The sequence below is a fragment of the Rhincodon typus genome, chromosome 18, assembly GCF_021869965.1.
Source record: "Rhincodon typus isolate 14 chromosome 18, sRhiTyp1.1, whole genome shotgun sequence".
In the NCBI taxonomy this organism is placed as follows: domain Eukaryota; kingdom Metazoa; phylum Chordata; class Chondrichthyes; order Orectolobiformes; family Rhincodontidae; genus Rhincodon; species Rhincodon typus.
The window spans coordinates 742,580-812,237 of record NC_063349.1 but is presented as its reverse complement, the minus strand read 5'-3'; the positions used below and the strand labels follow the sequence as shown (position 1 = coordinate 812,237).

General features: G+C 42.6%; 2 protein-coding genes across 2 annotated transcripts in view; both read right to left on the bottom strand.

Moving 5' to 3' along the window:
* The window catches only part of pex26 (peroxisomal biogenesis factor 26), a 10,003-nt gene extending 8,646 nt beyond the window's left edge, over nucleotides 1-1,357 (bottom strand). The window contains exons 1-2 of the mRNA XM_020519121.2: nucleotides 1,137-1,357; nucleotides 715-864 (exon numbers count right to left, since the gene is read on the bottom strand). Of these exons, the coding sequence (XP_020374710.2) occupies nucleotides 715-864; nucleotides 1,137-1,318 (332 nt within the window). The 5' untranslated portion in view covers nucleotides 1,319-1,357. The remainder of the gene's footprint in view (nucleotides 1-714; nucleotides 865-1,136) is intronic.
* A 7,811-nt stretch (nucleotides 1,358-9,168) lies between these two features.
* LOC109918863 (lysine-specific demethylase 7B) lies at nucleotides 9,169-67,315 on the bottom strand. The gene is made up of 20 exons (XM_020518815.2): nucleotides 67,283-67,315; nucleotides 66,803-66,962; nucleotides 63,601-63,718; nucleotides 61,959-62,119; nucleotides 60,666-60,807; nucleotides 57,581-57,767; nucleotides 55,973-56,135; nucleotides 50,602-50,689; nucleotides 44,904-45,010; nucleotides 39,257-39,348; nucleotides 38,043-38,132; nucleotides 35,614-35,838; nucleotides 35,399-35,526; nucleotides 34,356-34,507; nucleotides 29,751-29,845; nucleotides 28,232-28,383; nucleotides 24,414-24,619; nucleotides 18,640-18,737; nucleotides 9,889-10,177; nucleotides 9,169-9,687 (listed from the first exon to the last, which is right to left on the bottom strand). Exons 1-20 carry the CDS (start codon nucleotides 67,313-67,315, stop codon nucleotides 9,599-9,601), a joined length of 2,775 nt encoding a protein of 924 aa, XP_020374404.2. The 3' UTR covers nucleotides 9,169-9,598.
* Nucleotides 67,316-69,658: the final 2,343 nt, after the last annotated feature.

Below are 69,658 nucleotides of genomic sequence, written 5' to 3'. Positions count from 1 at the left end.
TTTGGTGGTGGGGTCGGATTGCAGATGGCGGAAGTGTCGGAGGATGAAAACAAAGGATATTGGGTTTAAAATTATAGGTATTAGATTATTTTGTTGTTTAATTTTGCTGTGCTAAAGTTATTGTATATTCATAAATTGCTAAGTCTTTCATTTAAGCTACAAAAGCTATTTGCAGTGTCTTGTGATTTGATTTATTATCACATGTACAGAGAATCAGTGAAAAGTATTGCTTTGTGTGCCATCCATACAAATTATACCTCACATACATACACCAGGGCAACAGAACAGAATGCAGAATATAGTGCTTCAGCTACAGAGAGGGCCATTCATACATCTGACAACAGCAGTGAAGAAGCTGTTCTTGAATCTGTTGATACATATTTCCAAACTTTTGTCTCTTCTACTTGATGGAAGAGACTATAACTAGGGTGGGAGGGCTCCTTGATTATGTTGGCTGCATGTGTGTTTACTCTGAAGAAGGCCTCTCAAGAGTATGGGATTGGTTATACAAGAAGTCTGGTTAGGATACATTGGGGTCAATTTTGAGGCTGTTTGAAAGCTTTAATTTTAGCATACGCAAATACTTAAGTGGGAAGACTAATTTGGCTTGGCTGTCTGTCTCCTGTTTTAACAGGGTACAGCGTAAGATTAGGTGCAGAGTAAAGATCAATTCAAATAGTAATTGCCCACAGGGACCAGCTTTCCCACACTCACCACATCTGTAGGATTCTGGCAGGTATTTTCTCTGGGATCTCATAGATTTCCAGAACCCAGCCCAACACCTGGTCCCATTGGTTGAGTTCAGCCAGAGCCTGAATTCCAATGATGCACAAGCAAGATTTTGTATCCGCAGCCAGGACAGAGCTAATTATTAGAAGATACAAAATAAAAGTTCAGCGATTGCTCCACAAGACAAACACAAAACACATCGTCAAAATCAACCAGTGAACAACAACAGTTCTACATGTGGCTCAGAGGACAGTGACACTTCACAGACAACTGCCTCCCAGTACAGCCCCTCCCAGCCATCCCCCTTCCCCGGCACCCCACTGCCAGTCCAAAACCAACTCCCAGAGATGTCCCCACCCCCAGACCCTGTTTCTTCCTCCCCCTCAGACCCAGGACCGGTTTCTAACCCGCTCCCTTTCTGTTCCAGCTCCAGGCCGCGCTCACAGGCCGCCAGGGCCGCTGGGAAATCCCTCCGCAGCTGCAGCCTCTGGGCGGCCCGGAATAGCGCGGCCAGTGCGGGGCCCTGTGACCCAGGAGGGCCCTCACTGCAGCGCCGCGCTTCCAGGAACCCCGGCCCGAGAGCGCGCATCGAGAACGTGCCCGAAACCCGAAAGCGCAGGCGCGTCAATCAAACCCCTTCCAGTGCCCGGTGTCTACATCACAATGCTCGCCCCGCCCACACACGGCACTGACCTGCTCCTGACCCCGGTCCCTCACACACGGAACTGCCACTTCTGACCACGCCCCCTGGCCCCACCCCTAACCCCATTCCTCCTTCCTCTGCCCGCGCCTATTCTGTTGCTGATACTCACCAGGAGAGAACAATTCAGGAGATCAGGCACTCGGGACGAGACTGTCCCGCAGATCGAATGATTTTTTTTTATTGCCATACGTACCGAAATACAGTGAAAAACTTTGTTTACGAGCAGTACAGACAGTTCACAGCAAGCAAGGAATGTACAGATCAAGAGGACTTAAGAGTCATAGAGGTTACATTGTTTGAGGCTACAGTCCTTTCAACAGTCTGATAACAGCTGGAAAGATGCTGTTCCTGAACGTGCTTGTGCGCACGCTCAGGTTTCTGTATCTTTTGTTTCACAGAAGAGGTTGTAGGAGGTCATTACCAGGGTGCGATGGGTCTTTGCTGATGTTGGCCGCCTTTCCGCCACAACGAGCCATGTAAATAGAATCCAGGGATGCGAGTTAATACCCAAAACGTTGACCTCTCCTTTCCTCCAGATACTGCCTCACTTGCCATGTTTTTCCAGCCTCCTGTTTGTCTACGCTGTAGGAGTGTGGCTGCTGGACCCAGATCAACTGTTTACTTTGAAGTTAGAAGAAGTCCATAATTAAGAGTAATGTAAATAAAATAATATTCATCCATTTTAATAAAAGTGGACATACTGAATCTAATCAGCAGAAATTAACTGTGAGACCTGTTGCAGTTGTAGGATCACCTTAGGAATTCTCAGTAAATGCTGTACTGGGAAAGGAAATAGGTATTAAAAACATAGCAGTTGCACAGATGAAATGTGTTTCCTCAGAACTTAGTAAGCACAGGGACATCGCTCACGCTAGTCAAGAGAATTATACTTTAATTATTGATAAGGAGAGTCAGACTGCTGGAGGGTTAGGATATTTAGAAGTGGCCCTTTACTCCTCCAATGAAATAAGTAAACCAATTATGGAAAGGTTCAGTGTTCTGACTGGAGAGAACAAGCACTTCCTTGCTCTCCATGGTTAGTTCAGTTAGCTGGACAGCTTATTTGCAATGCATAGCGATGCCAACAGCGTGGATTCAATTCCTGCACCAGCTGAAGTGACCATGAGACTTTTTCTTCTCAACCTCTCCCTTGCCTGAGATGAAGTGACCCTCAGGTTAAATCCCCAACCATTGGTGGTAACATAATAGGCTTATGGTCTGGTAAGACTATGGTGACTTTATTTTTCTAATCAAGGAGGCAGACTAGTAAATATATTGAAAGATACCAGAACAAGTTAATCACTGATGCTAGTGGAATTAGAAAGGAAGAGGAAGGATCCATACAAAGAGATGATCAGTAAATTCAGTTATCTGACACTATTTTCTAAAATGTAGAAGAGGTAAAGAGGATGAGAGTGATCGGTTTAAGCCAACTTTTATATTAGAAATGCAACAGAGATGCCAAGACCATAAAACCATTAGATATAGGAGCAGAAACAGGCCATTCAGTTCATTCATAGCTGATCTAACCCTAAATTCCAGTCCTGCCTGTTCCTTAAAACCCTTGCTTCCTTATTAAAAATCTCAGCCTTGAATATGCCAAACAACTCAACCTTGACAGCAGTCTGAGGTTAAAAAAAAGTTCCAGATTCATTACCCTCAGAAGAATTTCCTTCTCCTCTGTCTTAAATGTGTGACCTCTAATTCCAAGTTAAGACCTGTGGTTATAGACTCTACCACAAAGGGAAACAATCTCTCTGCATCCATCCTGGCAAGTCCCTAAGACTCTTATGTTTCAATAAGGTCATTTCTCATTCTTGTAAACTCCGATAAGTACATTCCCAATATTCTCAACACAACAAACATTCCCAATATTCTCAACCTCTCCTCATAAGAAAATCCCTCCAGACTTGGTATCAGCCTGTTGAACCCTCTTTGGATGGCATCCAATGCCAGTATATCTTTCCTTAGATAAGAGCCCAAAATTGTTCACAGTATTCCAGCTGTGGTCTGACAAGAGCCTTGTAAAACCTCCCTACTTTTATATTCCAATCCCTTTGAAATAAAGGTCAACATTAAATTTGCTTCCCTATAGTGTGTTGAACTTACATGCTAGCTTCTTATGATTCATGAACGAGGACTCCCAAATGCTTCTGTGCTGTAGCCTTCTGCAGAATTTCTTTATTTAAATACTATTAAGCTCCTCTATTCTTCGTGCAAAAGTGCATAATCTTACATTTTCCCACATCACACAACCTGTCTGTATCCCTCGGTTTCCATTTATTTTTAGGTCATCCACAAACTTGGCCTTAGTACATTTCCTTTCCTCACCCAAGTCATTAATATATGTTGTGAATAAATTAACCCCAGCTCACCACTAGTTACAGGTTGCCAACCTGAAAATGTCTCCCTTATCACAACGTTGTCTTCTATTAGTTAGCTAATCCTCTATCCACGCTAATTACTACCCTAACTTCATAGGCTCCTATCTTAGAAAGTAGCCTAAAATGTGGTAGCTTATCAAACACCTTCTGGAAATCATAATATATTACATCTATTGCTTCTCCTTTATCTATCCTGCTTGTTACCACCTCAAATAATTCTGGCAATTTGTCAGGCATTTCTCCTTCATGAAGCTACGCTGACTCACTTGATCGTATTACTTATAGTGCTTGGTTATTACATCCTTTATAACAGAGTCTAACATTTTCCCAATAACAGATGTAGGCTGACTGACAGTTACTTGTTTTTTGTCCTCCCTTTATAAATAAAGGTGTTACATTTGCAGTTTTCCAATTCTCTGGGACATTTCCAGAATCTAAGGATGCTTGAAAATTACTACCAGCACATCCATTACCTCTGTAGCTACTTCTTTTAATATCCTAGGACGCATCCCATCAGGTCCAGGAGACTTATCGATCTTTAGCCCCATTTGTTTCCCTAGCACCTTATCACTCGTAATTGTTATTATATGCATTTCCTCTCCTTCTTTTGCTCTTTGATTATTTTGTAATTTAGAGTTTTAATAGTATCTTCTGCAGTGAAAACTAATGCAAAGTATTTATTCAACTCCATTGCCACTTCCTGCTTCCCCTTATTTTCCCAGTTTTGTTCTCAAAGGGGCCTTTGTTCACTTTGGTTTCTCTCTTCCTTTTTAAAGAAGATAGTGCTGCCTAGCTTGACATTACTTGGAAGTTTACGCTCCAAGTTTATCTTCTCCTTCTATTATTTATTTGGTCTTTTTGTTGGTTTCTAAAACTTTGCCAATCCTCTGGTTTACTACTACTCTTTGCCAAACTATACAAATTTTCTTTCAAGTTGATGCTACCTGTAACTTCCCTCAATAACTATAGTTTGCCTTATCGTCTTCCCCGAATCCTTCTTCATGACTGGGATGTATCTTTGCTATGAGTTGAGAGAGCTGTATCAACAAACCTTCTCAGAAATTGAATCAGAGCAAAAATACAAGTGTTATTATTTTTTAAAAAAACTGAAGTTTCAATAAGTAAACGAAGACCACCTTAAATACCAGCAAAAGATAAGATAAATGTAAAGTGGTCCAGCCGGTGGCAGTAACTGAGAAGCATGACATTTTATGATTGGCTCACAAAATTCGAATAGCAGTTCATTTGGATGTTAGGAAAACACTTGGTAAAACATTTTTATAGTCAGAATTAGTAGAAATACTCCAACCATCATTTAAACCTGCTCCCTTAATTCTGAAACTAGCTGTCAATGAACCATTTAGCAGGGTCTTAATAAATTGGGTAGGACCCCTCTCAAACCAGAAGTAGAAATTGGCAACTTTTTGACAATTCTTCAACAAGGTTTCCTGAGGCAGTGCCTTTTTTGGAAAATTACAAAAAAAAAAAAACTGGTAACGAAAAAATTAACTCACTTTGTTACAAGACATGGATTATCCGAGAAAATAAAATTTGAACCTTGAGCTCATAGTATGTCACAACAATTCAAAGTAGTTATGATTGGTTAGGGAATAAAACAAGTCTTCAGCTTATCATCGACAATCATAAGGTGCATTAGAAAGTTGGCTTTAAATTTTAGCATAGAATCCCTACAGTGTGTAAGCAAACCATCTGGCCCATCAAGTCCATTACAACCCTCCAAAGAGTATCCCATCCAAACCCACACCCTACCCTGTCCTTGTAACCCTGCATTTCACATGGCTAATCCACCTAGCCACACATCCCTGGACACTATGGGCAATTTCCCATGGTCAATCCACCTAACCTGCACATCTTTGGACTGTGGGAGGAAACCTGAGCACCCAGAGGAAACCCACGCAGACATGGGGAGAATATGCAAACTCCACACAGTTGCCCTAGGATGGAAGCAAACCAGTGTCCCTGGCACTGTGAGGCGACAGTGCTAAACACTGAGTCACCATGCCACCCTGGAAGACCATGATTTGAGCCTATTGTCAGAAATGTTTGAACGATTATGATAAATTTATTGTTTGCCATTAAGCAAGCTCATATCAGTCCACCGATGTTTCAATCCTTTTGAACTGAAATATGGACATGGGAATGAAAATGAAAGGAACTCTTGAAATTAATTTCTTTAAAAAAAAAATCAAAACTCAGACTATTTCTAACCGGTGTGTGAAATTTCCAGGAAAAGTTACCCAAAATGTATCAGCCAGCCAAAGACATTTCAAATTGCTCACCAATGAAAGGTAGAACTGTTAAAATGCCAAAGGTTGAGATGTTGTCCATGGAGATAAGATGATAGTGTTAGTATCTATACATCATAAATGTCTGAAAGTGAGAGTCAGTAGTCCATTCAACATATTAGAGGGCCAGTAAAGTGACTTATCTGGTGGATATTCCTGACCATAGAAAGAAAAATTGATAATGTCACAACATGCTTAAGTGATATCATGGACAGGAAGATAAGCAAGAGCAAGTATATCAGGTGGTAAGTGCAGTGGAAGTACAAGAATTTCAAGGAAATCTATAGTTATACACACACCAGATGTACCATGCTAGTTAAGCTAGATGTAGATGTAGGGGAATCAGTACTGATGAAACAACATACTTATTGATTAAGCCCAGATAACCAAACAAAGATGGAAATAGATTCAATACATGCAAGCAAATAATTTAATTGATTTAACATGGCCAAAACAATTGGAGTACACTGGTGGTGTTAGTTTCTAAACCAGATAGGTAGTATGATTCTACGTGGATTACAGAAAAGTTACTGAGTTAGCACAGTGTATTCAGAGTCCAGATTTGGCGCAGTCCATGTACCAAGTACAGAGTCAGTACTGTGCGTGTGCAGTCCCACATTGGCATGGTGTGTGAATTCAATCCGACATGGTTATACTGAGACTCCCCAAGCAGGTGTTCTATTCCCAGCTTCAAAATGGCAGACGAGCCTCAGGTGGACAGAGAAGTGTTTCAGTGACACCCTCAAAGCCTCACTGGCAAAGTGCGACATTCCCACAGACACCTGGGAATCACTCGCCCAAGACCATCCATCTTGAGATTTGCCACCAGGAAAAAGCAAAAGCTAGGTGACAATAGCAAAAGGGAGTGTGCTGCCACATCAACGGCTCACCCACCCTCTCCAGAGACCACCACCTGCCCCAAGTGTAACTGAGCCTGGACTAGGCATCTCGGTCTGTGCAGCCACTTACAGACTCACCCCGAGAGTGGAAGAAAGTCATCTTCATCTGCAAGGGACTATCAATGAATGAATGGTGTGTGAATTCAATCCAGTATCAGCACAGTGTTCGAGTGCAGCCAGGAATCAGTACAGCGCCTGTGCACCCAGGTCAGTCTTGGCAAAGAGTGAGAGCGAACACCAGTATTGGCACGAAGTGTGTGCATACAGTTCAGAGTCAGCAAATTGCATGTACAGTCTTGAGTTGGCACAGCATACACGCAGTCCACAAACAGCAGCATGTGCACACGCAGTCCAACATCACCACAGTGGCTGAGCATCATCCGAGACAGTGCTGTGTGCACAGTCCAGATTCGGTACAATCCAGTCAGCACGTGAGTACACAACCCAGAATTGGTGCAGTGTTTGTGCACACAGTCCAGAGACAGCATAATTACAGTAATTTAGTTAAAAGCTTTTGAATTCAGTTTGAAAGAGGGCTGACCGAAGTCACAGGAAAGAGTAGTTTCTCCAAGGAAAAAGCGTTTGTTCAGAGCAGTTAAGGGAATAAGTTAGCTCAGGTAAAGGATTTGGTCTGTGAAAATTTTCAGACTAGGAATGTTTGGCTAGAAGTCTGCATTGGCTATTCAAAGTTGAGAAAGTTTAAGATCTCAGATGTGAGAGTCAAAGAAAAGGCTTTGCAGCTCAGAACAGGAATAGGAAGGAAGCAGTGAAGTCCACCTGCAAATTTGATAGGGAAGGAAGATGTCTCTGGATTTGGATAAACTCTAAAATAGCAGTGTTAAGGAGTTGCTGGGATTTTGTTTTGACAGATATTTGAGATCTTTTAAACTGTAATACGTAGATAGCTTGGTTTGTTCTAGTTTGTTTTATGTAAATGTTCTGTTTCATTGTTGAAACCAAATCTGCAGTCTGGCACTTTTAAGACCACTGCATTAAATGAAAAACAAAGCAAAATATGATCTATCAAGTCAGATTTCATTCTGGGAACTGACCTTTCAAGTTACAACATCAGCTCAGACCACAACACCATCCTAGAGCACCAAATTGGTTTGTCCCACCTTTCTCCATTGTAGGAACGCACTTTGACTGTACCTAAACTACTTTCTCTTGAGAGGCAACCCGTTGCATATTTGCCTACAAATCCTTGATTCCAACCAACCCAGGACAAATTCATTCTCACTCTGTCAAAGCTGCTCTTCCCCACAAAGAATAATTTAGAGTTGAAGAGATTGAGGGTTGTCTGTTGTAGTCGTGGACCAAAGTGGAAAGTCATCACCGTGGATATGCAGGAAGGTCATCTTAATCTGGATACTCAGCCTGTTCAAATAGAAAAGCTTCCTTTGGAGTTAAAATTCAGATATCATCCTTCATGGAAGTTAGTCATGAATTATTTTCATGATTAGGTTAATGTTAATTACCCTCCTCCATTCAAGCATCTAAACCTTGTTATTGATGGAGAGGTTTTAAAAGTTATTGTACACCTCCCATATCACAGCAGTTACCTATCTCAAAAGATCACCACTAACAAGAAGATCCAGCATAGCTTACCCTGAAAATCTCAAATGGGTCATCAACAACATAGACCTCCATAAAAAACAAAGTCAGCACCACAGTTGTTGTCACAGTGAGACCTGGATCACCTAGCAAATGCACTTCTGGGTGTTGGACAATTTCTACAGGCATGTGTCTCTGCAGCATACTAGAAGTCAGATTGTTGAGCGGCAAACAAACAATCTCCTGGATCCTCTGAGGCCAATTCCTTTAGCATCACAACTGTTATCATTGAAATAAGGTCTGCAAATACTGCATCCAGAAGTCAGATAATCAGCTTTCCAAACACATACCAGCTTTCTAAGCATCTCCCATCCTTAGGTTGTGAAGAGATCTCAGGAAGACAGATACTGCACAATGAAGTGTTTTGTTGGATGAAACACCAAATTGGAAACTAAACACAAACTCTGCCGTGCATAAGTGATATTGTGGAAGGAGACAGACAGGGTGGGGACAGAGAGAGTCGGGGGGAAAGAGACAGACACACAGACAGCAACTCTTCACTTAAGAATTAAAACAAGAAATTGTCCACTGGATACATGGTTGAATGTTTTATATCTAACTTGTTATTCAGTTGAAGTTAATCAGACAAATCCCTCAATAAATAGTTATCTTTAAAAAAATCATTCAAAGCTGTCAAAATGCATCAAATAATCTGTAAGAAATAAATTACATGACAACAGGAAGTCAGAATACTACTCTCTAAAAAAATGTTTGCAAGCCCTGAACATTGGTAAAAGTTCCATAATATCAGTACCTCCCCCCAACTCTCTCTCTCTCTCTCTTTCTTTCTTTCTTTCTCCTCACTCCCCCCAAAAGTCCAGCTCCACCATTATTGCTTGTCTGTGCTTCAACAGTGTTCATCTGGGGAATTGTTCCTGAGGCACAGTTCACCCGAAAGGTGGCCATACGTGCAGTCGGACCACGACCCTCTTTGGACCACTGCTGGTCTGGAATACCATTATTCTAAAGGAAGAGGCGGCCACTTCTGTTCAACTTCAGAATCTTTCCCAGTCGCTGTTTTGCAGTCGCCATCCCTTTCTTTGGACGCTTACCTGCCATAGGGTTGCAACGTTAATATAATTAGTTTATAATGACAATTTTTAACATGAGATCATTCAGGCATTCTTAAACAACCTAAGGTGAATGAAAGGTCAACTTTCTTACTAATCATAGAAGCCTCTCTATTAATGCTATGATGGTCTCTTTCTTTCTTTGACCAGGGAACATGTGTTAAAATGACATTGGTCACTGACCTTTTGTTGCCTGATTGCTCACAGGGGGTGGATTGGACAGGGTTCTTTTGCTGGATGGATGCATGGATGGCGACGTTGGCATAACAGAATCGATGTGATCCAGACTCTCGCTGTTATGAATCTCACAGTCTCCCCAGACATGATCAGCTGATGACCTGTACACTACACTCAGAGAATCTATGGGAATCTGACCCTCATTGTCAACGCGTTCTCCCATCAAATTCTTGTTTTCCTGAATAGTTTGCCTCACTGATGCTTCTCTTCTGAGGTGTTTTCGTTCCTTCCATACCTACAGAGAGAAAAGAAAATCAAGATATCTCAGTATAAGGTAGGAGTCTCTCAATGCTTCAGCTCAAGTTTAGGATTTCCAAGCCAGAGGGGGTAGCTGGAGTCACTAGCGAGCATCAGGGAGAATGAAGTATCCTGGATCCAACATTCCAGGAGGTGAACACCCCAAAAACAAAAGTGGCAAAAGTTCACAATAGTAGATGGGTGACCAACTGGAAGTGTGGGAAGAGAAAAGAAGTACAGGACTTCAGCGTCTGTACCATGCTCAAACCAATGCTGAGCACTGGAGACTGCTGACAGTGATGTCACCTTGAAGTGAAATCCAGCCCAAGGCATCAATGGGCAAGGGACTGAAGAGAGCGGGAAACAGTAGGCATAGAAAAGAAATTGTTAAGGGGATTCAGGAAACAGTATGATGCTTCATCATAAGACCCGCACAGTTTGCTGCCTCCCTACTACCAAGGTAAGGGACATTGGAGATGCAGAATATTCTGCAGAAGGATGGGTCACAAGTTGTTGTTTACATCAGTGCCAACAACATAGCAAATATGGAGATCCTATGGTCAGATTTTCAGGACTAAGTGGAAAATACAACGTAGGACCGCAAAGGCACTATCTCTACATCAGTTCAAGTGCTAAGTTCCAGACAGAGTAGAAACAGAGATAATCATGGTGCTTCACAGTGCCAGGGATCCGGGTTTGATTCCATCTTTGGCCAACTGTCTGCCTAGAGTTTGCATATTCTCCCCATGTCTGCATGGGTTTCCTCCGGGTGCTCCTGTTTCCTCCCTGTGTGGAGGTTAGGTGAAATGGCCATGCTATATTGCCCACTGTATCCAGAGATGTTTAGGTTAGGAGGATTAGCCATGGGAAATGCAGGGGTATAGGTTGGGGAGGGGGAGGTGCTTTTCAGAAGGTCGGTGTGGACTTAATGGGCCAAATGACTGCTTCTACACTGTAGGGATTCTACGATCTATGATCAAAAAGTAGTTTGAGGCATGCAACTTCAGATTTTTAGGACACTGGGACCAGTCCTTAGATAGATGTACCTACTTCTCCTCAAAAGGACTGGTTCATTTGTTGATTGAGAAAGGTACAAACTAGTGGTGGTTTAGAGGGTCAACATATAGAGGTACAAAAGAGGAATAAGCTGGATTCAGAGCTTTGAATAGCACCACAGAATGAAGTTGTACTATGTTAGGTAAGAATAGAGCAAGAGGATAACTAGGAACACTAGGAATATGATTATGTTTCCTTTATTGCAAACATAGCTTAAAAAATGCCTAATATTCAACTATACAAAGACTTTAGAAGAGGTCATAGAATAGTAGAATGTTAAAACAAAGAGAAGTCCATTTGTCCCATTGTATCTGTGCCATCACTCTGCAAGAACAATTCAAGTAGGAAAGGAAATAAAAGGAGGAGGGATAAAGGAGTATCGATTAGAAAATAAGTGTTGGAATGAGACGATGTCGTGGAGAAGCAAAGAAAGGCTCCATGTGGTTGGAGCAGAGAATCAAAAGTGGACAATGACATTCTTGTGGGTGTTTTATAGACCTCCAAACAGTTAGGGAGAGAGGAACCAATCTACAAAGGAATCACAGATGAGGAAGAACTACAGACTAGCAATATTAGGCAAATTAATTACTCAAGTATCAATTAAGATAATGTTACAGCAAAGGGCAAGAAGGTGCAGAAATTCTTATGAAGTGTTAAGCAGTGTTCTTGATTCAACTCAGAAAAAGGTACTGTTGAGGAATGAGGTACATAAAGTGGACTCGGTACCTTTGTTCTATCAGATTTAGATTTGTAATGAAGAGCAAGGAACAGTCTAAAGCAATTTTTTTGCATCAGAGGAGAACTAACTTCATTGTGATGAGAGGGAATCAAGCCTGGGAAAGTGGGACCAAACAGTGACAGGTGATCTTCAACTGAGTAATGTTACAGAAAACAGCCCAGGTACATTCCAAGATGGGTATCAAAAATAGAAGAACCAAAGCCAGAAATCCTGCGTGATGAAGGAGGTAGAGACAATGTTAAACAAGAGAGGGGGGAGATGCACGTAAGGTAAATTCTTCAAGCAAAACCAGGTCGAATACAATAAGTTTACAGGGAAAGTGAAAAGGACAATAACACTGGCCAAGACTGAATAGGAGAACAGAATGACAAATTACAGAAAGCGAAATCTGGATTAGTAAATAATAAGTGAGTAGTTCTAGCTGGGTTTGGCCCCATCAGTGTCAGAAGGGGTAATAAAAGTTCAGAGGCACAGGGCAAGACTAGAATACTTTATGAACACTTGGAATTGGTGTTTACCAAAGAGTAGTATGAACTGGAAAATCTTAAAAATGGATAAATTGCTTGGTCCAGATTACTTGCACCCCAGGTTGCTAAATTAAGTGGAGAGAGCAGTGCTGTTTGTCACACCTGGATATAGACAAGGTGCCAAACATTTGGATAGTGACACACCATTATTTGAGGGTGTACAGACCTTTCTACTAACTTAAGCGGGGTCAGTTTAACATCAGTGTTGGACAAGGTTTGAGAAACATTAATTTTTTTTACCCTGACTATGAAGTGCTAGGAAAGGTTTGAGTCAATTAAAGAACAGCGGCATGGATTTGTAAAAAACCATACATCAACCCTCTCTTTCTTCAAAATAACTGGATTAGTCGAGCAAGGATACCATTGGATTTTAAGAAAGCATTTCACAAAATACCATAATAGATGAGGCAGCATCAACTTGGATAAAATGATAGCTTAAGGATAGAAAACAGTGGAGTGTGGTAAATGATTTTCAACCAGGAGGGTGGTAGACAGTGGAGTTCCAAAGGTCAGTGTTAGGACCTCTGTCTTTTTTTCCCCCAAGATGTATTGATGACTGGGATATTGGAAAATGGAAATTTGCCCATTGTTCCAAACTTGGGAGGTATTGCTAATCGAGGGATGATACCAGCTGCTCGTGATAGGTCGCAGGCAGTCCATTGAATGGAAATAAAAACAGAATTTGCTGGAAGCTCAGCAGGTCTGGCAGCAACTGTGAAGAAAAAGAATCAGAGTTAACGTTTCAGATCTGGTGACCCTTCCTCAGAACTGTTCTGACGATGGGTCACCGGACCCGAAACGTTAACTCTTGATTTTTTTTCTTCACAGTTGCTGCCAGACCTGCTGAGCTTCCAGTAACTTCTGTTTTTATTCCTGATTTACAGCATCCACTGTTTTTTCAGTTTTCATTGACTGGTAATGCCTGGAACCCACTGTCTACATAGAGAGATTGTAGAAGCAGAGACGATGACTGATTCAAAAGGAAATTGGAGGGCTACTTGTGGGAAATAAACATGCAAGGCTAAAGGAACAGAACGGGAGCAGAACACTGACTGGACTGTTCTAACTAGAGTTTGTTGGGATGAAATGGGCCGTAATGAGTCTAAAATCAGAAAACAATTAAGTATCAGAGAATAATTTTCCAACAGTGCAAGTGACAGTCTCTCAGCAGTAGACCCATTCTAACTTCATAGCTGTTTTTGAATGGGATCAATACCACTTCAAATGCACAATCTAAAATGAAAACTGTAAAGAATATCATGTTCATGGATAATGGCTCTAAGGTTAGAAGTGAAATGGTACATGTCAGCTGCAAATTAGAAAGGGGGCTGTTCAACACTACAATGGGGCCCAAAGCTAAAGTACTGGGACACAAATCTTAAATAGCTAACCACACCATAACCCTTTATTCCTGGATTGTTAAGACAACAAATCTAGTTACACAATACGTAGGGTAATAAGTTTAAAATAATACACCCTGATATGGGTGGAGGCAAAAACATGTGATTGGAAACTGAAATCATTCTCCTCATTACATTTAACCAAATAAAGTAACCAAAACAATTTGCAAAATTTGATGATTAAACAACTTTTTATACTAAAAAGAGACTTTATGAAATGCAGTGTTTTATTTCTATTTTTGTTCGATTAAATGTATTTAACTTATGCGCCATATTTTATCCATGTAGGAATTCTGTCCTCATTTTTGTATTTATTACTATTGTTTTTGGCATAAATATCTTTGTCTATGGCTCATTGTTGGGAATAAAAATTCACAACAAAGCAATTCCACACCAGATGCCATAAGTTTAAGGTGAGGAGTATGTGGTTTGGACCAGATCAGAGGAAAAATGTTTTCACCTAGAGGGTGGTAGAAATATGGAACTTGCTGCCTGAAGGAACATCTGGACAAACACAAAATGCCAGGGCATAGTAGGCTATGGACCAGGTACTGGTAAATGGAATGACTATGACACAAATGTGCAAGTAGCTCAAATAAACCAAACAAAACAAAAGGCAACTTACCATTGCCTTGGAACAGAAGTAGCAGGTCTTAATTTTAGTGAAATTTTGGTGGCTGTCAAACTTAAGGATAAATGTCCAAGACAGGTGAAAGAGGGAATTCTTTGGACTGTTTGATAGAGTTTAGAATTTCTTCTGAAGTACCAAAAAAAAGGAGCAGGCAGCCTTCTCACCAAGGTTGATCCGTACCGAGAAACTCCTTGCAGATGGGGTGAAGCTAAAAATGAGGCACATTTGAAGAGTGACTGGGTGATACACTTCAGGAATGAATTCTCCCACCGCTGGAAATATAATCTGAAAAACATTCCAGTCCTGTACTGAGAGGAGTGAAGATCAGCTCAAATTGCACTTTTGCTAGAATGGTTCTTGGGAATGACATCAGTAGGAGAACATTTACCGGAAAGTGATCATTGTATCATAAGGAGTAGCCTGAATATGAAAAAGAACTGCAAACACTCCAGAGTAAGGATAATTAATTGTGGAAAAGCAAACTTCAACAGGGTAAGAATGAACCAGAGTTGAAAAAATTGGAGTCAAAGGTTGACAGGAAACTTGGGAGCTGAACAATGGGCTACCTTCAGAGAAGCAAGAGAGTTCAAGCACAGTCAGGGTAAATTCCCTTGAAAGGGAGAGGAAGAGCCAACACAATAACAAGAGACAGAAATTAAGATAAAGACAGAAAAGTATGCTAAAGACAAATGTCAGTTTGTTAATAAAATCAAGAACAAGCCTGAAAATAGAAGGTTCAGATGGAAATGAGGAAGAGAATAAGAAAAACAAGGAGTGAGTATGAAAGAAATTGGTTGTTAACATAAAAGGAAACCCTAAAACTTACTATTGATGTATCAATAGTAAAAGAATTCTAAAAAATAGGAGGGGGACAGATTAGGGATAAAAAGGAGATTTATATGTGGAGACAGAGGGTATGGCCGAAATATTAAATGAATACTTTGTATGTCTTCACTGAGCAAGGAAGAAGATGCTACCCAGGTCATGGTGAAAGAGGAGGCTATTCAGACACTAGAAGAGGAGTTTAGACTTGATAAGGAGGATAAGCTGCCTGTGCTTCTGATAAGGCACGAGTACTGGATAAGATGCATTGAAGAATACAGAGGGAAGGGAGAGTGGAAATTGCAAATGCACTGGCCATAGTTTCAGTCCTTCTTAGTCTTCAGGATGGTGGCAGAGGATTAGAGAATTGCAAATGTTACATCCTTTTTCAAAAAAGGTGTCAAAATAAGCCCAGCAACTACAGGTTAGTCAATTTAACTTAGGTAGTGCAGAAGTTTCTAGAAACAATGTATTAGAAGAAAATTAAGAAGCACGTGGACAAATGTGAGTTAATTAAAGGAAGCCAGTTTGAATTCATGAAAAAAATCATGTTTAATTACTTTGAAGAGATTTTTGAAGAGGTGTCAGAAATTATTGATTAGGCATACATGTTATCTACATGATTTACAGGGACTTCAAAGCATCTGATACAGTACTACACAACAGTCTGCAGAGAAACTAGCTCATGGAATAAAAAAAGACAGTAGCAAAATGGATAAGGAGTGGCCGAGTTACCGGAGACAGTAATTGTTAATGGATGTCTTCTGGCCTGGAGGAAGATCTGGCGATCACCAAAGATCAGTGTTGGGACCTTTACCTTTCCCATATACATATATAAACTATTTGAAAATTTTGCGAACCATGAGGATAGTTTTTTTTTTAAAAATTCACTCATGAGTTGTGGGCATCGCTGGCTGGCCGGCCAGCATTTTTTTGTCCATCCACTGTTGCCCTTAAAAAGGTGGTGGTAAGCTGCCTTCTTGAACCCCGGCAGTCCATTGACCCACAATGCCTTTAGGGAAGAAAAACCAGGCTTTTGACCCAGCGACAGTGAAGGAACGGTGATATATTTCCAATACAGGGTGGTGGTTAGCTTGGCGGGCAACTCGCAGGTGATGGTCGTGTTCCCATGTATCTGTTGTCCTTTTCCTTCTAGATGGTAATGGCCATAGGTTTGGAAGATGCTGTCTAAGAATCTTTGGTGAATTTCTGCAATGCACCTTGTTGACAGTACACACTGCTGCAACTGAATGTTAGTTGTGGAGGAAGTGGACGTTTGTGCAGGTAGTGCCAATCAAGCTGGCTGCTTTGTCCTTGATGGTGTCAAGCTTCTGGAGTGCTCTTTGAACTGCATTTATCCAGGCAAGTGGGCATCATTCCATTACACTCCCGATTTGTGCCTTGTGTAGAATATGGACAGGCTTCAGTGAGTCAGAACGTGTGTTACTCACTGCAGAATTCCTAACCTCTGACCTGCTCTTATAGCCACTGCATTCATATTCCGAGTCCAGCTGAGTTTCTGATCAATGGTAACTCTCAGAATGTTGGTAATGGGGATTTAGTGATGGGTAACAACAAGGGTCTAATTGAATGTGTTTGTTGCTGGAATTCCGGTTGGAATACCAGGTCTCTAGGAATTCTGTTTGGTTTATGCAATTATTGTTGTCCCAGTCAAATTGTTGTCAGTTGTCTTCTTGTTGTCAGTGTGTAATGAGACAAGTGAGAATTCGTCATGTCTCCTGGCTAGTTGGTGTTCATGCATCCGTACAGTCAATTTTCTTCTGGTTTGGCCTATGTAGTGTTTCTCACATTTCTTGCATGGTATTTTGTATATTACCCCAGTTTTGCTGGTTTTGGGTATGGGATCCCTTACGCTCGTCAGTAGCTGTCGTAGGATGGTTGTCGGTTTGTGAGCTACTCTGATACCTACAGGTCCGAGTAGTCTTGTGGTCATCTCTGAAATGTTCTTGATGTGTGGTAGGGTGATAGTGATTCTGGTTGTGTTGTGTCTTCCTTTTGTGGTCGGAGGTAATGGTGGATTGTGCTTTTCGGCACAAACGTAAAAAGAACCCATACCCAAAACCGGCAAAAAACTGGGGTAATATACAAAATACCATGCAGGGAATGTGAGAAACACTACTACGGCCAAACCAGAAGAAAATTGACTGTACAGATACATGAACACCAGCTAGCCACCAAGAGACACGACCAATTCTCACTTGTCTCACTACACACGAACAACGAGGGACATGAATTCGACTGGGATAAGACATCCATAATCGCACAAGCCAAACAGAGACATGCCAGGAAATTCCTGGAGACCTGGCATTCCAACCAAAACTCCACCAACAAACACAATGAATTAGACCCTGTGTACAAACCACTGAGAAACAAAACCGGAAGTAATACCAACCACCCCAGCAAACCGAGCCATATAAAGAACAAGTGGGACAGAACACCAACACTTCACCAGAAGTGCCCTGACAATGTTACCTAGCAGGGTGATGAAATGTTTGCAACCAAACCCACCAGCTCAGTGAGCATGTCTACAACCTCAAAATAAATGCTTGTATGAAGAAACAGTTAAGTGTTCTAGAAAAGATATGTCCTTTGCATAGGACTTGGACATTTTTGATTTAATCAGTTTTGAAATTTTGTGAAAACGATCCTTTCTTAAATAAAAATTAGAGTTAAGGAAATCAATTAGGTGTATAGTTCTGGTTTTTAATTGTATGCAGATTGTAAACATGACTGGAGATTAATGCTCCTGTGCACCTATGAATGGGCAGGAACTGAAGCTGTGGAGGAAGGAAGGACATGTGGGGCACTTTTGGAGATGATAGAATCCTTTTTGACAAACAAGGACCATTTGGCAATCAAGACTATGCTGCTTCTCTTTGGAGCAATGCAGTCAGTCCCACTCTCCTGTTATATCCACATAGCCCTGCATATTTGCAAAGTGCATATCTGTGAATAAAAGCTTAAATATTGGATTGCATTGTTATCCTTCCTCACTGACTTTCTAGGATGAAATATGCAGACTTAATCAATATTTTTGTTCAGAGGGTAACATGCATTAATTTAAAGTGCAAGCTTGTGTACCACTGGAGCAGAAATTTCCAGGCTGTAGCTGTACTCCTTAGAGGGAACTCTTGGTAGCAGGATCTCACTAAAAAGACCTGAACCAATAAATATAATTTTCCAATGAGATAACTAGAAACTCCATGTGCAAGACAGAGAGAGAGTTCCCAACAATCCAGTCTACACATAGCATTGGGGTCTAACCTCTTCAGAGAATTTGGCTGCTGTTCTCAGTAAGCTTTTCGCTTCATGATTCACCGATTCACTACTGCTCTCAGCGGCTTCCTGTTTCACAGGCCCAACTGTGAAAACAAAAATAGATTGCTGAACATCAACCAAGAATCACAATAGAACCTACAATAATATTACAGGTCACTGAATTGCAGCCTTATGAATAGGCAATCATTTGGGGTGTCAAAATCACAGAGAATTAATTAAATAAATTCAAAACGAAAAAGGCAACAATTCAATTAAAGGAAGAGAAGATGCAAATAGGATCACAAGTTTAAAAACTTGGGGGGGGGGGGCACAGGAAAGAGGGTTCAGTGTAGAGACTACATTTCAGAAAAGCCCTTAAAATTATTTAATGGGGTATGGAAATTGCTGGAAAAGCTTGCATTTATTATGTATCCCAAACTGCCCCTGAGAAAATCATCGTGAGCTGCTTTCTTGATTCACTAAAGTTGATCTGGTGTGGTTAAAGCCAAAAGTGCTACTAGTAAACAGTTTGGGGAGGGGGGTTGAGAATTTCAGGATTTTGGCTCAGTACTAGTGGTGGGACAGTGATATGATTCCATGTTAGGGGGGCTTGGGGCTTGGAGGGAAACGTTCAGATTGTGGCAAATAAAAACCAAAAGAGCTGCTGATGCTGTAAATCAAGAACAAAAACATAAGTTGCTAGAAAAGCTCAGCTGCTCTGCGGCACCTGTGAAGAAAAAGTCAGAGTTAACGTTTCGGGTCAAGTGACCTGAAGGGTTCTCAGAAAGGGTCACTCGACCCAAAACGTTAACTCTGATTTTTCTTCACAGGTGCCACCAGTCTGCTGAGCTTTTCCAGCAACTCCTGTTTTTGTTTCAAATGGTGTCGTTCCATATGTCTCTTTGTCTTTCGAGGGTTTGGAAGGTGCTGCAGTGCATCTTGTAGATGCTGCCACAAAGTCTTGTGAGAATATTCAAGGTGTTTCTGTGTCCCAGTGTTTACCGAGTGTTGTCAAGCTTCAGGAGCATATTCCATTCCTGGCTTGTGCATTACAGATAGTGGACAGGCTAAAAATAATGGATAGCACACCAGTCAAACTGGCTACTCTGTTCTGGATGGTGTTGACTTTCAGGAGGGTTATTGGAGCCCTGTTCATCCAGATATGTTGAGGGCATTCCATCACACAGATGACTTGTGATTTTGAAATGGTGGAAGGCTTCTGGTAATCAAGAAGAGATTTTATCAGGAGGCGAGTTACTCAATGCAGAATTCCCAATCTCTGATCTGCTCTTGTAGTCACAGCATGTATATGGCCAGTCCAATTTAGCTTCTGGCCAATGGTAACAAAAGCCAAATGAAGTCTGGACGACTACTTAGCCAAGCACAACATTCAGTCTAGAAACATGTGTATGAGCTTCCTGTCAACTGTAAATTCAATTCTGTCACCTCATGTCTTCTGTGACTTCACCATCCTTGGCCTACTGCACTATTTCAGTAAACATCAACATAATCTCCAGCCACACCACCTCATCCTTTGACTTGAAACTTTACAGCCTTCTGGACTAAACATGGAGCTCAACAATTATATATCTTCTCAGTGGTACAGGACGTGGGTTTAGAAGTTGATGTCCAAGGAACTTTGCTGAATAATTGTGCATCTCCTACAGGCTGCTGCCACTGCGTAGAGAAGGGAGTGAATGTTGTACTTGGCAGATGTGGTGCCAATCAAGCATGTGCTTTACCGAGTGTTGTCAAGCTTCAGGAGCATATTCCATTCCTGGCTTGTGCATTACAGATAGCGGACAGGCTTTGGGGAGGGAAGTTATGAACTGTTGAATTCCCAATCTCTGACATGTTCTCGTAACCACTGTATTTACCTAGCTGGACCAGTTAAGTCCCTGCTCAACGTTAACCCCTAGGATGTTGATGTTGGGAATGTCAATGATAGCAATGTCATTGAACATTAAGAGCAATGATTGGATTCCTTCTTGTTGGAGAGGACATTGCCTGGCTGTATGGTGATCATACACGCTTTGCCATTCAACAAGATTTGAAACTGATCTCTACCTGGAGTGATGCCAGCCTTCACAGTGCCTCTTCTTTATGTATCACTATACTGCTCAGTTGCTCCACATTTTCAACTAGGCTATTGTCACCATCTTTAAACTTTTATTTGTTATAAGCAATAAAAACACATTCACACACAGCACCTGTTTCAATTTAACAGAATAAGCAATAGTCATTTCTCTGGACAATGTTAGGTTTTCCTTGAATTGATGTTTTTTGAAATTATCCTGATAGCTTTAACAAAATGTGCGGTCTGGATAAAAGTAGATAAATCTCCAGGACCAGATGAAATGCATCCCAGGTTGTTAAGTGAGGCAGAGGAGGAAATTATAGGGCGCTTGCAAAAATTTTCAATTCCTCTCTAACCACAGGAGAGATGCTGGATTTCAGCCAATGTGGTACTGCTTTCAAGAAGGGAGCAAGGGACAAACCAAAAAAACTGCAGGCCAGTTAGTCTAACCACGGTGGAGAGGAAACTATTGGAAGTAATTCTGAGGGGCAGAATTAATCTACATTCGGAGAACACAGATTAATCAAGAACAGTCAGCATGATTTTATTAAGGGGAGGCGATGTCTGGCCTACTTAACTGAATTTTTCAAAGAGGTGACCAGGTATATAGATGAGGGCAATGCATTCAACGTAGTCTACTTGGACTTAAGCAAGACTTTTGATAAGATCCCAAATGTGGGAACTGATACAACCCAGGGGATCCAAGGAAATTTGACAATTTGGATATACAGTTGGCTAAGCAGCTGAAAGTGAAGGTCAAGGGGTGTTTTTCAGATTGGATGTCTGTGCCCAGTGGGGTCCCACAGGGTCAGTACTGGGACACTTGCTGTTTGTACAAATGATTTTGACTTGAATGTAGGAGGGTCGATCAGTAAGTTTGCAGATGATACAAAAATTGTTGGGGTGATAAATAGTGAGGAATATAGACTTAGACTACAAGAGGATATAGACGGCTGGTCAAATGGGCTGATCAATGGTAAATGGAATTCAATCCAGATAAAGTGAGGTGATGCACTTGGGCAAGAAAACAAGGCAAGGGAATACATGATGAATGGTTGGACTCTGGGAAGCATCGAGGATCAGAGGAACCTTGGTGTGCATGTCCACCAGTCCCTTAGTATACCAGGACAGGTAAAGTGCTTAAGAAGGAATGTGGTATACTTGCCTTTATTAGTTGAGGCATAGACTTTAAGAGAAAGGAGATTATGATAATTATGAAAATGTCTAAAACACTAGTTAGGCCACAGCTCATGATTGGGATATATAGAATTATGAGGCACATGAATAGGGTAGACAGTAAGAAACTTTTCCTCTTGATGGAGGGATCAATAAACAAGGGATTGATTTAAGGGAAGAGGCAGAATATATATAAGAGATATGATGAAAAATCTCTCACCCAGAGGGTGGTGGGAATCTGGAACTCACTGCTTGTAAGAGTGGTAAAAGCAGAAACTGTTATAATGTTTATTTAGATGTACATTTGCAATGCCAAAGTGTACAAGGCTATGGGGCAAATGCTGGGAAATAGGATGAGAATAGTTAGGTGGTTGTTTTTGATGTGGCATAGATGTCATGGGCTGAAGGGCCTTTTTCTGGTCTGTAAATTTCAAAGACTGCACCTTAGCTAACTCATTCTTCATAATTGTACAGGCTTTATTTAAGCTCAATATTAGTTTGCTCTCCAATACAATTTCTCCTGACTCAGTCTCTAACCTCACCCATGTTTTGGTCTGAAGCACATCACTCAATGAGGGAGGCAGTGATGTTGTGGCATGGCCACAGAACAATTATTCCAAAGGCCTAGACAAATGCTCTGGGGACATGTGCTTGAATCCCTTGATGACAGGTGATAATACTAAAATAAATTAATAATTTGGGAATTAAAAGCTAGTCTAGTGATGACCAAATCTCCAATGTTATAAAACTCCATCTGGTTTACTAATGCTGTTTAAGGAAGGTATTCTGCCATCCTTAGCAGGTCTGGCCTTCATGTGGCTCAAGATAAAGAGCAATGGAGTTGACTGCGGACTGCCAATTAGTTGTAGCTGATCACCAGCAAAATAACAGAATGAAACCAGATGGACTACTCGGCATTGATCAAGCGGCCACCAGAAACGACAATATACACAGTCCTGCAGCGGTTCAAGATGATGGCTCTCCACCTTCTCAAAGGCAACTAGGGATGGGCAATAAATGCTGGCCTAGTAAGTGACATCAACATCCCCTAAATAATTTTTTAAACCCAAAAATGGTGTAAAATTCTATCATATTCTTATCATTTTTCTTCAGAGGGCAATGGATTAATTGATGTGGTCTCATTATGCATAGTCTAAACCATTCCCTTCCCCAAATGCTTCCTTGTGCATCACGGCATGGAACTAGACTCAAATGCATTGCATATTCTCATCTTTCAAACTCTTATTGTCATCAATTGCATTTGCTTAATTTATTAAAATTGAAACCCTCAAATGAATTTTTTCCATTAGTTTTATTACAAGTTCTCCTAATCAGTACTCTAACAGTGTGGTTACTGTTACAGCAAATAAATTCCTCCCACTAGTATTTTTTCTGCCTTTTTCTTGTCTCCACACGATTGTATTTATTGCTTCACTAAGTCAAGATCCTTTCTCACTATTGTCCTTATGCCATTCTTTACTATTAATTCCAGCCACTACACTCCTTTTCCATTTTGTCTGCCTCCTCAAAACATAGAAGTACCCTAGATTATGTTAATTTAAGATAATTAGCCCAGAACAATGAGTTTAAGTCTTAAAATTTGAACTATGTATTTCATAGACACTTCATGTAAAAAGTTGTTGAAATCTGGAATTCCCTCTCTCTCCCTCTCCCAAAGGACAGTTGAAGCTGAGAGGGTCAACTGAAATCTTCAAAAACAGAGAGAGCTATGTTAGACAGGGTTACCAAAGGCCAAGGTGGGTACATTTGTTTTTTTAATTCACTCACAGGATGTGGGCATATCTGGCTTTGTCAACATTTATTGCTCATTCCTAATTGCCCAGAGGGCAGTTAAAAGTCAATCACATTGCTGTGGATCTAGATAAAGGTAGGCCAGACCAGGGAGGGATAACAGATTTCCCTCCCTAAAGGGCATTAGGAAAAACCCATCTGGCTCCCTAACAATCGACAATGGTTTCATGGTCATCATTAGACTCTAAATTCCAGATTCTTTATTAACTTCAAATTTCACCATCCGCCATGGCAGGATTTGAACCCAGGCTCTAGAACATTAGGTGAATTTCTGGATTAATAAGTCTAGTGATAATACCACTGGGCCATTACATCCCCATAAATGAAATGAAGATACACAGATCAACCATGATCTAAATGGCTGCCAGAACCAGCAACAATTCCTTGATGTCTCCATGTTTCTAGTTGGTCCTCTCACAACCTCTTCCCCCTCCTAATTAGTATCTCCCCTTCACACATTTCCATCATCTCCTAACTAACAGCTCCCAATCCTAAACAGTATCCTGCCTCTCTATCACTAGCCTTTCCTAACCAGGAATTCCTTTCTGAATATCCATCTCCTTGCCATGGCCCACATCTCCATTCTAGATATTCACCAAACCTAACTCCCCATCTGGAATAACAAAGTTGCAAGTCCACAACCCTCACAAAATCACATTTTCTTTGCAATGCCTTCTATAGTCATCCACTTTTCAGGATACACTAAAATACCCACCACATTCTGCTGCCCTAGAGCGTGGGCTGTGTTCTCTTTCCTCCCTCCGATTAGCTCTCATGTCTTGGTGTGACCTTGGAAGGTTTCGTTTGTCCATGCTGTCACTATTCTTTCTTCGGTTGTTGCGAAGGTCTGAGTATTGCAGGGCTGCCATTGAGAGCATGCCCTGAATCGTCTCTGCTGTGCTCGGAGATGGCAACCATTCTCTGAAATACAGAAAAGAAAATAGTTGGCTGTAGGTACTATCCTCTCATGGACAGGCATGTCACCTCTCCCCAATTGTTTCTACAATCAAAGTGAGTAGACAAGCTGTCCCACATCAAACAATGGATCTTGATTTGGTTATGAGGGATTACCACACTGAGACCAATAATTCAATTGCCTTCAATCAAGGCCTTGGCTTAGGATTACAACCCATGGACATCCACAATACATTATCTTGAGGGTGTGGGGCCTTCAGCTTGTCACTGAGGGAGGGCAAGGTTGACAGCTTCTCTGAATGGCAGGGAGAAATGAAAGGGCAGCACAAGGAGGTGGACAGGGTTAGGTGTATAGGGATAGTTGGAACTGCCGATGCTGGAGAATCTGAGATAACAAGGTGTAGAGCTGGATGAACACAGCAGCCAAGCAGCATCAGAGGAGCAGGAAGGCTGATGTTTTGGGCCTAGACCCTTCTTCAAAAATGGAGAGCCATTTGCCTCCCTGGTATCAGTGACTAGTGAACATTTTGAATGGAGAAAGTGAACAGCCAGTGATTATAGTCAATGTCGCTACCGACAACATAGATGAAAAGGTGGATGAGATCCCGTCAGCAAGTTTTAGGGGGTTAGGAATGAGAACGTGAAGCGGTCATTACCTCTGGATTCTACGCAGTGCCACACACAAGTCAAAAATCAAGTGAATTAATATTCCAAGCTTTAATTTTTTTCCTAATTGTAACCTTTTCTCTTTCCTCTTTGTTATTCTTTGCATATTGCGTCAGTGCACGTGTTGCAACGACCATCTCCTAGGTTTGAATTCATCAATAAACCATACTTTTGATTTAACCTTAAAGACAGCATGTTGTGGGTCATTCAAAACCTGGACTTCACCATGCCTATTTCAAAAAGTATAAGGGAATCAACTAAAAATTCTGTATATGGACAGAGGAGAAATCTGTCTGGACAAATTGCACCAAGGTTGCTAAAAGAAGGAGTAGAAGAGATAGTGGAAGGGCTTGACATTATCTTCCATCTGCCCTGGCTGCTTTCCTTTCAGGGGTGGGCGCGGGGAGGGTTATGATAACAGTAGCCAATATTACAATAGTATAGAAGAACTGAAGATGCTAAGGAGTTCTGAAGAAGGGTCACTGGACTTAAAATGTTAACTCTGCTTTCTCTCCACAGATGCTATGGAAGTTGAGGATTTGATCAGTGTGTTATTCACGTCAATCAACATCCCACTTGCGAAAGAAAGTGGCAACATTACTAGAGGAAGCAGCAACGCAGATCAGCGGCTCCATCAGCAATGAGGACGTACTTAAACTACTAGACCTGTGCCTCACCACACACTTTGTCTTTAATGGTCAAGTATACAAACAGATCAACTGTCCAGCAGTGGGATCATCCATCTCAGGACTCATTCCAGAAGCAGTCACTCAAAGACTAGAACACACCACCCTCCCCCGTATTCAACCTAAACCGTGGTTCTGATATGTAGACAACACGTCATTATTAAACGCAACAAATTAGAAGAGACCCACCACCTCATCAACAACATATTCACAGGGATTAACTTCACAAGGGAAGAAGAAATCAACAATCAACTTTTGTTTCAGGATGTTAAAATTGAGCATATGACCAATGGGGAGTTCCAAACCTCAGTATACAGAAAAGCAACCCACACGGATCAAATCCTCAACTTCCACAGTAACCACCCCAACATCCACAAACAAAGCTGCATTAGGACACTATTTGAATGGGCCAGGACACACTACAACACTCTGGAACTACGCAGGAAAGAGGAAGAGCGCCAATACAAAATCTTCACTATGAACAGATATCCCTGCAACTTCATCCGCAGATGCCTGCGAAACAGACAACAACAGGAAGACACAGTATGCCTTAACACACTGGCCACACTGCCCTACATGAAGAATGTATCAGAACTGACAACTAGACTCCCAACACCACTAGGAATCATGGTAGCATGTCTGAACAAAAACAAGCCAGCCCGGCAAGCAAGTCAACAACCTCACCCGCAACCCAAGCAGACCTTTGCCAAAACTTTAAACAAAAAAAGTTGACTTAAACAAATTGGGAACACAGGCTGAAAAGTAAGACAAAAGAAAAGTAATTCATAGGTTAATTAAGTGTGCAAAATTGGTGAACTTTTTTTATTTTGGGAAGAATAGAAATGCAGTGTATGGTTTAAATCTTGATGTAGAGGTGCCAGTGTTGGACTGAGGTGGACAAGACCAGAAGTCACATACCTTCACCTGACGAATGGGCAGAGCTCCGAAAGCTTGTGATTTCAAAGAAACTTGTTGGACTATAACCTGGTGTCGTGTGACTTCTGATCTTATTTAAATCAAGCAATATTGCAGAACTGTATGGTTCAAAGACATCTGGTACCTTAGTGCACAGATCACAAACATTTGTGTGCAAGCACAGTGAGTGTTTAGGACAACAAATGGAATTTCGCATTTTTATAAAAGGTGTACAAAAGTAGTCAAGTATTTCCAGGGCTGTGCAGGGCCTTAGGCAAACCGCACCTGAAATATTCATACAATTTTCTCTTCTTATTTGAGAAATGAAATAATATTAGAAGCAGGTCACTCAACTGATTCGGAGAATGATAATGTTGTGTTCAGAGGAAGCTTGAAGGCAAGAATAACAGATGATCTTATTGAAATATCTGATCCCCAGAAGATTTGACGTGGTAAATGCACTCTTCAAGAATGAGGGGGCACCTTCTAAAATTTAGAATGTCCCATTTAAAACCAAAGACGAGGAAAACAATAAAGCTAATTCTAATTCTTTTCAGAGAGTTATTTCTGTGTCAAATTTGCTTCCCTGAAGACCAGTGGAGACGGTCTCATTGAATATTCAAGTTCAAGTTATACAGATTGTTTGGATCAACAAGGTAGTCAGTCAGTCAGTCATGATCTTACTGGATGGTAAAGAAAGCTATAGGGGCTGAATGACCCAATTCCACTTCTCACTGTGTCCTTGTATTGTGTTAAATATAACTCCAACCTAGAAGTCCCCTCAACTACCAAATTTCAATTACAACTGCATTTCTAAATTTTTCTGTAACCCAACCGTTGTTCTTTGCATTACCTCATGAGATTTGGAATGCACTTTTTTGAGATGTTATCATCTTCTGGCAATTAATGCTGAATACCAGTTTAAGAGTTTCCCATACTCCCAGTGGATTCTGCACTGCTTTTCTCTTCCTAGAGTGTTGGTACTTACCTACTTGTTACTTACCTACTTGTTACTATTTTGTTAATCTGAACTCTGCTTAGTTAGGAGGTGACAACCTCCAGGAACATCCAGGATCCAAGAAACATTCAAACACCCATTTGCTTTGCAGTAAATCCCCCGCTTTGTATTTTAAGTGAACACCCAATCCCTTTTGAAAAGTTCCTATTGAATCTGCTCTCTCAGGCCTTTCAGTCAGTATGTCAGGAGTCCCTCTTCCCTCTGCTATTTATTTATTTATTCTATTAAAACTCCCTAGAAATATTCAAATTACATTAAAAATCCCCTCAACCTTTCTCTGAAAGAACAACTCCAATTTTGAGTCTCCTATCTTAACAGAGATCCTGTCCTTACCTCTCAACTGTGTCGTCCTTCTTGCAACGCTTCAGACTCGTCCTGGGCTTATCCAGCGCTTGCTGGGACCTCTCAGTCTCTGACTCGATTGTTAACCCATTCTTCTCACTACCAGATGAGAGATAGGATTCCTCGCCTCTAGAGTCTGCTCTCTGTAGTAACAAAACAATATTAATTGTAGAAGTGACAAAGAATTGCATGTCCTTAGACTGTGCCAAGTTGACAAATTAGCTTTTACTTATAGTAGTTTGTATTTATATTCCACCTTTACAATGCTAAAACATAGCACAGTGCATCACAGGAGTCTTAACAAGCAAAATTTGACAAGATTACCAAAGCTTAATTTCACAAGTGTTTTAAATGGAGACAGCGATGAAGTGATCATATCGCTGGACTAGAGGCCCAAGCTACTGCTCTGAGGACATAGGTTCAAATCCCACCACAGCAGCTGGTAGATTTAAATTCAATTAATAAAATCTGAATGTGAAAGTTAGTTGTTACAGTATCAGTGAAGGTGGCCATCATAGATTATCATAAAAACCTATCTGGTTCACTTGTACTCTTTAGCGATTGAAAATTAGACGTCTTTGCCTGATGTGACCTGCAGGCAACTCCAGATTCACAGTAAATGTGGCTAACTCTCAAGTGCTCTCGAAAATAACCTAGCAAGCCACACAGTTGCATCAAACCACGATAAAGACTGATAAACGGAATTAGACAGAAAACCTCACACTGACCAAGGGACCAGAAATGACAGGGTTAAAAAGTTTAGAGCAGCTAAATTTATGTCAATTTTTTTTTAGGCCACACTTGGGTACTGCATGAAATTCTGGTCGCCATAATGTAGAAGGACACTGAGGCACTGGAAAAGATACAAAACAGACTGATGTGGATGATAGAAAACTGCAAATTTAAAATCATCAGGGATGGATGGAGAAGCTGTGTCCTTTTTAATTTTGGCAACAAATTGCTGAGCTGTGATTTAATAGATGCTTTCAAAAATCTTCAATGTTTTGAAGGCAAGGGCACAGAAAATGTTTCCACTTGTGGGGAAAGTTTGGTGGACATTTCAATGCAAGGTAAGTACCAAGAAATCCAATGGTGAATTTGGCAGAAACTTTTTTCTCCAGAGGATAGATGAGAACATGAAATTTGCTCTCACCGGAGGTAGTTGAGGTGAATAATATTTAAGTGAAGCTAGACAAGAACATTAGAGAGAGAGGGAATAGCGGACTGCTGATTATTAGAGAAGACTACAGTCAACAGCAACAGGGACTGGTTGAGCGGAGGACCTGTTTCTGTACCATATATTCCGTATAATTCAATGTCATGTTTTACTGCAGACAGTGGTAAAGGACACTGCTCTAGTCCCAAACCATCCAGCATCAACAAATACCACAGTAGGTTGCCAAACCAGCAGAGTGGCTAAACTGGCAGTTTAAAGAATTAGGTAAGTAGTGGCACTGTCTCAGATCACAATCTAGCAGTACCTGAATAGACAGAGGATTAGAGCAGATACCTGCAGGCTGTATTTCATCTCGACATCAGAGTCAGAGGGGTCAGAAGATTTGGATATTCCATCTCCAAGTTCAGTTTTCATACTTTCAAAAAGACCTGCAAAGAAAAGCAGACTAACTGAGAAGGATTGATTTTTGTTGGGTATGCATATCAAAAGATATGGACTGAAGTCAGAACAGTAGATTGAAGGTATTATTCAGCAATGATCTAATTGTATGGTGTAACAAACCAAACAGATTTCTTTCGTCCCTATTCTCACACATGCTGTGACAACCAGTGTTATCTGTAGTTCTTGAGACTAGTGTGTTGATGGCAAGTCCAGCAGTTATTGCCGAAGAGATGGTAGTGGGCTGCCTTCTTGAACTGCTGCAATCCATGTTGTACAGGGACATCCAATATGCTGTTAGGGAGGGAGTTCTAGATTCTGACCCAGTAACAGAAATCATAGCTCCAAAATAACACAAAGACATGGAGGAGGATTTTCATGTATTGCCCTTATTCTTACAGCTGTAAAATTTGTGGGTGTGGAAGATGCTGTCAATGGACCTGAATCTCTGCCAGAGAACACAGGCCTATAACGCTTATTGTTTTCACAGCGGGCAGATATAGGGCACAATTTTAAAACTGGCAAGATGGCAGGAAATCTGGATGCATACTAAACAATGAGGAAAGAAAATTAATTTCAAGAGGATGAAGATAGGCTAGTTAAACAACTAGACACATTGCAGATGAAATTCAACATGGCCAGGTGTGGTTTTGATGGGGAGAATGAGAAAGGCTACCATTTAGCACATGAAAAAACGAGCAAGGAAACAGTAGGTCAATTGGCCCCTCGTGCCTGGTCTGCCACTCAATAAGGTCATGGCTGAGCTGATTTTAACCTCAACTCTATATTCTACATACACCTGATAACCTTTCATCTCCTCTGTAATTGCGAATCTATCAACCTCTACCTCAAATAGATTTTTAAAATATTCTGCATCCACTGCCTTTTAGGAAGGAAATTCCAAAGACTCTTAACCCTAAGAATACAGCATATAAAGGAGAAAGATGGGGCAGGAGGTGGTGCTTAACCACAATTCTTTGAAAGTGGCGGGAAAGGTTAACAAAACAATGAACTTTTATAAATAGAGATACTACAATATAAAAGCTAGGATACTATGCTAAACCTCTTTCAAACAAACACTAGTTTTGTCTAATTCTGGGCACCACATTTTAAGAAAGGTATGAAAGACTTCTAGAGACAGTAAAGCAGAAATTTACTAGAACAATTCCAGGGATGAGTGATTACAGGAATATGGACAGAATGGAGAAGTCAGGATTGTTCTTGTTGGAGCAGAGAAGTTGGAGCAGAGAAAGCAAGAGGAATTTTGGTAGAAATGTTTGAAATCATGAAGATGGTTAGGAAAGCGAAACTGTTTTCAATAGCTGGAAGGATGATATTCAGATTTAAGGTGACTGATGGAGGAATCAGAGGTGACATAAAGAACAAAGATTTTGACACATTTACTTTGAATACAGATCCAGTTGTAGCCTTGGATAAATAACTGAAAAAGCAATCACAGGGACAAAAGGGAAAGAGTGGTACTAACTGGATTCCCTTTCAAAAAGTGCCGGCATTGATATGATGAGCAGAATGCCATCCTTCTGTATAGCCCGATCTATGCTTCTAATAGGAACGGAGGTACAATGGTGTAGAGATGATTTGCTGAATGGCCTTCTTCTGCAAATAAGAATTCTGTGAAAAGAAAAAATGCCAGAAATATTCAGAAGCACCAGGTAATTGGTGTGGAGAGCGAGAAAAGAGTTAATGTTTTGGGTCAACATCCTTTTGCCAGAAGTTGAGGGCAGTTTCCACCATTTCCTCAACTAGATCGATGGCCAAGACCTGCAGCTCAGTGCGTGAACCATCTGTTGCATTTGTTCAGGAAGTCCCTGGAGTGGATCCTCCCAATTAAGTGTCTTTCCTTTCATCCTCCAAGCTAGAAAGATGATGATATAGGTGATCATTCATTGCATGTGAACCTTGACAATGAACAGATTAATAAATCTTGGACATCAGCAGCACCAAGACTAAACAGAGGTGGAATGTCAAGGTCCTTTTGAAATGACTCATCAGCTGCTCAACAAATCACATCCTAAGTCCATCACAACATTACCCTGCTTCTAGTATATACTTGGTCCTCCAATGATCCAGGGTTTCTGCTTCCATTATTACATGAGGAGTCCATTCCATGTACCCATGAGACACCAGCACTAAAGGTATCCTTAAGTACAAGAACAGAAGTTGCTGGAAAAGCTCAGCAGGTCTGGCAGCATTGAAGAAAAATATCAGAGTTAACATTTCGGGTCTGGTGGCCTTTCCTCAGAGGAACTCTTCCCTGTCTGAAGAAAGGTCACTGGACCCAAAACGTTAACTCTCATTTTTTCTTCATAGATGCTACCAGACCTGCTGAGCTTTTCCAGCAACTTGCGTTTTTGTTCCTGATTTACAGCACCCGCAGTTCTTTCGGTGTCCTTAAGTAGTTGTTGGGTGATACAGAACTAGAGTACTGCTGAAATCTAAATTGTACAAGCTGTTCATGACAGGACAGTGATGATTTGTTGTCAAGCAGACTGGTAGAGGTGTTACCCATGGAGAATACAAAGCTTTGTCCAAATCTTCACCAAGCAGGCAGTTTTCTCAAGGCAATTCCCTGACCAATGAAGCATAAATGACTGTCTCCTGTTTTGTTGAGTTCAACAGGCGTAACGTGTGTACATTTCGTCTGATCAGAACAGGGCCCTGCACATTTATATACACAATGTTGAGTACATCCAAGTGCACCACACTGAGGGCTGACTGACAATCCTAAATTGGTTGTCAGTGCAACGTTTTTTTTGCACAGAGGATAACCCTGCAAACATTGTCCTACTGCAGAATCACATCCAACGTCAGACACAGTGTTGTGTGTTTGCGAGCACAGATTACACAATCCTTTGTCATTACATTTCATACGCCAGATTTTTGCTCACTCAATTCATCTATCAAAACCTCTTTGTAATTTCCTGTGCCTTCTTCACAACTTACTTTCCCATTCATCTTTACATCGATCAGCAAATTCAGCACCATACCTTCAGTTTCTTCACCAAAATCATTTACAAAAATTCTAAGAAGTTGAGGCTCCAGCACACCTCTGTTACAGCATTTTGGGAGGTCAACTGCACGAGCAAAGTGTAAATAGCAGGAGCCTTAGGAGTACTGATATACAGAGGGATCTTAGGGTGTAAGTCCTGAATACAGGAATACAAGTTAATAAGGTGGTAAAGAAGGTCTACAGCATATTTGCTTTCATCAGGCATGGGATTAAGAATAAAAGTTGGCAAGTCATGGTGTGCAAGACATTAATTAGGCCACATTTGGAGTATTGAGCACAGTTCTGGTTGCCACTCTATAGAAAGGATGTGAAGGCTTTGAAGATGGTACAAAAGAAGATCATCAAGATATTGCCTGGCTTGGAGTATATAAGCTTAGAGGACATGTCTGCAGGAGTTCCTCAGGGTAGCATCCTAGGCCCAACCATCTTCAGCTACTTCATCAATAAGCTACTCTCCATCATAAGCTCAGACATGGAGACGTTTGCTGATAATTGTGCAGTGTTCACACCATTCACGACTCCTCTGATACTGAAGCAATCCATGTTAAAATGCCACAAAAGTGGATATTACCCAGGTTTGGACTGACAAATGGCAAGTAATATTTGTGTCACACAATTGCTAGGCAATGATTGTCTCCAGTTGGAGACAATCTAATCACTACCCTTGACATTCAATGGTGTTACCATCACTGAATCCCCTGCTACCAACATTCTGGGAATTATCACTGACCAGGAGTTCAACTGGGCTCACCACACAAACACAGTGGTTACAAAATCAGGTCATTGGCTTGGAATACTGCGGCAACTAACTCACTTCTTGATTCCCCAAAGCCCCTCCACCATCTGCAAAATACAAGTCAGAAGTGTGATGGAATACTGCCCATCTGCCTGGATCAGCGCAATTCCAACTCAAGAAGCTTGACACCATCCAGGAAAAACCAACCCACTTGTTTAGCATCACATTCACAAGTATTCATTCCCTCCACCACTGATGCTCAACAGCAGATGCATTGCAGAAATTCACCAAAGATCTTTAGACAGCACCTTCCAAACCCACAACCACTTCCATCAAGAAAGACAAGGGCAGCAGACACATGGGAATATCACCACCTCCAAATTCTCCTCCAAGCCATTCACTATCCTGACTTGAAAACATACCGCCATTCCTTCATTATTACTGGGTTAAGATCCTGAAATTCCCTTCCTCAAGGCATTGTGGGTCAACCAACAGCAGGTGGACTTTGATTTGATTTATTATTGTCACATATACTGAGATACAGCGAAAAGTATTGTTTTGTGTACTATCCAGACAAATCAGGAGTTGATGGAATACTCTCCACTTCTCTGGATAAGTACAGCTCCAACAACACAAAAAACTCAACCCCATCCAGGACAAAGCTTACTTGATAGCCACCGCATCCATGCTCGACAAGACGCACTACAGTATCTTAGCAAGCCTCCAGACTTACTGTTGGGTGGATTTTGAGATTCTAGTTTCTCGTCCTCCCAATCAGAGCTATCTGCTTCATGCAGCATATTGCACCGGTCATCTGACTGCTCCTCTACTTCAGCTTCACTGTCTGTACTGCATTGATCGAACTCCAACTCGTCCCTGTTATGACTGAAGGGTTTTAAAAACAAAAGGTTCAACAGATTATTACAGTGAGTGGGAAGATTTTCTGAATTATAAAGTGCATGCACACACCAGAGTGTGTACTTGTAAGTACGCATGCATTTACAGGGTTAGGAAGAGGCAAAGCAGAAGATTCCCTGAAATATAACACAAGATGGGAATTGGCCATCCATTGCTTCCTTGATCATGTTCTATGGACATGCTGCTGCAGAGTGGGACTCAGGGAGGGCCACTTTTGGCTTCCCTTCGAGATTTATGGGTATGTCAGGACCAGCACCCAGCCGAGGTTGCCTGTGCAAGGCAATGCATGGCGCAGGATGGCCAGGCAAAAAGGTAGAAACGTTTCAAACCTCTTCCAATATTCAAACTGGAAGGAAATAAGATTTGGCATATTAGGACTGATCAGCCCAAGAGGAGATTTAATTGACCTTTTTAAAACAATGTGTTTGAAAGCACTTTTAAGCACTGTCAATGGCAAGGGATTTCAATTTTCACAAAATGAGGAGCTAGGGAGAGACATTGAGTGAATTTTCCCAAACACAAAGGACTATTGCAGTTTGGGATATGTGCCACGAAGAGTGGCTGAAGTAGGAGACCAATAAATCTGTTTTGGACAAAGATTAGAAGCAGTGTAGAATACAAGATTACAAGAAGAGAAGTTGGTGAATTTAGGGTGAACTGATCAAGAATAGAGCTGGCGCTGATATAAAAATTGTCAGTGCTTCAGACCTCCAGAACTCCCGCAAGGTGCCGTGCCTTGGATCCAATGCTTCTAGGGGTCCACAGGAAGTGGGACATGGGGAGGATCGATGAAGAAGTGGGACTATTTCCAATGCAAGCTCTTTTAATACGCACAACATTCTTCATCTTGGCACATACCTAATAATCCTTCCTTTTGAAAGCACCAATTCTAAGTTATTGTCACTGGGGCCTTTCTCAATTCCTGTTGAAGACGGTGATGAGGATTTGCTGATCTTTACTCTCAACGTGGAACCAGACATATCGTCCTGTTAATGAAACACATTCATAGATACATTGGGAGGGGAATTCATTGCACTATTTTAAAGATTAGGTGCGGAGTGTACGCCACCCACCTCACCCCACTGAGCCATCTCCATCTTCTTCAAAACAGCTCGTGTATGGAGCTCCAGAATGTCCAGGTCAGAGTGTATCCTGTTTGAGGGATCTCTTAGCCTCCTGCATTTCCTCTTGCTTGGGCTTACAGTGAAGGAGGAACTCTTGTCCTGAGTGACCCGTGCAGCTGGCACCGTGGCCATGATTCCCTGAGACTTTATGGGTTTATTTCCTGTGTTCATCTCCTGCAGAAACAAATGCAGAAGTTTTATACAAAGGAGTTCCCTACACAGAGAACACAATGGCACAAAAATCATCCAAATAAATCTCTACACTGATTTTGGCTTCATGGTTAGTAGTCATCTACAGTCTGGAAAATTAAACTAAGGGGAAAGTCAGTAGATGCACAGTGGCAGATATTTAAGCAGATCTTTCATAATGCTCAGGAAAAAGGGCAGTTGCCAAGACTTGATGGCCTGCATCCAAGGGTTTTAAAAGAACATTTCTATAGAAATAGCAGAGTTGTTAGGACAAAATATTCCATAACTGGTAACACAAAAATAGGTTGGAAAGAGGTGGTCAGGATGGCAGAGAGTCTGCAGACAGATATAGACAGGTTAAGCAAATAGGCAAAAACTTGGCTGATGAATATAAAATGGGGAATGGGAGGTTTTGCGCTTTGACAGGAAGAACAGAGGAGCTGAATTTTATTTGAAATGGAGAAAGACTGCAGAAAGCTACAGATCAATGAGATGTGAGATTTCTCATCTGTGAGTCACAAAAAATAAACTGGTATCCAAGTTTAGCTGATAATAGGGAAGGCATATGGAATGTTGGCCCTTATTTCAAGAGAATGGAGAATAAAAGTAGGGAGGTTTTACTAAAATTATCAAATGTACGAGTCAGGCTACAACTGAAATTCCGTGAAGTGCTATGGACCCTGATCTAAGGAAAGATATACTAGCATTGAAGGCAGTGCAGAGAAGGCTCACAAGACTGATACCAGGTATGGAGGGACTGTTTTGAGGGGAAAGGCTGAGTATGTAGGGCCTGCACTCATTGGCGTTTAGAAGAATGAGGCACAACATTATTGAAACAGACAAGATTCTTAGGGGACATTACAGGGTCGAGGCAGAGGGAATGTTTCCCCCCTTCAGGGAAGAGTCCTGAGCCAGATGGCATTATCTCTAAATAAGGATTTGCACATTTAAGACAGAAATGAGCAGGAATTTCTTCTCTCAGAGGATAGTGAATCTGTGGAATTGTTTACCGCAGTCGAGGCTAGGTCGTCAAGTACATTCAAGGCTGAGACAGGCAGAGTTTTAATCAGTAAGGGAATCGTGAGTTATGGGGAAAAGGCAGGAAAGTGAAGTGAGGGTTGTCAGATCAGACATGATATCATTGCATGGCTTTCTTTTGTTCCTCTTATTTTGGGAGAATTCCAGCAGATTGGAAAACTGCTAACATGATACTTCCAATCAAGACTGAGGGAGACAGAAAGCATAAAACTAGGTAGTCCAACACCTGTGTTTGGGAAAATACTGGAGCCCATTATTAAGGAAGAAATATTTTAAAAACATTTAAGAATCTTTTAAAAAAGCTTAACATAATCAAACAGTCAACATGGTTTTGTTTTTTAAAAATGGGGCTTAATGTTTGCCAAATTTGCTGGAGTTCTTTGAAGATACAACAAGCTAAATTGATAAAGGGAAACTGATAGATGTAGTGTATTTATTGAATGCCTTCTTGAAATCTAAAGTAACAGATAAAGAGGTATGAGATAGGAGCTGTATCTCATAGAAACTTATAAAAAAAACTACAAGGGATGGGCAGGAGAGAGGTCTTCCCAGGCTGGAGATTTTAGAACCACAGGACACAATTTAAAAATAAGGGGAATGCCATTTATGATCAAGATGAGGAGACTTATTTTAAGAACATTGGTGACCCTTTGGAATTATTTACCCCACCAGGCTTAAAAAATGCTCAGTCTTTCAGTTTATTTAAAGTCAAGGTTGATGAAATTTTGATTATCAATGGTGTAATGGGTTAGTCGGGGGATATGGGTAAAAGGCAGTGAAATGGTCTATCAGTCATGTCCATATTAAATGGCAGAGCAGATCAACAGGTTGAGTGGCCTGTTCCTGTTCTTCTAATTGTTACAGGCAAGTTCAGTGAACTTGGCTACGAATTCAGGCTTCAGTCTCAGCTAGAGCAATGCTTCTACCTTTTACAAAATAGGACTATTTGAGATGATTTACAAGGTTGACCTTATATCTCAATTACAATATTACCTGAAGCTAAGAGTTTCATCTGAGTACTAAAACAGGTGACTTTTCAGAGAACCAGTGCCTTGTGTCCTTCCTGCCCAGTCATACAAATAAAACTCACACCATCAGTGGCAAATACAATCAGTGCTCCAACAGGTCAATTTACGTGTTACTGCTTTTACCTCCACAAAGCGAATTTCCTTACTGAGTTCTTTGATCAGCTGCCCTGGTCTGATATGATCTGGAATTTCATTCGGGCGCTCAATCAAACCCTACAGTCAAAACATATATATATATAAAAGAGGATTTTAAAATAGTGTTCATTAATGAATGCACTACTCTTACAGAAATAGTGAGCACAATGATCAGAGCCAACCCCAGACGAAACACATCCAAGGCTGTTAAGGGAAGCAAAAGAAGAAATGACAGAAGTTCTGCTAATGATTTTCCAAACTCTCAGACTACAAATAATGGTGCCAGTTTAAAAAGTGGCCCACAGTTTAAAAAGGAAGCTAGGGACAGACAGATGTGGAAGTGTTGAACTGAGGTGCATAAGGTCAGAAATCACATGGACACCAGGTTATAGTCCAACAGTTTTTTTTGAAAACACAAGTTTTCAAAGCGTAGCCCCTTCATCACCTGACAAAGGGGCTACGCTCCAAAAGCTTGTGTTTTCAAAAATACCTGTTGGACTATAACCTGGGATAGACACAGTTATTAATGAGCCTGACCTCTTGCCCCTACATACTTTAGAACTGCGATACTAAATTTTTTTGGTTTTCCCAAACCCTTCTGCCAAGTTCATTACTTCACACTTGCTTTGTTAAATTCTACATGAATGTACATTTTACTATCTTATCCTTGAGTTAGAGTCAGCGGGCATCCTCCTCATTGTTGGCCCCACTTCCAAATTTTGTACCATTGGCAAATTTTGAAATTTTACTCCACATTTAAACAGTGACATGTACCAAGGAAGTGTTGGCTCCAGCACTGGGAAACACCACTGCCTACCAGCCTCCAATCAGAAAAAACATTTAACCTGACTCGCTGTTTTCTGTCCTCCTCAAGTATTTTAATTTGCTTTTGACCCTATTTGGCGTTTTTAAAGCCTTACCCACCATGGATGTTAAACTGATACCCTGTGGATCAGCATTCCCTTCTATCCTTGTTTGGGCGAAGGGATCTTATTCACTTTCCAGTTCTCTGGTACCTTTCATAGATCTCAAAGATTACCAACTTACCACAAGTTCTGCAGTCCTAATGGATATTCATCAACCTGAATCATTCATTCAATTTCTCTGTCCACAGATGCTGTTTGACCTGACCAGAAAATCCAGCATTCACATTATTTTGTCTTTATCTATCTAGTTAGTTGATATTTTTATTAAAACTGTACCTCTTTCTGAATCCAGCATTTAAGTGCAGGGATTAGTGCCTTGACTCCTTCTATTAGGTATTCCTGCGGTTGGCAACTGTCCTCCCGCATTTCTAAACACAGAATCAAAAGAACTCAAATTTAGTTTTTTAGCCATAAAACAAGGAAACTATTTATTTATTACTAATACATCATTTGAAAAACAAAAATAATCAATTTTTAAAAAAAAAAGAGTTGGAGTACTCACACAATAGCCAACCAATCACTCCATAACACAGTCCTTCCTTAATCCATATAATCAGTTTGCATTTGATCAGGTTCTTCTTCAACCTCCTCCATTCCATTAGAGAGATTATTTTGATAACTGTCAAGACTAAAGCCTATTCAGCCAATATTATCTCTGTGAATCACTACTACAGCCTCTCCAAGGAGCTGACGTCCTCACAAAGCCAACATCCCCAAAACTGTGACTTATCTAATGTTTTATACAGATATAGTCATTTGATCGTAGAGACCTTGAACATTACTGAAAAAAAGACATTTTATCAAAGCTTTTTAATTTGCACTCACCAGGACATTCACAAGACCAATGTCAAGAGCAACAACCTTTCATACTGGATGAGAAAAAAAAACACTGACAAGTGCTATCAAACCAAGATGACATTCTGTCTATCATAAATGAGTAATGAGGTATCTGAAATTCAGTGTTAATGTGATGTTAGATATTTAGGCTACACATTCCAAAGACTATATATCACATCAAACAGCTCATCCCTTTTGTTGTTTGCAACAAACAAAGCACTGACTGCACCCAACCAACTCATGTTTGGTCCAGTAAAACCAGTGACCGTCACCAGTTCTGATTTCATGATTCAGCAATATTTGTTTAATAAACCAGAGTGTTCCACGTATTATGCCGACAACCAATTTAAGATTGCCAGTCTGGAAACTATGGATATTAAATCACTGAGCCTTGGTCTTTGCAGAAAGAACACACGTTGTGGCTGTTTCAACCTAAAAAATGTAATAGCCATTTTTAGTTCATCAGTCAAGGCGTTGCCTGAAGCAATCAGTCCACGTGCCCAGTTTAAATTTAAACAGAGCTTGGCAATTAGTTGTTAGTCATCTTCTAAGGAGTGCATTCTCCATGGTAACACATCAACCAAAGGCCCCTTGCAAACAAATCAGCGCACTCTTCTCGCAAGTTACAAAACATTGCTCCCCTTTACAATGGTGGCCTGGAATGCAAGACTAAAAGTTTCAACAAAATGTAAGTTTCAGCAATGGTCAAATTACATAGGTTTAGCACTCCCTCCATGCTGTGGTGTCTGGTCGTAATTTATTGAATTTAGGGCCCCATAAAAAGAGGCCTCATGATGTTTCCTTACCTTTAAATATTTCTGTATCTGAGCCACTCAGTCTCTCTGATAGTAGAAACTGCAGATGCTGGAGAATCTGAGATAACAAGGTGTAGAGCTGGATGAACACAGCAGGCCAAGCAGCATCAGAGGAGCAGGAAGGCTGACGTTTCGGGCCTAGACCCTTCTTCAGAAATGGGGGAGGGGAAGGGGTTTCTGAAATAAATAGGGAGAGAGGGGGAGGCGGATAGAAGATGGATAGAGGAGAAGACAGGTGGAGAGGAGACAGACAGGTCAAAGAGGCAGGGATGGAGCCAGTAAAGGTGAGTGTAGGTGGGGAGGTAGGGAGGAGATAGGTCAGTCCCGGGAGGACGGACAGGTCAAGGGGGCGGGATGAGGTGAGTAGGTAGGAGATGGGGTGGGGCTTGAGGTGGGAGGAAGGACAGGTTAGGGAGGCGGGGACAAGCTGGGCTGGTTTTGGGATGTGGTAAGGGGAGGGGAGATTTTGAAGCTTGTGAAGTCCACATTGATACCATTGGGCTGCAGGGTTCCCAAGTGGAATATGAGGTGCTGTTCCTGCAACCTTCAGGTGGCACTGCAGGAGGCCCAGGACGGACATGTCGTCTGAGGAACGGGAGGGGGAGTTGAAATGGTTCACAACTGGGAGCTGCAGTTGTTTAGTGCAAACCGAGCGTAGGTGTTCTGGCCCCAACCGTGACAATGTCTACATTCAGAACATCGAGATCCTTCAGAAGCGTTTCTCCCTGCGACTCCGGAAACACACACTTGCAGCGATGCGCCGACATCTCCTGGCACTACAATCAAGGCTACCCCAGCTCAGAGCCTCTCTCTCCCAGATCTGCAAAGGACCTCTCCTGTTTTTTATTCTTCGTAAGATCCACAACCTGAACTCACAACTCTATTCAGCTTTATTGGACACTAAAAACCATAAGTACGGTAAACTCACTGGTGCCTGTCACCCAAAACTGGCTTCCACCACCCCCCAAATCCCCAACCCTACCCAGGACCTTCCCCACAATGTGCCTGCCGCCATTGGCCATGCGGCCACTTTCTGAGCACCCACGGATGACATCACATCCGCCGCCGCCGGGTACACCACTTCCGGGACAGCGATCGCCATCGACACCACTGCTGATGCCACCGCCTCCATTTCCGTGGCCAACACCACAGACACTGAGGACACACCTGCCGACACCGCTGCTGCCGCCGCCTACCCTGCTCCGCCCACTGCCGACACCGACGCAACTCCGCCCACCACTGATGCCGACGTCGCTCCGCCCACCACCTCCACATCCAGCAGCTCCAGAGGAGACAGTAGCACCCAGCCCTGCCGAGTCTTCACCATCCCCCCCAGAGCTCCCCCTTACTGAGGACGAACAGTCAGTCCTCAGTAAAGGGCTCACCTTTGTCCCCCTCCACCCAAACATCAACAAATACCGCTCACGCTTGGATGTTGAACTTCTACTTCTTTAATAGCGAGCCTAACCCTCCCGCTACTGACCCCTTCTCCCGCCTCCAACACACCCCCTCCTCCTGGACACCACCCCAAGGCCTCCTACCCTCCCTCGACCTCTTCATCTCCAACTGCCGTCGTGACATCAATCGCCTCAACCTTTCCACCCCTCTCACCCACTCCAACCTCTCCCCCACAGAACATGCAGCCCTCCGCTCCAATCCCAACTTCACCATAAAACCCACGGACAAGGGAGGAGCAGTTGTAGTATAGCGCACTGACCTCTACATCGCCGAGGCCAGGCGCCAACTCTCCGACACCTCCTCCTACCGCCCCCTTGATCATGACCCCACCCCGACCACCAAACCATCCACAACCTCATCACCTCAGGTGACCTCCCACCTCATCGTTCCCCAACCCCGCACCGCCCGCTTCTATCCCCTTCCCAAAATCCACAAACTTGACTGCCCTGGTCGACCCATTGTCTCTGCCTGCTCCTGCCCCACCAAACTTATCTCCACCTATCTCGACTCCATTTTCTCCCCATTGGTCCAGAAACTCCCTACCTACGTCCGTGACACCACCCACGCCCTCCACCTCCTCCAAAGCTTCCAATTTCCCAATCCCCAACACCTCATCTTTACCATGGACGTCCAGTCCCTATACATCTGCATTCCCCATGCAGATGGCCTAAAGGCCCTCCGCTTCTTCATCTCCCGCAGGCCCAACCAGTCCCCCTCCACTAACACCCTCATCCGCTTAGCCGAACTCGTCCTCACCCTCAACAACTTCTCTTTCAATTCCTCCCACTTCCTACAGACAAAGGGGGAGGCCATGGGTATCCGCATGGGCCCAAGCTTTGCCTGCCTCTTTGCAGGTTACGTGGAACAATCCCTCTTCTGTAGCTACACTGGCCCTAAACCCCACCTCTTCCTCCGTTACATTGATGACCGTATCGGCACCGCCTCATGCTCCCACGAGAAGCTCGAACAGTTCATACACTTCATCAACACCTTCCACCCCAACCTTAAGTTCACCTGGACATCTCTGATACCCCTCTCTCCTTCCTGGACCTCTCTGTTTTCATCTCTGGCAACCACCTGGAAACCGATATCCATTTCAAGCCCACCGACTCCCACAGCTACCCAGAATACACCTCTTCCCACCCACCTTCTTGTAAAAATGCCATCCCCTATTCCCAATTCCTTCGCCTCCGCCGCATCTGCTCCCAGGATGAGGCATTCCACTCCCGTACATCTCAGATGTCCTCGTTTTCCCAAGGACCACAACATCCCCCCCTCCGTGGTCGAGAACGCCCTCGACCGTGTCTCACGCATTTCCCGCAACTCATCCCTCACACCCCCTCCCCACGATAACAACCAAAACAGAATCCCCCTCATCCTCACGTACCACCCCACCAACCTCCGGATCCAACGCATCATCCTCCGACACTGCTGCCATCTGCAATCCGACCCCACCACCAAAGACATTTTTCCCTCCCCACCCATATCTGCTTTCCGGAGGGACCACTCTCTCCGTGACTCCCTTGTCCGCTGCACACTCCCCTCCAGCCCCACCACACCCGGCACTTTCCCCTGCAACCGCAGGAAGTGCTACACCTGCCCCTACACCTCCCCCCTCACCCCCATCCCAGGCCCCAAGAAGACTTTCCACATCAAGCAGATGTTCACCTGTACATCTGCTAATGTGGTATACTGTATCCGCTGTTCCCGTTGTGGCCTCCTCTACATCGGGGAAACCAAGCGGAGGCTTGGGGACCGCTTTGCAGAACACCTACGCTCGATTCGCACTAAACAACTGCACCTTCCAGTGGCGAACCATTTCAACTCCCCCTCCCATTCCTCAGACGACATGTCCATCCTGGGCCTCCTGAAGTGCCACAACGATGCCACCCAAAGGTTGCAGGAACAGCACCTCATATTCCACTTGGGAAACCTGCAGCCCAATGATATCAATGTGGACTTCACAAGCTTCAAAATCTCCCCTCCCCCTACCGCATCCCAAAACCAGCCCAGCTTGTCCCCGCCTCCCTAACCTGTCCTTCCTCCTACCTAAAGCCCCACCCCCATCTCCTACCTACTAACCTCATCCCACCCCCTTGACCTGTCCACCCTCTCCGGACTGACCTATCTCCTCCCTAACTCCCCACCTACACTCACCTTTACTGGCTCCATCCCCACCTCTTCAACCTGTCTGTCTCCTCTCCACCTATCTTCTCCTCTATCCATCTTCTATCCACCTCTCCCTCTCTCCCTATTTATTTCATTACCCACTTCCCCTCCCCCATTTCTGAAGAAGGGTCTAGACCCGAAACGTCAGTCTTCCTGCTCCTCTGATGCTGCTTGGCCTGCTGTGTTCATCCAGCTCTACACATTGTTCACTCAGTCTCTCTGCTCCTTTTAATATGTCACAAGTGTGTAATTATCTCAGTTTTCAACACACAAAAACATATCACCTCACATTTCTCTACCTGAAGCTTGAATTTAGAGATTCTGTACAACCACAACCATTAAATTTAACACTACTCTAATAAATCTTCACCATCCTGCAAATAAAACTAAACAGTTCATTTGGTTTCAAAGGGATGAACTTTATAAATTAAGAAAGGTATTCACATTGTCAACTTCAAGCAGAAGTATCTAGCAGTTGCCAAACACATCCTCTCTAAAATTCACCCCCTTTGTTTTGGAAGTTACGTGACAGCTATGGCAAAGTAAAATTCCTCAGATTCATAACAAGAACAGTTTCCTCCTACCATTTGGTGCATCACAAGAAATAATTAAACTGTGTTTTCCTCTTCATTTACATCCCATACCTTTTAGAGTTTCCCGAAGGCTGTTTGCCACATACCAACAAATTGCCTCAAAATATGGAAACTTGAAAAGTTCTGGAGTCTTTAGTCGCTTCTCCATCTCGTATACCCTGGGAGTGAGAATGACAATGAGAAATGATCCTGACGGGGTTTGTGAGCTTAAAGAAAACAGACATCTAGATCCATTCACACAAAGTAAAATGTGAACCTGAAACAGAAAATGTTGAAAATGCTCAAACGCTTAGCATATCTGACAGCATCTGAGGAGAGAAACAGAATCAATGTTTCAGGGCTGGTTCTGATGAAAGAACAAAAAGACCTGGAACAAAGATCTTCAATCTAAAAACTGAACAAAATGTTAACAAGGCCATTAAAAAAGGCAGACCAAGCACAGGTTTAATTTCTAAAGAATGAAAGTTGAAAGTTACTATACTGAACCTTGGTCAGACCACTCAAGAATATTGCAGTAGTTCTGGCTGCCATATTATAAAAAAAACTAAAGGTACAAAGAAAACTGACAAGGAAGACCCAGAAATGTGTGGCAATACATTTCAAGAAAACAGAAGACTGGGGAAATGACTAAGACAGATTTTTAAAATGATGAAAGGATTTACCGGACATACAGAGAATGTTTCCTCGTGGGGGAAGTGTATAACAAGAGACTGTAAACCAATATAATCACCAAAAAGATCTAATAGTAAATTGCAAACAAACTGCTTTCTGCAAAGAAAGCTGATAAGGTACCACAGACAATGGTTGAAGCAAATAGCGTTGACACATTTAAGGGTAACCTGGATATATTTAGAGCTTCGATAAGTTCCAAATAATTCTGATGGAGTTTGCTCCCTGTGACAAGGTAATAGCTGGGGGTGGGGTTAGAATCAATATGTGGTCCATGCGGCCTTTTGCTTCACCCAAATGATCAGCAGCCAAAGAGCTGGGGGACCACTGATTTCAACTGTTCCCATGAAGCACTGGCCAATTCATGTGGCTCTTACAGTTTTCCTGCCCCCTACCCATCTAACCATCCAACTCCACCAAACCTGTAAATAACCATCTTCCTAGTGCTAACTGCCAGTTTCTGTCATCCTGTTCATTGTCAAGCAATCTACAACGAAGTATGGGCACCATTTGAAACTGCCACAAAGTAATAACATTTGTGTTGTGCTGCTATGGAAAACAAGATTCTCAGCTCTGAGGAAAGGCCATGCAGAGTTGTTCTGGTGCAGCAGGTAGCCATTCAGCCCATCATGTCTGCACTGGCACCCTGAACGAGCATCGTGACTTAGTGCCACACTCTCGCCCTTTCCTTGTAACATGGTATAAGATTTCTAATAATTTTCCAGTGGCCTCCTGAATGCCTTCACTGGACTTTCCTCCAATACACTTTTGGTTATTCTCATTCCAGAACTGAAACACTCACTATGCAAAAGTTATTTTTCTCCATCAAACTTACTTCATCAGCAAATGTCTTCAAATCCAATGACTCCTGGAATGGGCTGTGTGGGGTAAGCATGGCAAAGAGGTAGTGATTAAGCCCCTGTAGGAAATGCAGTCCCAGCGTGGCTAAGCACTTTTGAAAGGCTGTAAATGTTTGACTTTGCTTTATTTCTTTATTTTCTACCTAATACTAAGAATTACTGTAATTCTTAACTTTGTTCTTTCTTTCTACGTTGTTCTCCTGATTCTGTACCTAGGTTCTTGTTTCTAAGACAGTACCCTGTGTGGCAACATTATACACTTTTCACTGTACTCTGTACTTCTGTACTAGAGTACACAGGACAATAAAAAAAATCTAAATGTAAATCCTACCTAAATCTGAAAGCTCTTATTCTTGATCCTTTTGAGGGAACAGTTGCTCCCCAATAAGAACAGAAAATGCTGGAGAAAATCAGCAGGCCCGGCAGCGTCTGTTCCAAGACAAAAACCGTTAATGTTTCAAGTGTGAGATAACTCTTCTCCAGAACACAGTTCTCCATATCTATATGTCCAGCCTTCTCATGATTTTGAAAACTTGAATCAAATTTCCTTTTGGAATGCTCTATTCCAAGGAAAACAGTCCCAACTTCTTTTCTTCATGGCTGATGTTTCTCATCCCTAGAACTATTCTCAAGCCTTTAAAAAAATATAAAATAGGAGCAGTAGTATGCCAATCAGTCCTGCTAGACTGCACAGTCATTCAATAGGATCATGGCTGATCATCCAACTCAGTATCCTATTCCCATTTTCTCCCCATACTCTTTGATTCTTTTAGCCCCAACAGCTGTATCTAACTCTGTTTTGAAAATATTCAATGTTTTGACTTCAACAGCTTTCTGTGGCAGAGAACTTCACAGACTCACTACACTATCGGTGAAAGAATTTCTCTTCATCACAGTCCTAAAGAGCCAACCCTGTATCCTTACTTAGACTGTGACCCTTGGTTTCCAGGTCATTGAGAACATACTTCCTGCATTTACCTTGTTTAATCTTATTAGAATTTTGCAGGTTTCTATGAGATCCCCCAACCCCTTCAATTCTTCTGAACGCCAGTGAAAACAGTCCTAAATGATCCAGTATCTTGTCACACGTCAGTCTTGCCATCCCAAGAATCTGTCTGATAAACCTTCATTGCACTCACTCCATAGCCAGAACATCTTTCCTCAGATAAGGAGACCAAAACTGCACACAATATTCCAGGTGCGGTCTCACCAAAGCCCTGCAAAACTGCAGCAAGACATACCTCCTCCTGGAATCGCATTGTCTCGCTGCAAAGATCAACACACCATTTGTCTTCTTAACCATGGACTGCACCTGCATGCTTATTTCCAGCGATTGGCATACAAGGACACCCAGGTCTTGTTACACCTCTCACTTTCCCAATCTATTGCCATTCAAATAATAATCTGCCTTCCTATTTTTAGCCAAAGTGAATAATGTCACATTTATCCACATTATACTGTTTCTGCTATGCATTTGCCCACTCACTTAACTTGGCCAAATCACACAGAAGCATCTCTGCATGCACCTCACAGCTTGCCCTCCCAACCAGCTTTGTGTTGCACGTAAACTTGGAACATTATATCTAGTTTCCTCATCTAAACCATTAACATAAAATCACTCCAAGCACTGATCCCTGAAGCACACCACTTGCCTGCCACTTGGAAAAAGACTTGTTTATTCCTACTGTTTCCTGTCAGCCAACCAGCTCTCTATCCATGGCAGTATACTACCCCAATCCCATGAACTTTAACTTTACATGCTAATCTCTCACATGGGATCTTACTGAAAGGCTTCTGAAAGTCCAAGAAAGCTACATCCACTGCCTCTCCCTCATGGTCTCATCCAGCTACATCCTCAGAAAATCCCAATACATTTGTTAAGTAATTACCTTTTCGTAAATCCATGCTATTTCTGTCTGATCTTATGACAGTTTTCCAAGTTGTGTGCTACTAAATCTTTGATAATTTTCCCCATTATTGATGTCAGGCTAACCATTCTGTAGTTCCCAATTTAATGCCTACCTCCTTTTTGAAATAGTGCCGTTACACTAGCGATCCTCCAATCCCACAGGAACTGCTCCAGAGTCAATAGAATCTCGAAAGATGACAACTAGTGCATCCATTATTTCAAAGGACACTTTAAGTACTCTGGGACATACATTGTTAGGCCATGGGGATTTATTGTCCTTTAATCCTATCAGTTTCTCCAATGCCATTAATACTGATTTCCTTCAGTTCCTCGCTCTCACTAGTCCTCATGTTCCCAATATTTTTGGAACCTTAATAGTGTCCTTCATTGAGAAGATAAGGAGAGAGGGATTCGGTTAGGATTGTATTCATTGCAGTTTAGATGAAATGGTTGCGGGGGGCGGTGGTTATGAGGATCTTATAGAACCCTATAGAATTCTAGCAGGATCACACATGTTACATTCAGGAAGATTGTTCCTGATTGGTAGGCGAGTCCAGTACCAGGGATCATACTTTAAGAATACAGGATAAACCTTTGAAGAGTGAGAGAAGGAGAAATTTATTCACACAGTGATGTGCCTGTGGAATTCACTGCCACAGAAAACAGTTGAAGCCAAATCATTGGTAAAGAAGGAGACAGATATAGCTCTAATGGCTAAAGGGATCACAGGACAAGGAAGGGTGGAATCTGGGTATCAAGTTGATGATCAGCAATGATTATTTTGACTGCTGGAGCAGGCTGAAGGGGTCAAATGGCCTTCTAAGTTTACCAATCATGTTATAGCTGTGTCTCCTGGTTATTGATCTCTCCAGTAGGGGATTCGGGTCTTCCCTGTCCGTCTAATCCAAGCCCCTCATTATGTTGTAGGCCTTGATTAAATCTTCCTTCAGACTCTTCTGCTCGAAGGAAAATAACTCTGGTCTATCCAATTGGTCCTCATTGTTGTGACTTCCAAGTCCAGGCAACATTCTTGCAAATTTCCTTTGTACTGTCATAGGAAGGAGATAATTACTCTAATGTGATGACCAGAACCGGTCATACAACTCCAGCTTTGGCCTAACCAGTGACTCGTATAGTTCCAATTTTTGTATTCAGTACTTTGCCCAAGTAGGAATTTTGTGGATCAGCCCATTCAAAGGCAGAGCTGCCTTGACCTGCCCTCCTGTCGGATTCTGTTACACAATGGGAAATTATAGGCCTTACATCAGTGGTAGGAAAATGATTAGAGAGAATTTTTAGGGACAGGATTTACTAAGCAGTTTTTTTTTCAGGAAATGACAAAGATGGTTGATGAGGGCAGGGCTGTGGATGTTATCTACATGGACTTTAGTAAATCATTGGACAATGCCACTCATGGTAGGCTGGTTCAGAAAATTAAGTCACATGGTATCCACTGTAAGTTGGCAACTTGGATACAAAATTGGCTTGGTCATAGGAGATGGAATGTAGTTGTGGAGGGGTATTTTTCTGACTGGAGTTCAGTGGCATTCTGCAGGGTTCAATGCTGAGACCTCTCCATTGTTTGTAATATATAAATGATTTAGTTGAAAATATAGGTTGTCTGATTAGCAAGTCTGCAAATGAAAATTGGAGGAGTTGTGCATAATGAGAAAGTTGCAAAATTGGGCAGTGAATGGCAGATGGAGTTTAATTTTGATAAGTGTGATGTGACACATTTTGGGAGGTAATATACAAGAGGAAATACAGTAAATAACAGGACCTTAAGTATCGATAAAACAGAGGGATCTTGGAGTTCAAGACCATAGCTCAGTGAAAGTGGCAATGCAACTGAATAAGGTGATAAAGAAGGCGGCATGCTTGTCTTCATCAGTCGGGGCATTGAATATAAAAGTTGGCAAGTCATGGTGCAGACTTTAGTCAGGTCATATTTGAAGAACTGTGCATAGTTCTGGTTGCCACACTATATGGAGGATGCGGAGGCATTGGAGAGGGTGCAAAAGGAGGTTTATCAGGATGTTGCCTGGATTGGAGCGCATCAGCTATAAAGAGAGTTGGACAAACTTGGATTGTTTTTGCAGGCAATTCAGAAGCTGTGGAGTGCCCTGATAGAAGTGTAGGTATTCAGACAGACACATGAACAGACAGGGAATAGAGGGATATCATGTGCAGGTAGATGGGGATTAGTTTAGAATGGCATCATGGTCAGCACAGGGCCCGTTTATGTGCTGTACTATTCTATGTATGGTCTAATAAGTGGGAACAAGAATGAGCATCGAGGAAAGCCACTAACCTGAGTTGTGTGCCAATGTTGAGGTTGTGCAGGAAGTTTCCACCGAAAGCCATGCAGTCCTTGGAGGTGAGGACAGCATGAATCCAGCCTAGGGAAAGAGGATAAACCCTCATGAAAACTGATGCAATCTGGATAAAAGTACAAGTCAAGGCCTGGGTTAAAATACAACCTGGAAAAGAGGGCAAAGGACAAACCTCGATTGAAGCACAAACAGCAAAGTCTCAAATACAAATAACTGATGGATGATAGTTGAAGGAGTGTTATGGTTGGGATTCCAGCTCAAGGTTGAACAGGATAACATCATTTTACACACACATACAGGATAACATCATTTTAAATGATTCGGTGCAGTCTGAATGACAGATGCATCTGTACATGACAGTATTGATAAGAGTGACCACTACACAGTACTTGTGGAGATAAATCCCATTTTCACATTGAGAATACCCTCCACCGTGTTGTGTGGCACTGAGGAATCTGTAACCTCATGGCCCGGCAAATTCCCCCACTCAACCACTACGATCGAACTGAGAGATCAACCCTGGTTTAATGGAGAATGCAAGAGGGCCTGCCAAGACCAGCACCAGGCATACCTAAAAATGATGTGTCAAGCTGGTTGAAGGTACTAAACAGGACTACTTGTGTGCCAAACAACATAAGCAGCAAGTGACAAAGACAAGTGATCCCAAAACCAACAGATTAGATTGAATCACATCTGGTGTGAACAGTGCTTGTCAATTAAACAACTCACTGGAGGAGGAGGCTCTTCAAGTGTCCCATCCTCAACGATGGAAGAGCCTAACACATCGGTGCAAAAGATAAGACAAAAGTATTTGCAGCAATCTTCAGCCAGAAATGCCGAGCAAATGATCTATCTCAGCCTCCTCCAGTGGTCCCCAGCATCACTGAAGCCTTTCTTCAGCTAATTCGATTCACATGATATCAAGAAACAGTTGGAGGCACTGGAGAGTGCAAAGCTATGGGCCCTGACAACATTCTGGCAATAGCATTGAAGATTTGTGCTCAAGAACTTGCAGCTCCCCTACAATTTCAACACTGGCATCTACCTGGCAAAGTGAAAAATTTCCCACGCATGTCCTGTACATAAAAAGCAGGACAAATCCAACCCGGCCAATTACTGCCCCATCAGTCTATGCTTGATCATCAGTGATGGAAGGTGTCATCGACAGTGCTATCAAGCAGCACCTGCTCAGCAATAACCTGCTCAGTGATGCCCAGTTTGGGTTCTGCCAGGGCCACTCTGCTCCTGATCTCATTACAGCCTTGGTTCAGAGACAGACAAAAGAGCTGAACTCCAGAGGTGAGGTGAGAGTGACAGCTCTTGAAAACAAGGCCACATTTGACTGCATGTGGCATCAAGGGACCATAGCAAAACTGGAATCAATGTCAAGCGGCAAACTCTCCAGTGGTTGGAGTCATACCTGCCACGTAGAAAGATGGTTGTGGTTGTTGGAAGTCAGTTATCTCAGCTCCAGAGCATCTCTGCAGGAGTTCCTCAGGGTAGTGTCCTAGGCCCAACCATCTTCAGCTGCTTCATTAATGATCTTCCTTCCATCACAAGATCAGAAGTGAGGATGTTCACCGATGATTACACAATATTCAATACCATTAGCAATTCCTCAGTACTGCAGCAGTCCATGTCCAAATGGAACAAAATCTGGACAATATCCAGGCATGGGCTGACAAGTGGCAAGTGACATTCATGCCATAAAATTTCAGCAATGGCCATCTCCAGTAAGAGACAATCTAACCACCGCCCCTTGACATTCAATGGTGAATCACACACTATCAATATCTTGGGGGGTTAGCATTGACCAGAAACTCAATTAAACCTGCCACACAAACATGGTAGCTCCAAGTGCAGGTCATGAGGCTAGGAATATTATGGCAAGTAACTCACCTCCTGACTCCCCAAAGCCTGTTCATCATCCACAAAGTACAACTCAGGAGTCTGATGGAATACCCCGCACTCACCTGGATGAGGGCTGCTCCAATAAACACTCAAGACGCCTGATACAATCTAGGACAAAAGCAGCCCGCTTGACTGGCACCACATCCACAAGCATCCACTCCCTCTACCACTGACACTTAGTAGCAGCAGCGTACTATTTACAAGATACACTGCAGAAATTTACCAAAAATCCATAGACAACACCTTCCAAACCCATGTCCACTTCCATCTAGAAGGACAAGGGCAGCAGATACGTGGGAAAACCACCACCTGCAAGTTCCCTTCCATAGCACTCACCATCTTGACTTAGAAATATAATACCCTTTCTTCACTGTCACCGAGTCAAAATTCTGGAATTCTCTTCCCAAGGGCATTGTGAGTTAACCACAGCATGCAGACTGAAGCAGTTCAATACGACAGCTCACCACCATCTCAAGGGCAACTAGGGGGGCAGCAATAAATGCTGGCCAGCCTGCGATGTCAATATTCCACAAGTGAATAAAAGCACATTGGAGCCACTTCCTCCATTTGGAGAGGTTTGTGTTACAGAGAAGGGCCAAGTCGAACACCTTTGATAATTAAACCAAAACACAAGCCCCAATCTTTTATGATGGGAGTGAAGGTTCCCTTCTAATAATTAAATCCAAAACACCCAGAGAAGCTTGTAATCTGTTAAAAGCATGGTTAAAGAAAAGAAAATCCCTGATCTCCACTTTATAAGTAACAAGTAACCATTTATTTATTTAACCCTAATAATGAACAAATTAAAAGAGATACTAACAAACTGAACAATTCCCTCTATGTATTAACTATTCCTTAAATGAACTAAATTCTACTGGAATACTGTTCAAATAAACACAAGTCCCATTTATATAAACCCAATTAATAAGACAACAATAAATTAAAACTTAATCTCTCCAAGTTCACACAGACTGTGTCTTCTGGAACACTCTGCCTTCTCCAGCCTCTGTTGATCTTGCTATCATGGATGCTTTCTCAGTGAAGACTCTTAGCTAAAAATGCCATGGTACCTTTGATTAATTACATGGTGCTTTCTCAGAGAGCTAAAAGGTATTATCTCCTGACAGTTGGCAGTTGGCTCTCCCCTGATCTTTAAAAAAGCTTTTTTATATATCCCCTATGATAAATCAAATTCTTATAATATGATTGGTTTCAGGTTGTCAACACTATCAGTTTTTAAATCCAACTGGCATTGAATTGCTGAGTGTTTGGTTTAAATTAATTGACCAAAATCAATCTTGTTCTCAAAACATCAAAACAAGACTGCTATTTTGCCTGTCACCTGTAAGGCCTTTTGATACATTTGTTTCTAATTTGGGGCTCTCTGCACAATGCTTGCAAACTTCCAAGCACAGACAAAGCACAATCTCTTAAAGAGACCACACAGTGTTTTTCAATTCTTATACAACTTCATAACATTTATGACCCATTTGTCATTACCCAAGTTCAGCCATTCTCGACAGACAGCATAACCACCCTGCCTTCAATAATACACCCATAGCCTCATCTGCCAGCACAGGATACCTGCTGGACATCAGGTTTGGCACTGTTAAGAACTTTTAAAGTCTGGACCCAGAGGCACTAAGTAAACAAAGAGTCCAACTGCTGCCCATGTGATATCAGGTACAAGGAATCAAATCGGGAAACTGCTGATAAAAAGTCTATTTAACATGTTCCACAGTTTCAAAAAATCCCCAAACATGACATACCAACGAAATACTTTAGAAGTGACATCACTGGTATTACATAAACAGACCATTTTCAAACAGCAAGATTCCACAAACAGAAATGAAACAGTCATAAACACTGTCTTTTAAAATCAGCATTAACCAGGACACCAAGTAAACTACACTTCAGTTCCCAAGCTGTCACCCAAGACCTCAGTTTAACATTTCAACTGAAAGATGTGGAAGTTCCAGGAGTAGGGCATGGACTGCCTGAGGGGTGCAAATTTACCACTGAGCCAAGGCTGACACATGGATCAATACAACAACATGCACACACAAAGCTATGCTGGCAGCTGCACAGGTATATGGTCACATAGGCACACGTATGTGCAGACACATGGGGAAATCCTGTTCTGGATTACATTCAGTCTTGCCTCACAGAGCTAGAGGTTGGGTGTTGGCTGTCTGCAGTCAGTATCTAATTTTGTATTGCTCTATATTGGAGGCTGCTTTACTCGCCCCACCTCTTGAATAGCAGACTGCCAACTTGGTCTAACTTGGACAGAGGTATAACTAATGCCATTCAGCCTCTTACTAATTGAAATCCACAATGGCTGATACAGAGCTATTCCCCTCCAATGAAAGTGATGCCCACCCCAGATTTTACTTTTTATAGTCCTAGGTCTGGTCATACAGGAACATTATCACTATGCTCATCAGCCAACAAGATATTGAAGGAAACTAGGAACTTTTAGTCAGTGATGTTGTGCACTTGCACAATAATTAGAACTAAAGGATGACCACAGTAATTAATAATCAGGAGACATGATCACAAATGGACAGTGAAAATCTGAACCACCCTTCCTTTGTACAGCCATACAGGAAGAGAGCTATTCAAAACCTTCAGGTCTGTGATCAATAGATTTTCATTAGGTCAAAGTATCAAGACATAAGAAAAAGCAAATAAGTGAAGTGAGATACAGATCAGTCACGGTCTGACTGAATGGCACTCAAGAGAATGAGTGGAGTCTTTCTCTTCACACATTAAAGTACAGTTATGCATTTTATTATACAGATGTAGTTTGATTTGATTAGGGTTCTCCCCTCTAAGAAGGGAGCTGACTATCTCATGCGGTCTAAACAAATATGCTGTCAAAGCCAAACCCTTCTGGTAACAGTCACTGGATAGTCTGCACAAATGCGAACCTTGCCTTTGTTAGAGGCCAGTGACTCTGGAATGGAAACAGTCCCTTCTCTAACGCTTGATGTTACACACAGTTACTATGTAATAAACAGAAGAACAAAGTGCTCATTATCTTGTGGAAAGTCCATTTCCCTTCAGCTCAGGTGATTACTGAGATGATTATAGTTGGAGGATAAATAAAATTTAGATGCAAAATATCACAGCTGGGTACAAAGTGAAAAATAAACCCCAAAGACAACAGACCGGCAGAGTTCCGAGTTCCTCCTGACATCACAGTTCAAACGAAAAGGAAGAATGAGAGACAGAAAATAGAAAGAGCCCAGTCCTCCTTCCACCTGTGACAATGGAAGCACAAATCCAAGATGAACAAGGAGTGGTGTGATGCATTGTGCACTTCTGCCCAGAGATTATTTTATTCCTGGTTTTGCCCTGGTAATCAGGAAGAACTCTCTGCTCCACTCATGGGGAGGATGAAAAGCTCCTGCTGTCATCAGTCTTTCAGCGTACCTGTGGGAATGAAGAGTGTTTGTCCCTGCTGTAGGACACACTTGTAACATTTGTCCACCTGGTCACCAAAGAACGTCTCACTCTGGTTAACAGAACCACTCCAATTTTCATATAGTGCAAGATTGGCATTGGTTGGCTTTATCAAGTAAAACAGCTTTTCTCCCTGCAAGAAAAACAAGAATTGAGGTGATAAGGATTTAATGTCAACCACCAAGTCTCAAGTCAAAGAGAGAACCAGTCAGACTCCAGATTTTCTGTCAAGATCACTATCCCCTGAGCCCATCTGTGCCACCACCCAAACGTGGTTCTGATGCACAGTTGTTCCCAGTGTCCCAAATCAAATAGCCCTGGCTTATGTTTTAAACTTTTCACAATAGATATCCACCAACCCTTTTAATATGTTCTAGATTTCGAATCAGAGACTTGTGCATGTGGTGGAAGTGGCTAATTTGTATTCTTCCTGCCAGGAAGAATACAATGTCCTAAAGGTTGGCTGTGGGAGGAGATTTTGTGAACCAGGCTGTGAGCAGAAAGTGAGAGCCACATGGGCCCAGGAAACCATGTCAGCTTGTTTTCTAAAGACACTCACTCTTCAGCCAGTCTCCCATGAACCATCTTTGTACCGAGGCAACTGAGCTCAATTAGGGAGCCAAATTCTCATGTTGCAGTGGAGGAAATTTTAACTTTCAAAATTTATCAAAGATATTTAAACAATTATGAACCTTCAGCAAAAGGAATGTGCCAAGAACCAGACAAGGCTCCAGACACAGAAGCTTTCCTTTCTCCACAAGCCTGGAGAGATGTCCAGGCCATCTCAATCTCTCTGAAGCAGGAGATGGAAAACCTGGCTCCTTCACCATCTGGAGAACCTGATTGCTTTATGCTGTAAGGTTCTCTGAAATACGCTAGGAGCATCAAATCAGAACAGACATCATGTCACATAAAAGGAAACTGTCCTGTCTGACTACACTCACTCCCTGCCCTTCAGGGCATTGACTGTCTCTCTCCCTCTCCCTCTACCCCCGGCCAACCCGAAGATGACGACTCTCTCTACCCCTCCTCACCCTCTCAACTCTTCCCACCCTGGAGGTGCTGACTCTCTCATCTTTCTTTACTCTCTCCACCACCCACCCTTGACCCAAAGGTGCTGATTCTCTCTCTCCCCCCTCCCCCACACCTTTGCTCCAACGCTAACCCATACTTCCTCAACGACACTTTCTTTCTCTCCCTCTCCCTCTCTAAATCTCGCTCTCTTTCTCTCCCTGTCCACCTATAGATGTTGACTCTTTAACTCACTCTCCGCACATTCCTTGTCTTCTAACGTTTTGGGACCCTCCTTCACCTTGTCAACACCGCCCACTCTCTCCAGCAAAGGTGTTCACCAACTCTCTCGCCCCTCATGCGAATGGGCTGTGTCTCTCTTGCCCTCCACCAAAGGAGCTGGTGGACTCTCTCTCTCTCTTTCTTTCTTCCCCTGAAGAGGCTGACTCTCTGTGTGTCTTTACATTAAAGTGCGAACCACACAGTGTTAAAGCAAGATGGGGAGTGTGGGGATAAAGGTTTTCTTGATTTCTACCCTAGGTCAAGCTTGCTACTAGAGCTACTTACCCACAGTACATGATACCAGACAGAGGTCCCCCCAAAGTCAATGTGAAAGTCAGTATAACTGTCCTCCATTCCCATCAAGCAGTACTTCTGAACGCACGGTTTGGGAAAAAAGGAATCCTCTGGCCAGTAATTCTCTACCCAGGACAGCTTCTGAACAATATCAGGAACTTTCACCAGCTCCGACATCCTGTACACAAACAAAAACAAAACAGCAGCTTGACACAGGGAGCAGGCATCGAATCAAGGAGCCCACCGCAAGTGACCAGCATCAGTATAACCAATAATCAGTGCCTCACTTCTCAGGATAGAGATTCAACACTGACCAGGATTACCTTTCACACTATATTCTTCATATAAATGACGGGAGAAGTAAAATCATGTACGACCCACCGAAAAGGTGAGTAGCAGAGGACTGGGACTCCAGCTGGAGAGTTTGAAAACCACCTCCACCCATCAAATCAGAGCCTTCTTGAGGCAGGTCAAGGGGAGGTAAGTCAATCCCGGTGCAGGACAAGAGCAGTCGATGAAACATTCCCGAGAGCGGAGGTGCAGCTGAGCCAGCTTCAGGAAGAGGTCAAGGGCCTTCACAGGTCAGAGACATGGAGAAGGACTTCCTTCCCATGCACACTCTGGAATACCCCACCCTATCGCCCGGCCCCAACCTCTCTCATCCTGAACTAGACACCTCCCCAACCGCCAGAAAGACCCCCGGGATCAATGATCACACCAGACCCCACCTCATTTCCACACAGGGAAAGTGTGCACAGCCAAAGGACACACTGCGGACTTAAAAAGTCACAGCCTCCAGCAAATCCAGATAAAATATCCCATCTGGATGAGCACCTAACTATGAGACAGCGAGGGCGAGAGGGAGATGGTGACAGCGACACTGGGATGACGAGGGGCATGACTGAGAAGGTGAGGGCAAGAGAGCAAAGGCGGCACCAGGACAATGAGGGGGCGTGGATGCAGGGACAGGCAGGAGCGAAACCGCGAGGGCAACTGAGGGCGAGGGTGAGGCGGTGAGAGGGCGAGACCAAGACAGACAGCGAAGGGGAAAGGGCAAGAGGCAGAGGGTGAGACCAAAGGGCGGGGGGGGGGGGGGGGCAAGACTGCAAGAGCAAGTGCGATGGAGACAACAGGAGCCACACTAATGGCGGGAACAATAGAAACAGTGGCTCTCCCCTCAACCTCTCTCCAGCGCCCTCTTGCTCACGCACCCCCTTGTTCTCTCTCCCCACCTCTCCTGTTCGACCAACTTCTCTCTCTCTCTCTCAACCCTCTCCCTCTCTCTCGCTCAAAACTTCTCCCTCTCAGGCGCCCATATGCCCCTCACTCTCTCCCCCTCTCATACATGCCCCCTCACACTTACCCCCTCATGCTCTTTCCATCTTACACGTGCACCTTCACACTCTCTCTCCACCCTCTCATGTGCCCCCTTACTCTCCTTCTCTCATGCATGTCCTCCAACATGCGCGCAGCCCCTCACGTTCTCTCTCCCCTCTCTCCCTCACGAGCTCTCTCTCTCCACGCTTTCCCTCACACATGCACCCTCTTTCTCTCTCTCTCCCTCACTCACACTCTCGCGCCCACTTGCATGCACCCCCTTACTCTTTTCCTCTCACATACACGTCCCCCTCTCACTCATGTGCCCCCTCACTTTCTCTTCACACTCCCGTTCACAGGTGCGCGCTGTCTCTCTCTCTCCCTCCCACACATGCACACCCCCTCATTCTCTCTCTCTCGCCCCCTTTCACATGCCCCGTCACTCTCTCCCTCTTCCCCACTTTACCACTTGTGCATGTGGGCGCACCCCCTCACTCCCACACTCCCCTGGCGTGTACCCTCTCACATTCTCTCCCCTCTCTCGTGCGTACGCGCCACCACACTCTCCTTCTCGCTGTCCCACTCATTGCATGGGCACCACATAGCTCTCTCTCAACTCTCACCCCAGCTCACCTTCTCCCATTCGCCCTCGCTAGTGGTGCACTCGCACTCTGTCTCACCCATGCTCCCTCCACGCCGCGCACATGGCATCTCTCCTTCTTGCCCTCCCTTCCCCTCTCCCACCCGCTCGCCCTCGTCCCCCTCCCGCAGTCACTCCCTACCGCCCTCCTGCTCTTGCTTGCTCCCTCCCTCAACCTCTCGCCCACACATTCCTCTAACCTGCCCGCACTCCTTCCTGCCCATACCTGCCAGTGCTCACTCCCTCCCGCCCACCATCTCCCCACCTCGCGCTCTCTCTCCCCCATTCCCCACCTCCCGCCCCTCGCCCTCCCCACCTCCACCTCCACCTCCCTCCTGCACGCTCAGTCCACTCTCCCCACCGCCCATCACTCGGCCCCATCCCCTCGCACACGCCCCTTCTCTGGCTTATCCTCTCCCCCCACCCCACTGCTCGCCCTCCCCCACTGGAGAAATTGACAGGGATGGTGGTAACTGCGTTCTGAATGTCACAAGTATATTTGTGAAAACAGACACGGTTTTTGGTGGTAAATGACAGATTACGTATAATGGTTGGTGATCTGGTAGGCTCAGTGGTTAGCACTGATGCCTCACAACACCAAAGACCCAGGTTTGATTCCACCCTCATTCTCCCAGCGTCTGCATGGCTTTCCTCCAGGTGCTCCGGTTTCCTCCAGAAGATGTGCATGTTAGGTGGACTGGCCATGGGAAATTGCCCATAGCATCCAGGGACGGACAGGCTAAATGAATACCCATGGGAAATGCACACTCACAGGGATAGAGTAGGGGGTTGGGGGTCTGGGTGGGATGGACTTCAGACAGTCAGTGTGGGCTTGAAGTGCCGAATGGCCTGCTTCCACACTGTTGGGATTCTATGATTCTATGATCTCAGTGCTGTGTGCAGGATCTTATTGTCTGAAAACTGCCTCAATTTCATAAGTGTTTCACTGGCCTTGAGCACTTTAGGATGGCTCAAGAATGTCGAATGTACTTTGTAAAGACCCAGGTGTATTGGCACAGTATTGGCACAGAAAACAAACAGTCAAAGCTACTTTGTATTGCAAATGCCAACACTGTACACACAGCTACATTTCCAAATATCCAGCCACAAGCAACTTACTTTGTATCAGAAAATTCCAAGCTAATGACATTTAATACTTTGGTTCGATGGAGAGCAGTGTAATATTCTACAAACTCCTGCAGTTTCATCTTACAATCAGCTTGCCGAGCCACATCGATCACATCGATCACCTTCTCACCACCTTGAGAGATTAAAAATTCATATTCAGATATATCTGGAAGCCACGTTATTTAGACAAGGATAACCCTTCACCCGACTACAGCTGTGAAACAGCTCAAATAACAGCCTATGTTGTAGATGTAGTACAGCAAAATATTCATGGGTTTGAGGAGACGAATTAGGAGGAAGTGATTAAATACCGACCAGTGAATTGGGAAAGTGGCTGAACACATGGCCCTGAGAATTGGGGTAGACAACTGATGGGAGTTAGAAGCTGACAGACAGTAGAGTGGTCTTAGATAATCGCAAAATTCAGACGAGTGCTAGCTGGTTGATGGAGCTGCACTTTTGTGGAGGGTAGAATGGGCTGAATATGCAGTTTGTGTAGCAGGCAACTGAGAAGAACTTGATACAACAAGCTTAGACAATACTACAGAGACTGAAATATGATCAACAATAATTAGGACAGGTTGAAAATTAATCTCAAAAACAGGACACAAAAGGTTAAAGAGGGCAGAGGAACAGAAGGACCTAGGGGTGTCCGTACACAACTGTTTTTAAAGGTTGGAGCACAAATTGAGAAGAATGTTGAGTAATGTATTCAAATCTGGAAACCACAAAAAAAAAATGAAAAAGGTCTTGGAAAGGGTGCCGAGTACGTGTACTGTAATGGTACTAGAGACGCAGGACTTCAGTTAGATGGATGCCAAGAGAAACGGGGTAATTCTCCCTGGAGAAGACAATAGTTAAGGGGAAATTTAATAGAAGTATTTGAAATAATGAAGGAATACAAGAGTGTAAATAGAGATGAAGTTGGTTCCAGAGGCAGAAGGTTTAGAACCTGAGGACTCAGATTTAAGGTGATTGGCAAAAGAACCAGAGGAGAAATGAAATTTTGTTTCATTACCCAGTGAGCTATCACAATCTGGAACGAAAAAGGAAGCAGTTTCAGTAAAAGCTTCCAAATGAGAATTAGACAAGTACTCAAAGGGGAAAAACTTTGCATTGGCTGGCCTCCACTGCACTAGATGCAACATTCTGAGATGTTCCATCTATTCCTCATCCCCACCTTCCAATATCCAGGACAGGGGAGCTACACTGCAAACATGCAGCACTGGCAAACTTTGCTTGTGGCTGTATTGTGTGTTAACACTGGGTGGAGTCATCACTTACCCACATATTCTTGCACATCCCTGACAGAAAAGGTGCTTGATGGGAGAACAATTCCAAGTCCATCTATTTTAGACACCATGATGGGAAATTCAAACCCGTGCTTTTCCAGGTATTTGTGTGTCAGCTGGGTACCGTGCAGCTTGATGAGAATTTCACTGGCACTTTGGGAACAAACAGATGAGAATTATGCAGCTCACTGACACCAGTAGATAAACATGCTGTAATAACCATGGGACAACAGAAAACGCCAATTGTAGTTACAAACTTCACAAGCAATCACTTAGATCACTGCCACACCTTTATCAACCTCACCTTCCTCAGTTTGGCTGCTGAAGCCCTCATCAATGCCTTTGTCATTTGCAAACAATTATTTTAAAAACTTATCTGCTGACTGACTCATCCTTCACTTGACAACTTTCCCCCTCTTACAAACCTACTGAACCCCAAACAATTTTCAAACTTCTCCCTTTCACTCCCCAAAAAAAAGAAACAAAAATGAGACTCAGCCACTCCTACAAAGGGAAAATACTGCAAATGCTGGAAATCTGAAGTGAGTCACATTGGGCTCAAAACACTAACTCTGTTTCGGTCGGCAGAGATGCTGTCAGATCTGAGTTTTTCCAGCACTTTTAGTGCTTGTTTCAATCACTCCTACATTCTGCACACCATTCCTTTCCTCTGACCCTTTCTGTCCTAAAGGGTTTCCGAACATTAAAACTACACTTTAAAAGTCAATGCTTGGTAGTAAAGAACTTAGACATTGTTAAAAGGAAACCAGAAGTTGAAGCTTTTGTCTTGCGCTTAGAGTGTACTTTATAAATATTTCCTATGAAGGGTTTTGTGAAATCTAATGGTTGTCAAAAGTGGTGTTTAAAAGAAAATCTTCCTCTATCTTCCTTTCACAACACCTATTCACTGACACGTGCAACATACCACTGAGGCAAGCATAAACTTGGGTAACGTTGATCATCGACAATGCCAGTGCAGAACTGTAGCCAAGGAAAAGTTCAAAATCCCTTTTAAACACAAGGATGCCTTTTGATTGTCAAAATCTTGTTCCCTGGTCTATCAGTTCCTCCAATAAGAGGCTTGGCTTCGAACCCAAGACCACTTGGATCACCCTTGCAGTTACTAGGAATGAAAAACGAGTCAGCGAATCTGATAATTATTCTTTACATTTTTTTTTGTTCAGAGATGTGGGCGATGCCAGCTCAGCAAGAATCTATTGCTCAACTCTAATTTCCCAGAGGGCAGTCAAGAGTCAACCACACTGCTGTGGGTCTGGATTCACATCTCAACCAGACCAGATAAGGATGGCAGATTTCCTTCCTTAAGAGAGGATTTGTGAACCAGGTGAGTTTTTACAACAATTGACGGTGGTTACATGGTTGCATTAGACCAGCTTTCTATATCTCAGTTCTCTTTTATTGAACGCAAATTTCATCAGTTGCTGTGATGGGATTTGAACCCACGATCACAGAATATTAGTCTGGTCCACTGGATTGCTAGTCAAGCGAGAGTAACACTTCACCACCACAAGGGTAGAGGAGTGGGAGGGGGATGGGGAAATAGAATGATGTTGGAAATAGGGGATAGACTGAGGGGATTGGAACAACACCAAACAACAAATGGTTGCCTATACCTTGAAAAATGCCGTGCTCGGAGCTCCCTGATGAAAACTGGCGTTCCTGCCTGTATCTTTTTAACAGGATCTGCAGTCTCGGTGTAGTCATGTCGGTGCCAGTTGTTCCGTCTCTTCACTGTGATACAAAAACAAAGCACAAAACAGTGGATGAAATTGGCTCAAAATGTCCACAGGAAATCATTTTGGGTCAGCGGCAAGATTCATATCAGCCAAGTTGAAATCAAGCCAAACTAGAGAAACCCAGAACTTACTCAGGCATCCCAGAACAGGTACCAATTCGCCATTGGAAATATTCAACAAATACTCAATCTAGAACTAAGCATATACTCAACAAGAGTCGAGTCTAGCCAGTTTAGTTCCTTCAAGCATTTGCGTTCATAATGATGTTCAAGAACTGTACAATGGACACGCTCAGAGACAGCTGCAACTCAAGAATTACCCTGTGCTTTGAATACAGGGCAAAATTAACATTGATATTCGTCTATTTATCTCTAATGAACAGTAACCTGCTGAACAGTCTAATTAATAATCAGATTCAAAAACTGTAATGTCTGTGATAATTCAGATCAACGGAATCAAATCCATTGAGGAATTACAGCTATTGAGTCCAAATTTAAAAAAAAAAAAAGAGCAGGATGATTAAAAAAGAAGAATCCCATGGTACCTGAATAATGTAGTATGTATCTGCCCGATTGCTTAGATAAACCCATCCCCAAAATGCAGCAGGTTCCCCACCATCCAGTCAGGATGGCTGGGCTTTGCCCCATCAGCAGAGCGTGGAAACTATAATTTGTCTTTATACAGCCAACTATTAACTTCTGGTAATCTGCATTCGTCAACAACACCTAATGTGCCAACCTCCAACACCGTCCAGTGAGGATCCACCTACATTTCTCAGGTTTTTAAACTTGCCAATAGTTGCTCAATCTTCCATAACTGTTTACATTTCATTGTTCAATACAAACTTCAGCCTGCAATTTCCCCTTACAAATCAACTCCCCTTCCCAGTGAAAAAAAAATCCTTAAATTATAAGATTTAATGCGCAATAATTAGTGTCAATCATCCCTGGAGATATTTTAGTATATTCATTTACAACATGGTCACAGGAGATGTTAAATGTCGAGCTTCACTGTCACAAAAATAGAAATTGCTGGAAAAACTCAACAGGTCTAGCAGCATTGTAGACAGAAATCAGAGATACCATTTCGAGTTCAGTGACACTTCTTCAGAATGTTCTGAAGGAGGGTCACTGGACCCAGAATCTTAACTCTTATTTCTCTCCCCAGATGCTACCAGCTGAGTTTTTTTCCAGCCATTTCTATTTTTGTTTCTTACTTCCAGCATTTGCAGTTCTTTCAGTTTTTCTGAAGCTCCACCATAAGCATAGCAGTTAGTTACATCATTTGGCATCAGTCAATTCTGTTATCCAAGCAAAATATGTTTTCTCAAATCTCAAAAACAACATCTAAGCAAACCCCTCCTTTTTAATTAGTCACACATCACCTCAAATAGTCATGAGTCACAAAATGATCCCTACAGGATACTTGAAAGGAACTGTGCAGAATGAGAAACATTCTCATTTGTGCCATCTATATGAAAGATTAGAAATGCACCTCATCTGAATTATTCATTCTCCATTGAAGCTGAAATGGTTGAAGTAGCAATACAGGGAGAAGTTGTTTCCAACCAATACAAAGCAAGATCAAAATGTGTTTCTGGAACAGCTACTTTTACCACAGTGAGCTGCAGAATTAGCAGCATACAGAACTTCTAGCTGCTACACCTCTTCAGCACTGGAGCCATGGACAACTAGTCATCACTCTGGCCCTAAACAAATGTTGTGGGGTAGGAGGGAAGGAGAATTTGGGATGCATTTACCTGTGACTTCTGTCACTGATCCCACCCAGGGATCAGGGCATCAATACACATCCTATATTTTTAACACTACTATTGGGTGTCACTGAGAAGACCTTCCTTATGCCAATGATTCCAAAGGTTCCAAGGTTCGGGAGTGCGCGAGTGCATGCGGTGGAGAAACGAGAGCATGGATCTTTCTCCCCAACAAAATCTTTCAGCAACAGCCGTCTTCAATGTGCCTCATATTACCAGCTGCTTGACCAAACATTAAGGGCTTTCACACATTTGGTGACTTGGTGCCAAACCACCTCTTCCACTCTACAAAGGACCATCATGCCTTTCAAATGGCTACATAAGCTTCCTCTTTCAAATATGATCCAGTAACATTGCCACTGTCCAGAAATCAAGGTGCCCCACAGCTCTCTTGACTGAACACCAACATTAGTGTGAATCTACATATTTTGGTTCTTTTCAGTGCAAAGTCTCTTTCAGCTGCCAAGCTTCAAGAAACTTTCAGTCTTCCATGTCTTGCCAGTGAACTATGATTACCAAATGTTATTTTGGTCCGTAGCTCGTCTACAAGACCCCCCCAAAATTGGTTGTGGCTCAACACTCAAACCTGCAATTTTGACAAATCCCATTGTAAGCTGCTGGCTTGTTTAGGGTGCCAGTGCCTAAGAAAGATTGGAAAAATCTATTCGGCAAAAACTTTCTAAAACTAGAAAATGTCATGGTGGCTCAGTGGTTAGCACTGCTGCCTCACAGCACCATGAACCCAGGTTCAATTCCACCCATGGGTGACTGCGCAGACTCCACACAGACATTCTCCCAGTGTCTGTGAGAGTTTCCTCCGGTGGCTCCGGTTTCCTCCCACATTTCAAAGATGTTATGGCTAGGTGGATTGGCCATGCTAAATTGCCCTTGGTGTTCAGGGATCTGTAGATTAAAGGGATGGGTCTGGGTGGGAAGCTCTGAGGGTCGGTATGGACTTGTTGGGCCAAAGGCCTGTTTCCACACTGTAGGAATTCTATGACTTATGATCAGAAATTCTAGGAGTGGGTTTGAAAGAATGAAAGCTAACATTCTGTAATCTAAAAGTTTCCAAAGACTTTTACTTCATCTGAGGAGCCACAAGTCTCAAAACATTAACTCTGCTTTCTCTTCATAGATGTTACCAGACTTGCTGAGTTTCTCCAACAATTTCAACTTTGCTTGCCTCAAAATAATTTAGCAAACACTGGCATCTGTTGAGAGAGACAAAGAGTTAATGTTCCCAGTCCAGTAGGAGATTCCCTAGAAAGTAGGATGTTTTCTTGCAAATGTTTCCAGATTTATACTTACTCAGGGAGGCTCCATGTAATATGGCACAGTTTGGACAATGGTACAAGTCAATGTCGACAGCTTGATGCTCCTCCACTTTCACACAGCTGAAAAACAGAACAAAATAAAATCTACACACACACACCTTACAAGGGGCACAAGGGTAAAGGGTGGGTGGATGCTAAACTTTGGCACAATTCTATATCAGGGTCAGGAAGAGCTGCACCCATATCAAGCTCCCTTTCAGTGAATAAAACCAACAATCAATCCTAACTTTTGCTTTGGAAGGCCACCAATTTCACCAATGAAATGCTTCCACCCCAGTGTTCTGCTCCTGTCATCAATTGGTAGCTATGACTCTGGGCTTCATTCCCATTAGTTGTCAGCTAGGTATTGCTAGGACTGTGAAGATGGTTCAGGTCCCCCTCAGCTGCACAGGGGAAAAAAAAAAAATCAGAAACAATCCCCACTTAGTGCTGCTGCTGGCACATTGAGAAATACAATAGTCTTATTCAGCTCACATTTTGCAGACATCTTGACCACACTACATGTGGTTCTGTTTTGGATAGTAATTATCAACAAATATAAAAACAAAGATTTAAATTTTTTTGTTGCACTGTTCGTCACACGTCATCCCCTCATCACCCAAAGCTGTAACAGCATTTTCAATTCACATGATAGTGCAGAAAGCTACAGGATTTGGACACAGTATTATAACCAGCAAGTATTATAGGATTTGGACACAGTAATATAAACAACCCAGTATTAGAGGATTAGGACACAATAATACAAACAGCCTGTTATTACAGGATTTTAAAACAGTGCTGCAACTAACCATATATGACACAATGTGGACACAGTACTATGACCGACTAGGTATTACAGGTTTGACAGTAAACCTCAAGGCTCTGTAGATTGAACTGCAAAGATTTGGACATTGAAGAATGAATATCACAATCCCACCCATCACTCTCAATTTCAGAGAGGTGACAGAGGCAGACCAGGAAATTACAGAGCCATGAATTTAACTACAGTTTGTCAGGAAGCCAAGAGAGTCCATATGGTATGATTGAAAACATTCAGCTAACCACAAAGAGCCAGCAAGAAACCACAAAGGGTATATGGTGCAGTTTACTATGAATTTCAGATGTTTTCTCTCAATGAAGTCCCACATAAGAGATTAGTACGTAAACTGAAAGCACATGGGATTTGGGGTAGTGTACTGGTCGAGAATGGCTGGCAGACAGGAAACAAGGAGTAGGAATAATGGGTCTTTTCCATAAATGGCAGCCAGTGATTAGTGGGATATATTATGTACGACTTGATTTATTAATGTCTCATGATACAGTGAAAAGCATTGTTATGCATTCTGTATATATTTATATATTACATATTAATGAGTTAGAAAACAGCACTAATTTACATCTCAAAGTTTGCAAATGACAAAATGGATAGAGAAGATATAGAGATGCTTCAGTGTGATTTGGACAAGTTCAGTAAGTGGGCAACTGCATGGCAAATGAAGAACAATGTGGATAACTGAAAGGTTATCCACTGTGGCAGCAAAAACAGTGAGAGATTATTATCTTGATGATAACAAATTGGGAAAGCGGGAAGTGCAACAGGCCCTGACTGTCCTTGTACACCAATCACTGAAAGTAAGCATGCAGACACAGCAGGCAGTGGAGAAGGCAAATGGTATGGGGCTTTGACAGCAAGAGGATTTGAGCACAGTAGCAGAATAGCTTGCTCCATTGTACATGGCTTTGGTGAGATGACATGTAGATACAGGGTGCAACTTTTGAAGGATGTTCTGGCTAATGAGGGTGTGTGACAAAGATTTACCAGACTGATTCCTGGGATGGCAGGACTGACACATGAAGAGAGACTGGATCAGTTAGGACTACATTATTGGAAGAACGAGGAGGAATCTCATAGAAACCTATAAAATTCTAACAGGACCAGACAGGGTAAATACAAGAAGGATGTTCCCAATGACCGGGAGTCCAGAGCCAGGAGTTACAATCTAAAGATTTGGAGTAGGCCATTTAGGACTAAGATGAAGAGAAATTTCTTTACCCAAGGAGTGCCGAGTCTGTGGAATTTGTGCCATTGAAAGCAGATGAGCCAAAATATTATAGGTGAAAAGGCATGTTCTGAGAGGGACACAAACAGTTTATAGGCTAACTAATCAGGCAAAAAGTTGGTGCATGGAGTAAAATGTGGGAAAGGATGAAGTTATATATTTTGGAAGGGAGAACAAAAGAATAGAGTATTCTTTAAATGGAGAAAAGCTGCAACACAAAGGCACTCGTATGTGAAACGCAGAAAGCTGGCGTACAGATGCAGCAGGTTAATCAGAAAGGCTAATGGAATGCTGGCCCTCATTTCAGGAAATTGGGATATAAGAGTAGAAAAGTCTTACTGCAACTGTACAAGGTGCTGGTAGGACTACATCTGGAGTACTTGAGCTGTTTGTCCCCTTATTTGAGGGAAAGATATAATCTCATTGAAGGCAGCTCACAGAAGGTCCACAAAGTCCATCCCAGGTATGAAGGGATTGTCTTATGAGCAAAGGCTAAACAGGATGAGTCTCTACTCACTGGAATTTAGCAGAATGAGAGGTGTTCCCACTGAAAGATGCAGGAACCTTAAAGGGCTTGACAGGGTAAATGCTGAATGTTTCCATCACGGGAGGGTCGAGGACAAGAGGCATAATCTTAGAATAAAGAGGTGTCAATTTAAGACTGGGGATTTCTTCTCTCACAGGGTTGAGTGTCTTTGGAAGTTCTTGCCACAAAGAGCTGTAAGGGCAGAGTTTTTTGTGTAAATTTAAAGCTGAGATAGGTAGACTCTTGAGTAGGGCAACCACAGATT

Coding starts and splice junctions, on each gene's coding strand:
- LOC109918863 (XM_020518815.2), bottom strand. CDS start 67,315: ATGTCTGCAAAATGTGAGCTGAATAAGACTATT. Junction 60,808..61,958: donor GGATGTGCAAGAATATGTGG/GTAAGTGATGAC, acceptor TAATCTCTCAAG/GTGGTGAGAAGGTGATCGAT. Junction 9,688..9,888: donor GAGCAATCAGGCAACAAAAG/GTCAGTGACCAA, acceptor ACCCTATGGCAG/GTAAGCGTCCAAAGAAAGGG.